This window comes from Magnolia sinica, chromosome 11 (assembly GCF_029962835.1).
Source record: "Magnolia sinica isolate HGM2019 chromosome 11, MsV1, whole genome shotgun sequence".
Taxonomy (NCBI): domain Eukaryota; kingdom Viridiplantae; phylum Streptophyta; class Magnoliopsida; order Magnoliales; family Magnoliaceae; genus Magnolia; species Magnolia sinica.
The window spans coordinates 77,171,097-77,243,185 of NC_080583.1; the positions used below are offsets into that span (position 1 = coordinate 77,171,097).

The 72,089-nt window shown below is 40.1% G+C and overlaps 1 protein-coding gene across 3 annotated transcripts; it reads right to left on the reverse strand.

Moving 5' to 3' along the window:
• Positions 1–2,482: 2,482 nt before the first annotated feature.
• Positions 2,483–28,341, reverse strand: LOC131219417 (squamosa promoter-binding-like protein 6). 3 transcript variants are annotated; one of them, XM_058214540.1, is made up of 6 exons: positions 28,241–28,341; positions 26,608–26,654; positions 25,768–26,516; positions 14,070–14,206; positions 3,281–4,161; positions 2,483–2,879 (listed from the first exon to the last, which is right to left on the reverse strand). In XM_058214540.1, the coding sequence occupies exons 3-5, from the start codon at positions 26,400–26,402 to the stop codon at positions 3,305–3,307; spliced, it is 1,629 nt and encodes a 542-aa protein (XP_058070523.1). In that variant the 5' UTR covers positions 26,403–26,516; positions 26,608–26,654; positions 28,241–28,341; the 3' UTR covers positions 2,483–2,879; positions 3,281–3,304. The 3 variants fall into 3 exon arrangements, with proteins under 3 accessions (XP_058070523.1, XP_058070525.1, XP_058070524.1); XM_058214542.1 differs by having other exon boundaries at positions 2,483–2,895; XM_058214541.1 differs by lacking the exon at positions 28,241–28,341 and adding an exon at positions 28,142–28,235.
• Between the last annotated feature and the right edge of the window lie 43,748 nt (positions 28,342–72,089).

The following is a 72,089-nucleotide window of genomic DNA, read 5'->3' on the forward strand; positions in this document are numbered from 1 at the left end:
CTATTTTTGTTTTAATGGTCATTCATCTCAATATCCTTAATTTTTTACTACCGAACTTTTTATTTACCAAACAATTAATAGTTATATAACTATTCTATGAAAAATTCCCTTTAATTTTAATATTTAAAATTATTTAAATAATTTACAATAAATAGTTTATTTTTAGTGAAATTTTCAGACAATATATAGAGAAAAATATCAAATATGAAAAGCTCGCAAGGAATTACAAATATGATGAAATGCTGAGAATGGAATTTGTTACTATGATTTTAAGGTGTGAGCTACTTTCTTAATACTTCTAAACTTCTTTATGTCAAGGGATTCGCCATCGAAACAGATCATAAAGAGGGATTGGATCAATCTTGATTTCTCAAGTCTTTATTATCTCCATCTTCATTCTTTTGGGTATTTTCCTTATACTTCATCTTAAACCAATTCACTCATAATGGATGTAGTTCATGGTAGCCTATGTGCATGACTAAATCATATGAATCTATCTAATTATCTATTTCCGCCACTTAATTCTCTCTCCCCTAATTTCATTCATTCCTACTTCTATCATCCATCACAACACCCTTATTTCAATTATGCTCCTCTGATGAACATGTTGAATTTCCCACTGAGTTTGATTAGAAAATTTAAAATTATTTAATAAAATTTGTGGGTGAAAGATAGTTGTCCATACATTGACAAGGGATGTATGATTTCTCGAGAAGAGAGGAGTCATGGTTGATATATAGAGAAAAACCTCAAAATCTTTTGAGTGAATTACAAAATCAAGAAAATGCTGATAATAGAAATTGTCACTGCTGCCTTCTAAAAACTACTGAAATTGTTGCTAAGTGGAAGAAAGTGCTACTTTAGTAATGCAAATTTGACATGGAGGGTTATGGGCCCACCATAATTAGGATTAGTCTTAATCTTGATTATGATGGATCATGACTTGGGATCAACTCAATATCGACTTCAAAAGTCTGATTTGAGAATCGATTCATATTTTGAAAGTCCAAGTCAGTACAAGCCGACTCAGCATCGAAGTGAGTTAAAAACAACTCAGTATAAATTTCAAGTCTCAATGGCCAGTTTTTGGATGTGCAAATGATTGTTGGGCATCAAATGGTGTGGCTCACTTAAATAGCATTGATTTGTATTTAGTCGATTGGATTGTCGCTTCAACAGAAAAATGATGGGACGCATGCCACGGCATGCAAAAAAAATCCTGACCAATGCTTTGGAATTCGACCGGTTGCTGCAGATTCTGCCAAAACAAGAGTTCTGCCTCACATCCAAACTGGGCCTGAGCAAGATAGAATCAGCTCAATCTCTATTTCAAAAGTGCATGCAGGCATGTATTAGGCAACCCATCCACATATGACAACATATGCTAACCTGGACCGCACGTTCGAGATTTATGCCGTTCATCTGGTCAGTCCAATAGGCCGATGCTGTGCAAAAAATCAGGCCATTCCACTCATCAGGTGAGACAGTATTGGAAACAAATGCATGGCTTTGAAAAAAAAAAAAAATCTAGGGCAAGCTCTACTTCTCTTAGACATCCATTTCTTTTAGACACTGGTGTCCAGTTGATTAGTAGAACCTGCAAGGTGGGACCCACCTAAATAGATGGATTAGGTCCTGCACATGTGGCACTTAGATGTGTGCTTAGCAAATATCCTGCATCATATCTGAGTTTGAAGGGCCTGGATAATGGTCTGAGTGAGATATCCAAGCACCCAACCGCGATTTTCAAGTACACAATCCTGCTTTTAAAAAAACCATGTTACCCATTTAACTCAGTACCAGAATGTTGATTGGATTGACTCAGTTATAAGAGTTTCTGACTAAAATTTCTAATTACTAGCTATATTCATGGAGCTTTGCCAAGTCCTCGTGCCCATGCGTGAACTCCAAGCCATGCATTGGGTGGGCAGGCTCGACAATGGCCCAAGATCAGGCAGGCCATACATGGATCAAAATAATGGATGATTTAAAGATAATCACCAGTCCACATTCAACCTAAAACTTGTGGGATCACCTGGACCCCACAGGATTTTGGGCCGTAAGAAAAATTCTTACCAGATCACAGCTCTAATCAAGAGCCTAAAGAAATAAGCACGGCTAGTGTTTTAAATAGCTTACACTACAAGTAATTTCACTAAAACAAAAATTAATTACTGTTTTCAATGATTTGTTACATTTTTCTATCTTCAATAAAAATTAGTTAATCTTTTCAATAATATTAGTAAAATAATAAAAGTAACAGTATTAAACCAGTTATGCTGCTCTTTCTTTATCTATATGGTTAATCTTTGCCCCCTTTTTTCCTTATTATTTAAGTTTGTGTTTGGTTGCACCAGATATGACGAAACTTCATTATTAGTCAGTCTAATGCAAAATATCATGATATTTGGTGCAACCAAATGCATCTGTAATGAAAAAAAAACAAAAATTCTAAAATTAGCATGTAGCTTATGCCTCACACTTCAGAAGAGTCGCTATTTGCTATTTAAAACATCGATCACAGCAAAATAAAACAACAAATGACCTTGATTGGCCCTAACTTGTTAAATTTAGCAACTTAGCAAAAGGAGAATTCGGAAACTTGAGAGACATCAATGGACTTTTGGCGGGAAGAAAAGAATAGTTCCAAGTACCAAAGCCAACATGGTGCTTTGTTATTCACCATTTAAAATGGCGTGGCCTGCTTAACTGTGTCCACGGAATCAGAGCAATTGAAATGGTAGCGACCAGTAGACGAGGATGGTAGGATGGTAGCTGAAATCTCTTGCCGCCTGTTTCTGAGTTCTTCATTCACTGTTAGTTTCAGAGATCAGATGAAGCGTTCTCTCCCTTGCTGGCACCATTTGGCAACCTGCAATCTCTACATTCATTTTTCTTACACCAAGCAGTATGACAAAGGATTTATCATAAACCACTCAGCCAAAGCGACCAGAAAATTCATCTGAGCCAACATTTTGTAAAGGTGGGCCATTTTACAGCAGGCAAGATAGTTCATCTAGTGGTCCCCATGATCGACATGCAATCGAATGATGAACCCCCTACATTGAAAAATCCCAGCCATCCGATAGAGGGACTATCCTGTTGCATTTGTACCATGGCTATAGTTTTTGATGGCTAGATTGTCCAATAGGGGATTTCATAGTAGAATTTCAAAATGGACCACCAGACGGACAGTTTGGATAACCGAAAGGTGGCTCCCATCTGTGCTGAGAATACTGAGCTACTGCAAATGGATGGTTTTTGGGATGGATATATGTACCATGTAGGAGATGCTGCAGTCTGCCTAAGTGATAGGAAGGTAGCAGAAGATCTCATTTTCCCGCTTCACCTGCACTGGATGCCTTTGATTCTCCACACCCTGAAGCTGCGATGACAGCTGAAGTAAATCGACTGTATGTCCATGCTCACGAGATATTGGATCCTTTGCACTCATGAAATCGGAGCCTTGAAAAAGCCCATCTGCCTGACCTTCAAAATCAACTGCATTACTGGCATCGGAAACAAGTACAGCCCCCATGTGTTCCTCCTCCATAGAGTTCTTCCCAGACGAAGAGAACCGATTTGAAGCCACGCTCGTCGAAGCCTGTGAGCTCACTGCCACCATAAGCTTGTCGGGGAATGGGCCCACATTGTAGTGAGCAGACCCACCTTGAACAATCAGCGGACGGGCCATCGGGATCCCTGGATTATTCGTTGATGAGTTCTGTGATTGAGATGACAGAAGAGAGAGAGCACAACTGGAGTGTGGGACCCCGGACAAACCATGGACAGTCAACGACGTATCGAAGGCGGAGAATTCCTCGCTCCCCGATGAGGCAGCATTGTGGAACGGTAACCGTGGAATGGAATGTGAACCAGTGAAATCCTGCATGTATCTGTTGCTACTATTTTCATAGTACATGCTCCCTGGTGCAGTATTGACGCCATGCAAGGGAGGGTGGAAGGACTTCGGAAACATATGGCTATTCATGACGGGTATGGGTTGCTGAGAGTTGTTATAAATTGCATCGTCTTCTAATTTTACGTGCCTGCACCAGTTACTATTTTCAGATTTTACTTCTCGTAAAATGCCATTTGGAAATATATCCTGGCAGATGAAAGATGCCCTGGCCGGGTAGGAGGGCCCCAGATATCTGCTACCTGCGGTACAGTAATCCAGTTAGGAAAAAAGTGAAAGTTCCAGTGGCAGTCAAAGTCAGATTAGACAGAACTGACAAGCAGATCAGTGCGAAGAGGATTGAGGGTTTTCTTCAATGTAAACATGCCTACGTGGCACAGGGGTTCAAAATCAGGGCCATTCATCAGGTAGGACACAGTGAAAATGCACCGACCTGTAAAATCAGGTCAGTGCACTCATCATGGGAGCAATACATATAGGCTGAATATGGACTTGCCTGGTCCATACATCAAGTGGGCCACACGAATATCAAATGGAATGCTGGAAACTTTTCTCAAACGTGTCGTCCACCCATATACTTTAATGGCTAGAGTGTCACTACTCGCAACTTTGAAAAATCTTGCAAGATGATGGAAGCACATTGTCGAGCAGTAGAAAAAAACAGAAATGAAGACACTTGGTTGGAACCAACCAAGACAGTGGAAAATCTCAAATGGGAGGCCACAAATGAGCCTGGGTCTCATTGCTCAATGATCTAGACTGTTGATCATGTGCCACATTGAATAGGGACGACTAAAGATCTCCCCCACTGGAAGAAAACTCTTTGATCTTTCGAATGTCAATCTGTTTTCTCCTTGACTATCAATCTGTAGGTGATGGTGATAAATTTTGATCTTCCATGCTGGGAATTTTCTGGAGCATCTGCAGTGGGGCCCATTGGATGAATGGGGGACTAGATCACCAAAGCCTTGGACACGCATGTATAGAATTGGGTGCCTAGGCAAACTTACATTTCTCAACAACTCATATAAGACTAGTAAAAACAGAACGCGGATCCTCTCAATGTATCTATGGGTTCCCAACCAAATACGGGCAAAGCCGAAGGTTTCAGTTTCTATCTCCAATAGGCAAAAGCCTTAAGAGTGTTTTAGGGCCTGTTTGGACGCAACTACTGAAAAAGCAAGTGCATATTGTCTTTGTCGGTCAATTTCCCAAAACTCAATCTGATTGGTTTTTGGTAAGTGGGCTTTTTAGTGCCAAATTCGAGAAAGGGGCGGGGGGGTTGCAGATTCCTAATAGTTGTCTCCTTTGTTTCTCGGCGGAAGAAACATTGAATCACCTTTTCATTCACTGTTCCTTCACCATGGATATCTGGTGGAGCATCCTCAGAATGGCTGGTTTATCTTGGGCGATGCCCAATGACATAGCAGATCTCGTCTCTGGCACGATGATCATGGAGGAGTGCTTGGGAGAAGGAAATGGAGAATCATTTTCCTTGCTGTTTTATGGGCGGTATGGGTGGAGAGAAACAATTGCTGCTTCAGAAACCTCTCCTCAAGGTTTGGAGTGCTTTCCAAAGTCATTTTCATTATTTCGGGATTGGGCCCCGTGATGGGTGGGTGGGTTGTGTCTGTCATGTGGGTTGTATAACTCCTTTCTTTCTAGTGTTGCAGGTTTATTATTTATTTATTTTTTTTTAATTTTAGTTTCAGGGTTGTGATTGTTTTTTCCCTTTCTTTTTTCTGTTTCTGTTTCTGTTTTGTAGCGTGTTGCCTTTTCTTTCTAATAAATTTCTTACCTTTCACCAAAAAAAAAAAAACAGGGTTTGCGGACGTTCTTTGGAAAGCACAACAGCAAAAGAGGTTGTGGCTCAAAATGGCATTTAGAAGTCAAATGCCCCTTTTGAGGGTACATGCAAACAGGTTGTTAGAAATTTAAGCTCACACTTGGAATTCAACATTAAGGGGAAAAAAGGATCTTGGTTTCTCAACCACAATAAGAGATTGTCTCTTTCAAGGATGATAAAAACTGATGTCTGATTATAGAATTAATTTAAGCAAGCATAGTATGAAATGCTCAAGTTTCCAAGATTACACATGCTAATGTGGCTATAAATTTCCAAGGCCTCCATTGATGCAGACATTTATGTCAAGGTAACATAGATTTCCAATAACATAGACGTGAGTGGTGATAGAACTCAGTACTTCCCAACAACCAGGACTCAGATACAGGCATCCATTTATAACATACTAATCTTAGGCTCTTAGCTCATCTTATGGTTTTTCAAAAAGAGGTTATACAGTGCTAAGAATGGTTGGGTAAGGCCACACAAGGAATGCCATCTGCATACACCCACACGTGCTAACAATATCCAAGCTGTCCATGAGGTGGGTCTGACCATGTAGATTTCTTGCTAAAAGATCAGGCTAGTCCACTCATCAGGTGGGTCACGATGTTCAGAACAAACGGGTGGCTTAGAAAACTTCGAACAAGTTGTTTCAGCCGCAGACATGTAAAATGTGGCCACTTGATGATGAGGACATCAAAGCACTAGTTAGAGTATACTAGAGGAGGAGAGCTCCCATTTCTTTATGACTAGGTGCTGTATACAGGGGGCACCGTGGGCCCAATTCAAGTACCTAGAACGTTGAAGACCTCACATGCATGATTATGCATATTTGAAGGTATTGCGATCCAAAGGTAAATTCGCTAAGGGGCTCTTCTAACGTAACAAAATCTATACCAAAAAGGAAGGAATAGAATGAGCTGATCCCTTTAATGAATCCCCTTTTGGGGGGGTGGTGGGTGGGGAAGGGCAAGCAAGCAAGCAACGGCCCAATTCACGTAAAGGGAACACGAAAGCAGTTGCGCACACCCGTTTTCTTGCTCCCTTCGCTGGATCTTTCGAGCCAACGAAGGAGGGCTATTTCTCTCTAGCTGTGAGAGCCGAGACTAGTAAAAGAGCAAGTACGCCTAGCTTTGTTAAGATGTGCGCTTGCGCACTTAGGTTAGCTCTTGCTATTGCTTTGGGGCAATCCCTCTCTCCTTCTTCCATTTGGTTGGTCCCACATCGAGGGGTCCAAATTCCCAACGTGCATTGCTAGTTCTCACTTTGCGCATTCGTGCTCCGTTTGTTCCCTATGCTTCTGGATGAGTGATCTTTCTATATAATGTGGATTGACTGATTCATTCGAGTCGATAGGCAAAATAGTATGTAAAGAAAGGGTTCCTTCCCTCCCTACGAATTTTGAGTGATAGGGGAGAGCCCCCTAAGAGAAGGAGCTTTGTTTGTGGTTGGTTACATTGAGAGGGAAGTTTCCATCCATATCAAAAGGGGAGTGGGTTCAACCTTTCCAATTGATCTGCCGACCCCCTTTCTGCGGAAGAGATTGATACGGGTCTTTTCCACATAAAAATGGAATCTTTTGTTATAATAGAACTAGAAGTGATGTGGATTATTCAAGAATCGAAGTTGATTTGCTTTATAAAAAGAAGATATCACGGGATTTAGCCACTTGTCTCGATTGCGGGATATCATTGAGAAAGAGGAATCCCCACACTAGGAAGATGCATGTGGGCTACTTAGTTGGACCATTCTGACCATTAGATAATCGTCATTGGACATCTTGATCGTGGGCTACAAAATAGTTTAGTTTATTAAGTTGTTTATATGTTTTGTTATTTTTTGGGTTTAGCTTATGTTTTTGCTAAGATTAGAGATTTAGGAACAAATTTTATTCTACTGAATGTCTTTATGTGAAAATTTTTATTTAAGAGCGTCTTTTTTGTAAAAAAAAAAAGTCTTTTATGAGACTATATAAGGCTTGTATGTCCACACCCTAACCCATTATGAAGCATATGAAATAAAATTCTTCTTTCTCTTTGTTTTGAAATGAAGCAAAACCTCCTATGAATGGAGTGGTGTGAAGTCATGGAGTGATTCTACTTATCTTCTCTTCAAGGTATTTCTTCTCATCCATCTCTACATCCCACTCTATTTTCTTTTTTTCTTCTTTCTTCTTTCTTCTCCTTAAACTTTCATTCTTCTTCCTCCTACCACCCCTTCATCTATCATAACCATCATCATCAAGCCTTAACCCAACCTAGCCCTGACCGCATACCTATACGGATGCACCTGCTCGTCCATACGATTGTACGGATAGAGCCATATGATTGTCCGTATGGCAACCCTCCCCCCCTCTTTGTTTCTTCTTTTTCCCCTCTCTCACCCAATTCCGTTCTTCCAACCCTCACCCTAAAAACTCCACATCTAAACCCTCAAACCCTAATCCTAATTTTCCCCAAATCCCCTAATTTCACAAAAATCCCAAAATTTCCAAAATCCCCAAATCCCAAAACCCTGGTTCTTAAACCCCTTAACAAAGCAAGAGATTCCCTTTAGAATTAGATCAATTCCTTTGCTAGATGGAAGTCCAAAGCTCCAGAGGTCCTATCTAATCATGTTTTATAAGATCTAATTAATGGATTGTGATTTAGTCTTGAATCTGAGCATAGTTAAATACTTGAATTAATTAAGCTTGTGGTTGATTATCATTATTTTGTGCTTTAAATTGTTCTGGTTAATCCGCTGATGATCTCATTGCATCATTCTAGGTTAGATCATCCGTGCTACATCAATTTTTCCTATCAAAGCCTAGGTCTAGCATAAGACTCTCGTGTTGCATCTAGGTTAGGTTTTCATCTTGCCGCGTCTAGGGTTAACAATCTTCCCATTCTCATCACATTACATCTAGAGTCTTTAGTTCCTAGGTTCTCCTTTAAGCTCCTAGTTTACGCCCACTCGTACTGGGCGTGGTTTTGGTCTACACTGCACAATGAATTTGGAACAGCTTGTCGAAGCTATCAATGCCATCAATAACTGTCTCATGCCCATCGAGGCCCAAAGTAGAACCATTAGTTACCAACTGGCAACCCTTAGGAGTGAAACTCATATTCACATGACCCAATTAGAGGCTTCCCTCCAGGCAAACCCCAACAATGAGGAAGATTGCCAATTTCAAGTGGGAAGTGAAGTTGAAAGAAACCAAGTTATATGACGTGGAAGAAGCCTTGGCCAAGGTGTTGGCCATGGTGGGGTGCGTACCCAACCATCTCGTGGAGAGTATCTTAACCACCATGATCCTGATGATCGGGTGATGAAGAGCATGGAGATTGAAGCCTCGAACTATGGTGGTTGTTTGGACCCCAAGGCCTCATCGATTGGCTTGCGGATATGGACCATTATTTTGAGTGGTATGATATGTTTGAACGTCATTAAGTGAGGTTTGCAAATGAAGTTGGTGGGCCAAGCAAAGTTATTTTGAATAAATGTCGAGCGTAAGATGGAGACGTCTGGAGATGACCCGGTCTCACTGTGGGCTGAGATGAAAGAGATCTTGAAGGAAAAGTACATTCTTCTCTCTTATCGCCAGAAGCTTTTGGATCAGTGGTAATCCTTTTGTCAAGGATCAATGCCCATGGCTAACTATATTATTAAGTTTGATGAATACGTGATGTGTTTCTCGTTTCAGGATGGGCCTCCAACTCCAGCTTCAGCATGAGCTTATTTCTCATGATGTCAGCACTCTAGAGCATACCTATCAAGTGGTTCAAGAACTTGAATAGTATTTAAAACCGCAATTCATGAGGCAATTCAACTCTCTTGCATTCAATGTTAAGGCCACTCCCCAAGGAGCTAAGCCTAATCTGGGGAGTCAATCCAAAGCCTCAAATGCTACTCAACCCAACAATAGGGATGTAAGGGAAAAATGCCTAGCTAGTATTGGTTTGAGAGGAGGTGATCATATGGGGTGTTACAATTGCCAAGGCTATGGTCATTTTGCATACCAGTGCCTTACGAAAGAGCGAGGTAAGGCCCTCATAATTGTGAGTTTGAGGAGGATGTGAAAGATCAGGACGATTGTGAAGAAGAAGAATATCAACCTAAAATCGGTGCTAGTGAAGAAAAAGTTGAAGGAATTAAGACCATGCTACTTGCAGTTGTTAGATGTGCCTTAGCCAAGGTTAAAGAGAGCGATGATTGGCGTAAGAATTTAATTTTTCATATTTACGTTAAGTGTGGCGACAAAAACTGCAAGGTGATAATTGATAGTGGCAGTTGTACCAAAGTGGTCTCCGCTAGCACTGTAAATCGTTTGGGTTTGAAACCCGTTCTTCACCTCAGCCCTATCAAGTTTCATAGGTTGATGCATCCTTGATACCGGTTTCTCAATGATGTCCTATTCCCATTAAACTTGTTTCCTGCAAAGACACTGTGGTGTGATGTTTTGCCTATGGATGTAGGCCACATCATTTTGGTCAGACCCTGGCTGTACAACCGTGATGTGATACCATTTGGCTGCTCGAATACTTGTTCATTTATGTATGAAGGTAAGATGATAAAGCTAAATCCTCTTCCTCCCAAAAGCACCCCAAAGAAGAAACAGGATGTCAAGAAGGGTGACCTTAGAGAAGTGAGGAAATCACAACCTAAATCTCTTAATATAATAAACGCCAAAGAGTTTGAGGGAAACTAAGGCTAATTCGATGGTGTATGCCCTTGTGGTAAGAGAGGTCACACCCGAGGTTAGCATAGGGTTATCACCTGAGGTGAATTCGGTATTGAAGGAGTTTAGTAATGTTTTTCCTGAGGACTTACCAGATGAGCTTCCACCCATACGGGCTATTTGGCATGCCATAAACCTTGTCCCTGGGTCTACTCTACCAAACCTCCCTCACTATCGAATGAACCCTATTGAGCATGCGAAGTTGAATAGACAAGTTGATAAGCTTCTTAGGAAATGGTTCATTCAAGAGAGTTTTTGTCCACGTGTCATGCCAACCCTCCTCATGCTTAAGAAAGATGGCACTTGGCGTATGTGCGTCAACAGTCGGGCCATTAATAAGATCAGGGTCAAGTATCGGTTTCCTATGTCGCATCTTGACGACATGTTGGACATGATGGCTAGTGCCACAATTTTTTCCAAGATCAACCTCAAAAGTGGGTATCATTAGGTACATATTTGTCTAGGGGATGAATATAAGATACTTTGGCATACGATAGGTACGTACAAGATTCCAGTTCTCATTGGAATAACATCCCCAAATTGACGATCAAACAGTAGTGGTCAATCGAAACTTAGGAAACCTATTGCAATGTCTTGTGGGTGACCTTACTAGGACCCGAGATTCAGTTTTACCCATCGCAGAGTTTGCATATAATAGTTCCGTCAATAGGTCGATAGGCATGGGTCTTTTTGAGGCAGTACATTGTTATAAGCTTAGGAAACCTACAGATCTTATCCTCATGTCAATCTCCCATAGACCTTCAGAGTCAACAGATGTATTGACCATACTAGGAACCGAGATTCAGTTTTACCCGTCGCAGAGTTTGCATATAATAGTTCCATTAATAGGTCGATAGGCATGGGTCCTTTTGAGGTAGTACATTGTTATAAGCCTAGGAAACCTACAGATCTTATCCTCATGTCAATCTCCCATAGACCTTCAGAGTCAACAGATGTATTCGCATGCCATATCCATGATTTGCATAATGAGATTAGAAAACGGATTAATAAATAACAAAAAGTATGACATTTGTTGACTCACATCGTGCTTTTAAAGAATTTCAAGTAGGTGACTATCTGAAGGTTCGTATAAGGCCAGAACGGTTTCCACAACAAGCCGTTAGGAAATTATAAGCCTGTAGTGCCGGTCCTTACAAGATATCAAGAAAATTGGGCTCTAACGCATATATTGTAGAACTTCCACCTGATATGGGTATTAGCTCTACATTCAATGTGGAAAATCTTGTGTCCTTCAAGGGCCCAACAACTTTTACCTCTAGCCCTTGTTCCAACCGTTACATTGACCCAGATAACTTTCTCGACCTATCCCACGAACCATGGCCTTTGCGAGACTCTTCTTCCCAATCTTTGCCTTCTCTACTATCCATACCCATTAAAAGAGAAGAGATTGAATATATCTTGGATGAGCGAGTGGTTTCCACCAGACACAGAGATTTCCAGAAGTATCTTATCAAGTGGAAGAACATGCTAGAGTCAGACTGTACGTGGATCACAGAGGCATAGTTTCAAATGCTAGACCATGATCTCCTTGAGCATTGCCACAACTTTATTTCACCAGAGGTGAACTCTTCTCAACCGAGGGGAGTTGATGAGGACATCCAAGCACTAGTCAGAGTATACCACAGGAGGAGAGCTCGTCTCTTTATAGTTAGGTGATGCATACATGGGTTCCCATGTGCTTAATTTGAGTGCCTAGCCCATTGAAGGTCCCACATGCATGATTATGCATCTTTGAAGGTCCCACACTGGGAAGATGAATGTGGGCTACTTAGTTGGACCATTTCCACCGTTGGATCATCGTCATTGGGCATTTTGATCATGGGCTACAAAATTGTTTAATTTATTTAGTTGTTTATACGTTTTGTTATTTTTTTGGTTTAGCTTATATTTTTGCCGAGATTAGGGAATTAGGAACAAATTTTATTTTATTGAGCGTTTTTACGGGAAACTTTTTATCTGAGAGCGTAATTTTGTAAAATAAAAAAAAATAATTCTCAGACTATATAAGGCTTAGACGTTCACACCCTATCCCATTATGAAACATATGAAATAAAATTCTTCTTTCTGTTTGCTTTGAGATGAAGCAAAGCCTCCTATGAATGGAGTGGTGTGAAGCAATGAAATGATTCCACTTATCTTCCTTCTTATCCTCTTCAAGGTATTTCTTCTTCCCCATTTCTACATCTCACTCTTTTCTCTTTTTCTTCCTTCTTAAACTTTTATTCTTCTTCTTTCTACAACCCCTTCATCCATCGTAACCATCATCAACAAGACTTAACCCAACCTAGCCTTGACCGCGTCCCTATATGGACGCACACGTCTGTCCGTGCGATTGTACGGACATATCCGTACAGCTGTTCGTACGAACAACCCTCCCTCCCTCATTGTTTCTTTTTCTTTTTCTTTTTTTCCCTCTCTCACCCAATTCTGTTTCTTCCAACCCTCACCCTAAAAACACCACATCTAAACCCTCTAAACCATAATCCTAATTTCCCCAAAATCCCCTAAGTTCGCAAAAACCCCAGAATTTCCAAAATCCCCAAATCCCAAAACCCTAGTTCTTAAACCTTTAACAAAGTAAGAGATTCCCTTTAGAATTAGATCAATTCCTATGCTAGATGTAAGTCCTACCTTCCATAGGTCCTATCTAATAATGTTTGATAAGATCTAGCTGATGGATTGTGATTTAGTCTTAAATATGAGCATACTTAAATACTTGAATTCATTAAGCTTGTGATTGATTAGCATTATTTTGTGAATTAAATTGTTTTAGTTAATCCGTTGATGATCTCATTGCATCATTCTAGGCTAGATCATATGTTCTTCATCACCTGATTAGTGGACTGACCTTATTCTTGGGCTAGGACATCGATATAGTCACACCACCAAGTCGTGGCATGCACAAAACTGTCTTCAACATGCACGTCAGTTTAGCAAAGCTATCTCCCTCTCTTTACTTTTACTACTTACAAAAGCTTCTGAAGCAACATTCTTTACAGGACATTTCTCCTCCAATTTGCTTTTTATGACAAAACGTATATGGTAACGAAGACAAGAATTTAGAAAGTAAACAATCTAATAAAAAAAGATATGCTTAAACCATATCCAACAAGTATCTGTTAACAGTTCAGTACCATATTGTGTAAATACTAGAATTTTAAGCATATGAAACGTGTTTGACATCTTAGCATGTGATGAAGGGTGCATTTGGTTGCACCAAATCATGACATTTCATAATATTTCAGTCTAATTTGGTGCAAATTTTCTTGACATTTCATGAAAACTGGTGCAACCAAACACGACCAAAACTACAATTACAGGATGAAATGTCAACGGAGTGGATGGGTTTCTAAGGATCATGTATTATTCAAAACATAGACAAAATTTTCTTCTGAAAAGCCAATAATCTATCACTTTAGCTGAGTGATATTTTTACTGATTTCACTCTGCAGGAATAAAATAAAATAAAATCTTATGATATGAAATGTCATTGCATATGGCATGTTTCAAAAATCCTTGGAAATTCAGATTTGAGCATGCGTGACAACAACATAAAAGAATACCATGGTATGATGGAAGCAGCTTTCCAGTTCTTCCAGAGTGATTATCAATCTGAGGTTTCCTCCTTCGTTCATTATGGCCAGCAAGGCGTTTACGACAACTACGCTTACCATCATCAAATTCTGCCAGCAAATGAAATCTGCACAAATCAAAGTTAATTACTCATTATATACTGGCAACAGTGCTAGTGATTTTGATGTATGCAGTTTGGATGCTACTGCAATCATGTGACTGCTGAAGGCTACCAAAGCTCTTGACCAAGAAACAACAATATATGCAAGAACAGAAAGAACTCAAAACTAATAAGAACAAAAAGGCATGAACGGATAAACCTCAGTGCTAAAGGGTGTAACCTTCATGCCCCATTTGCATGCAACTTCAGCAGAAGGCATTTTCCCTCAAACCAATCCAATTATGACTCATCAAAAACTAATCAGATTGGTTTTCAGCAAGTGCATTTTTTAGTGTGTGGTTTTGAAACCGATGATTTCAGGTGGTTTCCAAATGACCTGCAAAACCAGGGTTTCATCTCCAAACCCTAGTTTTGATGGTGCATGCAAACAGACCCTTGGAAAAGATAGGTGTTAACTTTCAAATAGGTGAGGATAAAAATTCCTTGCCTATTGCAAAAAGGTCTGACAAAAGGACATGGGAGTTGAGATAGCCGTGACATTCGTCCGCCACGTCCCAACCAAAAAGACAGGGGATTTCTCTCAAGTGTAGTAGACAGTGTATGGCTGACTAGGGGAAAGTTATATATATATATATATATATATATATATATAGAGAGAGAGAGAGAGAGAGAGAGAGAGAGAGAGAGAGAGAGAGAGAGAGAGAGAGAGAGATGCTCACCTGCGCACCGGTTCTCATGAGAACTCATCTCCTGTGATAGGAGTGCAAGATTTGAACCGTCAACGTGATGCAACACCCCATGAAACCCCTAGAGCCCAACTTTTATACTTTAGTGGGCCATGGAAAAAGAGAGAGGCAAATCAAGGGAGGAAACTGTTTCGTTTTTCCATGGCCCACTAGAGTTTTAGAATAGGGTAAAAGTTGGGCCAAGGGGGTTTCATGAGGTGCTGCATCACATGGACAGTTCAGATCTTGCACTCATATCACGAGAGATGAATTCTCAAAAAGTTCTCACGAGTTCTCGTGAGAACTGGTGCGCAGGTTAGCATTCCTCTCTCTCTCTCTCTCTATACACACACACACACACACACACACACACACACACACACACACACACAGACGCCCACACACACACACACATACGTATATTCACACAGACACCCACACCCACACACTCACACCCACACCACATGGGCACTTGATCCCATGATCTCAGTGTTGAAAGAGGGTCTGTCTACCACTGAGCCATGGAGCTGGATCCTGAGGAAAGTAATATACCCATGAGTCTTAGTATTTGGAAGATATGTTTGGTGAACTATAGCTGCAAGTTTGCAACTATAAACATGAAACGGATTGCTCCTATTATTTATTGAGGTGTAGTGTAAGGGTAAGGGTGGGGTAGACTGATGAATTGGTGATGATAATGATAGTCCAAATTTAGTAGTATCTAGTGACCCATAATAAGTATGCGTTGATAGGTGATATCTCACTAGACATTGATCGGGATTACCCATAGGGCCTGTTTGGGAGCTTGGATTTGGAATGCATTGGAATCCAAATCGCAATTACATTGGAATCAAAGCGATTCCAAATCCTCATTTGTGTTTGGTTGAAATGCAATGGAATCCAAATCTTCTATTTGGAAGCTTGTATTTGGAGGGCATTGGAATTCTTTGGTATATTTATAGGACTTCGATTGGAATAACTAGATCAGATTTCATATCTCAAATTAGTATACATATATGTGATATTTGATAGAATGATTGTAATAAGCCCATTAAAATATATACTTTAGCCAAAAAAGAGGAAATTCTTAGCCTTGGGTGGGCCACAAATGCAAGGATCACAAACAAGTGACTCACTGACATTTTCTAACCATCCATTTAGATGTCCAACGTTTGGATGGTTCACATCATTCTATTGATGTGATTTTCGTGTTGCAGCCAATAATTGGATTGTTTTGGGGCATCATTAGCGTGCCATGTGTCTAGTGGATTAGTAGCCTAGAGACACCTTTGTTATATGTCTCTCCTACCCTTAAAAAGGAGGCCAAAAAAGCATTTCCTTTGAATTACACTGGAATCTCAGCACTTGGCTGAGATTTCAAAACACACCAAAAGGGTAGATTTGAAATACCTCTAAATCCAAGGCTGCCTAACACAAAAAGCAGCTATTTGAATTTGAAATACACCCATTTACCACCAAATCCAAGGTGCCAAATGGGGTGATAGTGTCCAGATAATTTCTTCTTGCATGCAAGAACTTCGCTACAACTAATCAAGTACAAATCAGGCTTCATTGGTCAATGACAACAGTCAAGAACTGATAGCTTAGATGCTTAATCTGATAGTTTAGTGTTAGACCAAGGACTAAATCATTCCCGTGCAACAGTCATTGAGGTTTGAAGTGTCAAGAGGTCCTCAACAAGCTATATATCCAACAAAGTGTCAAAACAGCTCCCGAAGCACAAGTTAGCCGTATAATCTATCTTCCAAAGCGCCCAAGGTCCATCCAGAGATTCAATACTGCACCAAGAGTATCCAAACATCCAGTGTGCAAGTGGAAGAAGGAAAAAGAACCGTAACCCAAGCATTTTTGCACATGTCATCCTAAAGCCCGTGAGGCAATGCCTTGCAGGTTGTGTTGCCGGAGACAAATGTCACAACACAAGCCTCCACGACAGCTGTCCAGTGACACAGGCTCTGCGACATGATGTTATAGCAGTTTCATGGAAGGGGGAACGAGCAAACATGATCCTTATCCCTTTCAATGGTGTCCCAGGTTAAGATGTCAATGGCTCGAGTTTGGGTCCAGGTGTACAGGCACTGAGTCCTGTCAGGTCAAGTCTCATCAAGTCTGGGTACCTGTTGGATTATTGGCCACAGGTTGTGTTGATACCCATTAGGGCCCACATGCTAAGATGATCTGCTATTTTAAACCGTTCATATTCTCTGAACTAATACAAATAAACTATTATCTCATGACGACACTGCTATGATAATGCCAACCTTTGATTTTTAAAGTTGAATATGAGCCACTAAAAATCTTCTTTTCATTGTTCTAACTTCATATACAGATAGGTCACAGTCATCTGTCAATGTAAATTTCCTATGGTGGGCTATACAGCATAGAAGCACAACATGAATAGTTCAGATAATTGAAATAACTAAACATGTGACCTCAGTGGCTAGCAATACAAGCTGGATTGTGAATGTGGCAGAGGCAAAACGCTCTCTTTGAAGAGTGTAGATGAAACCCAGATCAACCAGTTGCATTTTCTTTGCAAAGCTGAGCCGCAAGAAAACTGACCAATAGGAGTGCAAATCCCCTATAAGGGTCTGCAACCCCTGTTTTGTGCAATGAGTAAAACGCCCAACCTCTTTCGGGCCCTCCATGTTGTATATGTGAAATCACTACGTCCATCCGGTGTTAACCCTTAAGTTCACCGTATACTAAAAAAAATCAGCCTGATAGAAAACTCAGATGGCACACACCAATGGGAATAACCTAAGAATGTGCCCATACCTCTAGGTTCACATGTTGTGGCCTACTAGGTGTTGGATCAGGCTGATTTACATATATTCCCTTCATCCTGGTGATTCACATCCCGTAAACGGGTTTGATGAAAAGATACCATGGTGGCCCCACAAACAAACCTACAACATAGCGGGCCCCAAAGAGCAGCTTCTTCTTCTTCTTCTTCTTCTTCTTCTTCTTTTTTGTAAATTTGACCTGTATATAATGGTGTATCAGACCATTCTTTGATAAGTCTAATAGGTTTATTAGACCGTTCTTTGATAAGAATGTTGTTTGTTAGACCTACTTTTTGAAAATCAACCAAATGGGCCCTAATTGAACACCGATCAAGCATGATTTGGTCATTGGGGCCCACTGCCTTGAAATCCAATAAAAGGAATTAAAAAATATATATTTTTTAAAAGCATGAAAAACTGAACAATCACTTTTTTCCCCAATTTTTCCCATAGTGGTCTATTTCACTTAGATTCGTGGACTCCCACTCAAATATTTTATTTTAGACCCCAAAATAGGGCTAGATCTAGTCTAAAATGACTTTCTAAGTTTCCTCAATGGTTAAAATGAAAAAGGAGGAGGAGAACGAGTGAAAATTGGAAATATATATATATATATATATATAGCCTTTATGGGCTTATCGACCTCTATCGGCCATATCGATGTCGATACGTGTTGTACCGGCCAATACGGCCCCTTATAGGCTAACAATACCCTCTTAGGTGGACCATTTGAGCCCCATATTGCATATTGTATCGGCTAATACAAATATGATACAGCCGTATCAGCCAATATGCTACCAATATTCAAAATCATGGCTGTTGTAGTGGATTCCAATCCCTTCTAATCCATCCTCGTTGTATGCAGCCTACACACAGCTGACACATCTGGTAAGGTGAAGGTGCACTAAGTAAGGTGTAGCAACTCATCCACCGCATGTGGCATACATGTAGTTATCTGGGTACCCAATAGGTACCAAAGACAACCCTACCAAACCCAATTTTAAAATGGGTATGTTATTGTAGATGGACTTGACGAGGACATCACATCACGTACACTTTTGCGTACATATCAGAGGAGGCGACAAGCCCCAGTTTCTCTGTGGCTAGGCAAATATCCGTGTTCAAGACCCCATAGTGCATGTGCGAGCATCTGGAAGACCCCACATTGGGAAGATGCATATGGGTTGCTTTAGGGAGTGATTTGGATAGTTGGATTTGAGGGACGTGATGATTAGGATGTTAAATTGCATGGATTAAATCATATGAGAAACATATGTTTTAGGATCTAGTTTATATTGGATTTGTGCTTTGGACACTTTATGAGTGGTTTCATATGTTTTTTCGCAATACTAGGGTTATTTTGGTTAAAAGTCATAAAACAGGGTTTATTTTGAAAATTTCAAATTTTCTTAAGACTATATAAAAAGAGTTTGGGGGGGGGGGGGTTGAAGCTCGTTAATGGTTTTTTGCTCATTAAAAAGAAGAAGAAGAAGAAGAAAATTCTTTCTTTCATATTCTTCATGAGATGTGATGAAATCTTCCATGTGATTTGGAAGAGAGATTGGTGTGAGGTCGATCTTCCATCAACGAGAGCACGACGTTCTCATCTATCCGCTTGGGTTCTTTACAAGATATTTTGTTGAAATCTCTTTAGTTCTTCATCCCAAACCATCCAAAACTTATCCCAACACCTTCTTTTCTTCTCCCTAATCATTTCCCTCAAAACCCCAAGGTTACAGACCAAACCCTATCCGACCGGGCCCCCACATGTGTAATCATACGACCACATGTGCGAGCCCACTGGCTGGTCCGTATGGCCACATCTCTATTCCCCCTTGCATCTTTGAGCATTCCCTCCAAAACCCCATCTTCTGTTGTCCAAAACCCTAACCCTAACCCTAAAATCCCAAATCTCCCAAATTACCCCCAATTCTCAAACCCTGGATCTACAAATCCTTCAATTAACCCAAAATCCATAATTTTCCTACATCCAAAACCCTAATTCCCACCTCCCAATACCTAAATCCTTTAATCCCTTTATTCAATTCCACACTTCAACCTTAATCTCACCTTGTCTCCAAACTTTCCTAACCCTAGTTTCACCCACACCCAAATCTAGTAAACCCTAGGTAGTATACTAGTAATAGACCTTCCCCTTTAAAATAGGCCTAACTCTGTGCTATTTGGATGTTTCTACATCCATTAAATCCTAGTTTCTCATACTTAATGGTCTTGTAGGATGATGCTTGGCAAATTAGGCATAAACTATGCATGTTTTCCTCTTAGAATCTTGATATTTGTGATGATGCTAGTAACATTTGTAGTTTTCATTAATTAATTTAAATTTGCTGATTGATCTCTCACATTATTTGATTTCATGCATTGGTCCTGCACCACGACTCATCCCAATTTTTAAAGTGTCTAAAAATGGTCTTAAGCCAAGAGGAAGAGTATAAAAGGATGGTGGAGATTGATGGAATCTTCTCATCGGTCGAGGTTCGGATTTGTATGCAAGACCAGCAACACCTTTGAAGCAGAAGGTAAGGGACAAAACAAGCTCGTCGATGCCCTTGGTGGCCCTCAAGAAGCTGGAAATTTTGAAGACAACGAAAATCCTAGTGTGCCGAAGACCATAGGTAAAAATGAGAACACCCCCTATGCATTTAGAGTCGTTCCTCCTCATGGACTACATTAAGGCAATAGAATGAATAAAAGAGAGCCTTACTCTCACATAGTTCCCACTCTATAATGCGAATCACCTAACCAAGGAGCGATTCCTCAAGAGGTAGATGGGCTAGAGTAACTATTGGGATCTCATCGAGTGTCCTAGCAACATGTGGATCAATGACTCTTCTAAAGATGACAAAGAGAAAGCCACCTTTAGTGTTAACATGGCCTCTATATCCGACCAACCCACCGAAGAAGGCAAAGGATAACCTAATGGAACTAAGGTTTCTGCTACAAGTTCCGAGTAGGAGATCAATCAAATTAAGACCCATTGTCCATTGACTCCTCGAGAAGTCGACAAGATTATAAAAAATAAAAAAATAAATTAAAAAAAAGGGATGAATTATCTTAAGAATTACAACACAAACATCTTTTCAAGCTGTAAAATGTGCAAAAGTTCTGCCAAGAGAGAAGGGGAAAAAAAAAAGGGAAAAGAAAAAGAAGAAAACTTAGCAAGCCTCACTGCGTCTGTTAATTACCATTTGTTAGATCACTTAGCAAATGTCCTTACTCTAATGCAGGGGCATTTTCACATTGAGCTCGAGTGGGGTTGCCTATGGGATGCAGGGGTACACTCGGGGTGGGCGGGGCTCACGAGGGAGGTCTCGTGTTCGAGACTCCTCACCGGGGGTGATTAATGCAAGGGCATTTCACACCGGGGCTCGAGTGGGGTAGCCTGTGGGATGCAGGGACACACTCGGGGTGGGTGGCTCGTGTGAGGCGGTACCCATGTGATTTGGGGCCCACGAAGGGGGTTCGGCCGAGGTCCTAGCCCATGAGATGTGGGGCTTGGGCTATGAGATAAAGGGATTAATTCGCCATACTCTAACAATTCGAGCTTTTAGAGCAAGTGGTTAATTGTTCTGCATCATACCCGGTTATCTATGTGTGACTAGTTATGTCTATCCCTTGAAATCCAAAAAATCCATTGATGAAATATTGCCAAACGCCAAAAATATATTCCCCATGAGCACCAAGTCAAAGTCAATAAAAGATCTGCAAGGAATGCCTCACGATGCAAGCACTCAAAGCAGCCAACATCACCTTCACTGTTGAGGACATGCTGTTGGGAACTTTAAAGCACAATAGGCCCCTATATCTTACAAGTTAGACTTATATTGAATTGATGCTAAACTCTACAATGATGGCCTTGATGAGGATCACTCTGTTATCCTGTAGCAGGTAGTTGCTCCTAAGGCTGCACCACAAAAAAATACACGACTGCTACAAATAGCCAGCCCACTCTATGAAGCCAAGGTAGAAAGGGAAGCCTCGTATGGCATCTGAAGCCCCTCTAACCATTGACAAGGAAATATACCATCAATGTGGTCACCACGGAGCTTCCATCAAAAGACGAGGATGGGGATGAGCTATTGTGGTAAGACTAGCACTCCTCAAGTCGCTGCTCTTGCCAGCTGCACACCTCAACCCCCAAGCTAAAGACCTGCAATGTGCAACTTTCATTGTCCCAATCAAGAGGAGAAAAGACCCAGACACTTTCCATCTGGTCACTCAAAGCTAGTGACAGGTCCTTGAATTGAGCAGGAATGATGAGAGGCCAAATGTTGAAAAACTATGGCCCTATCTCCAAAAAAATAATGTTAGATGTGGGCTGTCATATTGAAGATCTGATTGACCAAAATCCCATATGATAAATCTAATGTAAGGTTTGGTTTGTTTAGCTTGAAACACATAAAAAGTTCAAGTTTCAAAACTAGAGAACAAGGCCGCTATAACACAAGAATTCACATCAACATGTTCAACATGCATGATTCCTTACGCGAGGTATGAGAACAAGGAGGCAATGTCCACAAGTTATGATGTAAAAAGCATGCAATATAAGTTGTAAATTGTAGTTCCAAAGAAAGTATCATAAAGCATGCCAGAGAGTGAGGAAATGACAGCTCTTAAAAAAATTAGCCTAAAAAAAGAATAAAAAAACACGATACATGTTTATATTTAATAAAATATCGGAATAAATTTATTTGATAATTTTGTTAACCGAAACATAGATGAAATCATTATAGACAATCTAGAGATAGTTGATGGTAGGAGCAAGAGGAGATTTCGAAGTTCGACCAAGATTCCTGAGGGAAGGAAACACCTTGAATGTAATATTCCTACTGTTAATGCTCGAAATAAAAAAGAAACATCTTTTTCACCAATGTGAGATCATTGATTAAGGTAACAAACATGAAGCACCACAATATTCATACATTAGACATGAGACAATTAATAGTGCACAGATTTGCGAAATTACCTCGGTGACTTTGGATATTCAAGACTCGTAAGTGGTGATGTTAGTAGTGTTTATCAAGAATGGTGATCAGAGAAATTTAGAAATATGACAAGCCAGAACAAAAATTATCCTTCCATAAGAAGTTAGCTGAAGGTATTGCAAATAAAACACTTCTGACTATTACTTAAAGAACTAATGAATCAACTCATCAAAAAAGCAAATAACCATGACATTATGCTCTTTACGGTTTCATGGGACAACAAAAAGAAAAGAAAAGTCAAGAGAGTGCCAAATTCTCAACCCTTCTCTATTTTCGCTTATGAACTCATGAAGGGCTATCTGTTCAACTACTTTCCTTTTTCTTTTAATATTAATGAGCAAATGGCCTTTGCCTTGGTCATCACTTATGTTGAGTAGTTGTTGGTTAGTATAGCATAAAATAATCTTAGTTATTTGTGTGACGACCATGGCTCTTTGTTGAATTATGAAAATTGTCTTGTGAATTTTTTTCTAACATGAAAAATCATTCTTACGTACTGTTTACTTTTTTATTGATCACTTCTTTTTATTACAATAAGATTTCAAAAAATGCTGATATCTTTCTAACAATTTCTGTTTATGGTAAGTCTAGATCTGAATCTGTTAGTCTAGCATGATTGGTCTTTTTTTTCAGTTCTCCATACTGCTGTTCTTGATAAACACTTCCAACTCTCATGGATGCATGCTGCTGTCATGGATAATGAATGAAGAGGTTTGCTAAGCACACATGGATGCATGCTAAGTGCATGTGTGTTAATCTAGCATGATTGGTCTTTTTCAGTTCCTCACATCGTCGTTCTTCATAAACACTTCCAACTCCCATGAATGCATGCTGATCTCGTGGATAATGACTGAAGAGGTTTGCTAAGTGCACATGCGGGCAATAAGGCTCATGTACACGCCACACATGTGCCACCATGGCTCTCGCACCTCATAGGCGCAAGATCCAATCCATCCATCAGGTTGGTCCGGACCTTTACATTTTTTCCAAAAATAAATCTGGTCCACTCAGCATGTAGGCCCCTGTGTTGGAAACAGGTGGATGGATTAGAAAACTTCAGCCAGGTTTTTAATACCTGTAAATTTGTTTTGCTAACTGTGGCCCACATGACCAGTGGATCAAACTGATTCTTGAACTAGCGCATCAATATAGTGGTACTGTTCTGTTGGATGGATTGGATCTCAGACCTATTGTGCCATGCTGGCACATGTGTCGTGTGTACATGAGCTTTATTGCACATGCATGTGGGCTTAGCAAAGTCATGAATGACTTTAGTAGAACTACTAATCTATTAGTGTTATTCTTCTTATCCTTTTTTGATCATGAAATGTTAGTAGAGCGTGCACCCCATTTTAATGTCTTGACTTATTTTCACAATGAACAACACTAACATGTATTCTATCTTCTCATAAACTTAGGAGATTTATGGATATATCCCAGCACTTTTTTTTTCCCTTTTGAAGGATGATGTACCAGAATGCTCATGGTGTTGTTAATGCATTCATGCATCTGCATTTTGGAGAAGCAGTTCCTTCTGGCGAAGTATCTCAGTGCTCCAGTATTGAATGAAAGGAATGAGAAATTAGGGTTAGGAGGCGAGGAAGAAAGAGTATAGTAGGGGATTAGAACGCACGGGATTCGTTTAAGGCGTAATCCGAATCCGGATGTAAATCTATGAATTTAGTGTATCATTTCCCGCCCGCAATTCCTCATTCGATGAGGAATTGAGTAAGGGCGGACTAAACTAAATCATATCCAATGGAAGCTAAGAGCTCAGATCGGAGCTAAGAGCTCAGATCGGAGCTCTGATCATATCATATCCGAGGTAAAGGAGCTAATATCCGATAAAGTAGCTTAAATGAGCTTTGATTTAGGAAAGGGAAGGCCAACTCCTAGAAATGGGGACGACATAACAGCTTTGATCCATGCAGTTCATGTGGGGGATAAGCCGTACACTAATGTGTTGTGGACATTTCAAAAAGGCCATTATATATGGTAGCTTACAATTTATTTCGTTCTCATTTCATCTAATTCACTGGCTTGTATAAAGATCATAGCTTTTGAATGTGGATAGGCTACAATTAAGTATCAAAATCCTCAATTCCACCGCTACACAAGTCTTCAACTTCAGAGTAATTACATGTAATAAAAAAAATTCAAGCAATACAATGTCTACAAAACATCAGTAGTGTATATGTCTGAATCTCTATTTACTAGTTGCAGAGTTGAATTTCAACAGAAAAGGCTATTTTAATCTACAAATGGCCCTTCAAACATTTTACATGCATTGTCTCCATGTATTAGAAGCAGCAACATTCATATAAAACATCTCCATTTAAACAATTGTGTTTTGCTAAAGAGCAATTATATGATACTTGACATGAGGATCGGGTCTTCAGGGCTCAACCCCCACAAGTGGGACAATGGTCTACTGATAAAAAAAAATGTTGCTCTGATGAGCCCCGCCATGGATGGACGTGGCTGAAAAATCTCCCAGATCGAAAAATCTTAGCCATCCAACTTTAGGCCTTCTATCCATTGAATGTGGACAATTGTTCATATTTTTTCCTCACCATCCATTTATAGGCCTGCAAATAGAAGGCTTAGGATGGTGCCATTAGGGAAGGCATGGTTCGTTCATGGCGGCACCCACCAAATTAGCGGTCTTGATCACATGACCGTGGACCCCAATTGTATCGACAGAAAATCCGATGATTTTTTACATATCCTAACTATGAGGATTGTATTATTCCACTCAGCCAAATGTAGAGATCTCACTATATCAATATAAGAAACTAGATACAGTCAATACGCTGACTCCTAACCAAACCCAAATAATTGCGAAAATAACAACGAATACTCATTTCAAAACATTAAAAACAAAATTCAACAAAAAAAAAATCAAAATCAAAATCTACAAAAACCAGTTCTCGGATTAAGATAGCCATTGTAAGCTGCACAAGTAGATGCTAAGTTGCTGCAAAGTATATCAAAATTGCCATGAAAAGGATCAAACGAAAAAAACCAACCTACTACATTGTTGACAGAACCTCTGTTCGATGCCATTGACAATAACTTTTGCGGTCTTCGAGTGAATCTCACAGACTCTATGTCGCTTGTGGTAATCCTTCGAGGAGCTAAGATCCATATTGCATCCATGAACTTGGCAAAAAGGAGTGTGACCATTCAAACTCCCCGAGCGAGCTCTCTTCGTCACTGGCATTGGCGACACAATTGATGACAATGCCCTTACCTCTTTTGAGGATTTACCAGTCATGCCATCTCTAGAATCAGCTAACCTCCCTAGCTTCAAGTCAATGAGCGACGAATCCCGACTATTAGAATCAATTACGGAGACCTCTCCAAAAAACGCATTCGGGCTAACCAAATGAGAAGAAGAAGCCACTCTTCCATTACTGGTCTTACTACTTGAAAACCCACTAATTGGGTCATCAAGAAGTGATTTTCTTACGTTGCCTGGAAAACCTAGTTCCATGAATCCTTGGTTGTCCACCGGCACAGCATTTTGGTAATTGCTAGGACCTTTGAAGTCCCAACCAGTAAACACTTTTCTAGTTCTTGAAATAGAATCAGTAGTGGGAACCATTTCATCAGATAACATGAAACCTCCCTTGCCTTCGGAACCATAGCACCAAGAGTCCATCACGTAGAAGAAAAGAAAGCATTAAACTTGCAGAATTTCTCTGAAGATCCACCAGAATTGATACAAGAAAACCATCCTTTTTCTGCTCCTTACCCTCGCTAGAAATTTCGATACCTGTAAAAGCCAAATGATCAAAACTAGGAAAACACATGAAAGAATGAAAACCCAGATACAGGAAAGCAGGAAACTTAAGGAATGTGCACACCTTGACTCAAAGAAATAAGCTATGTAATCAGTTGAAATTTTCAATGCCTGCAAAACCAAATGATATAATAAAGAAAACCCATTAAAGAATCTTCACAGTCAAAGCTCCAAGACTCTGTTAAAGAACAAAAACCACAGAAACACGCAAGCATGAAGGTAACCCAAAAAAAGTAAAAATTATAAAAAATAAAATAAAATTAAAATTAAAATAAAAAAACCACGTCATTTTAAAGAACAAAACAATGTATTCTCTTCTATGCAATCCATAAACAATACGAATTTTCAAATCCTTGAGTACCCAAATGTGAAGAAAACAAGAACCAATTAAAGAAAGAGAAAAACTCTGGGGGGAAAAGAAGAAGAAATCAATCTTAGTAGCAGAAAACCTCCAAAAAAAATAAAAAATCTACAGCAATAAGAGGTTTAATTTCAATCTACATGAACCCAAGTAAAAAAGGGAAAAAAAATATTACAGCAATAAGATGTTTAATTTCAATCTACATGAAGCCAAGTAAAAAAGAAAAAAAAAAAACAAAAAAACAAAAAAAGCTACAGTAATAAGAGGTTCTTCTCATTTTCTTTTATCTCTGTCTAAAACTATGAAAAAATATAATCTAAATGAACCCAAGTAAAAAAGAAGAAAAAGATAAAACTCAACAGCAACAAGAGGTTTTCTCATTTTCTTTTCTCTGCCCAAAATCAGTGGAAAATTTTCAATGTTCATGAAACCAACAAATCAAAGCAAGAAAAACACTAAAAGAACAAGATTAAAAAAAAAAAAAAAAAAACCCGAAGTTGCAAAAATTCACCACAATTCGAGAAAGAAATCTCTGTTTCCTCATCTCTCTACCTAAAATTAACGAAAATTTTCAATGTGTCTAAACCCAAGTAAAAAAAAAAAAAAATGAAGGAAAAAGCCGGAAAGGAAAAGGACACGCAAATTAAGAAAAACAGCTTAAGTTCCAAGAAGAAACCTCTCTTTCTTCATATCTCTATCATATACAAGACAAACCAATAAAAAGGGAAAAACCAGAAAGAAAAGGAAACCGAAGTTGCAAAAAAAAAAAACTCAAAAAAAAAAGAAGAAAAAGAACCGCTTAAATTCAAACAAGAAAAACATGTCTCTCTCAAAATCTACGTATTTTTCAATTCAGAAATAAAGCAACATCAAAGCTGCCTAAAATCTCCGAAAATTCGCCTCAATTCAAACAAGAAGCAGCCCCCTCCCCCCCTCCTCTCTCACACAAAAAAACCACTCGATCTTTCTCTCTTTACTACCCAAAAACCACTCAATTTTTCAATGCAAATAAAACCCAAGTCAGAAAAAGCAAGAAAAACCCAGAAATGAAAAGGTCATTTAAGTTGCAGAAAATCTAAAAAAAGAAAAAGAAAAACCCACCTCAATTCAAGCAAAAAACATCTCTATTTCTCTCTATCTATCTATCTATCTATCTATCTATTTAAAGAAAAGAATCAGTAATTTCTTCAATGTAAATGAGCTAAATTTGAAAGTAAGAAATCAAAGAATAAAATACCCATTTCAGATAATGAGTGGGAGAAAGCAGAGAAAGGAGTTTCGTAGTGTGTGAGTAGAAGAAAAACCGCCAGTGATATGAATAGCGGTTTTGTATTACCAGAGTTGAAGGTGATGGTGGTTTTGGTGTGCGATGAAGGTGGAGCAGAGACAGTGAAGCGAAGTCGACATGTTTTCCATGAAACGGCATGTCGTTCCCTTTTTGTAGAGAGAGAGAGAGAGAGAGAGAGAGGCCCATTACCTGTCGTGGGTCCCACTCCTTTGACCGTTTTAGTAGTCCGCAGGACTACCTCATTCTCCACCCTTCATGGCCCACCTACTTTTGTTATCAGGATCATTCATCTATTGGCCCGGTTTCCACTCTTTTGAGTGAGCGGAGGGAAAGCAAATTACACGTAGTGGGTCCCACTCCTTTCATCTGTTTAGTGGTCTGCGGACTACCTGATTCTCCACAGTTTATGGGCCAACGTTCATCTACTGGCCTGTGTTCCACTCTCTCGGAGCGAGTGAGAGAGAAAATTACATGCGGTGGATCCCACTCCTTTGTTTGGTAGTAGGCGGACTACCTGATTCTCCGCCCTTCATGGCCCACCAACATTTGTTACGAGGATCGTTCATCTATTAGCCTGAGTCGCATTCTCGAGCGAGAGAAAATCAAACTACATGGAGTGGTACCACTCCTTGGCTTAGTGAACCGCGGACTACCTGATTCTCTAACGTTAATGGGCCACCCATTACGTTATAAGGATAGTTCATCCACTAGTACCATGTGTCCCACTACTTTAAGAGAGAGGGCAAATTACCGTTGGTAGATGTCTTATATAAGTAAAACATAAATTGGACCGGTGCCATCGAGTAGGCTTCTATGTTATTGAAGTCAGCCCAATGGCATTGAGATCTTCTAAATAAATCAAGTTGGTTGCTTGATATTTTGGTGCCCTTTATAATGTTATCAGTAATATTCGGATTTTCATATTTAATCATTGAAATATTTTAATATATTTTTGATAATGTCAAAGTGGTTTCGATATTATCAAAAATTAAATTTTAATATTATCAAAAATTAAATTTTAATGACATCAAAGTATATGCATCGAACAATTTTACACAAATTTTTATAAATATCGTCAACTTTTCTTATAAAGATGTTTCTACGTTAAATTCAGAGTGTTTGTACTGTGCTTACTTGGTGTGATTGGATTACTTCACTTATTCATCCCTACTTATTTCTTCGGTACCCAACAATTACATGCAGTGAGTCCCACTCTTTTGGCTGGTTTGTAGTATGCAGACCACTTGATTCTCTACCCTTCATGACCCCTCTCATTTGTTACGAGGTTCATTCATCTAGTGGCCTGGGTCCCACTCTTTTGAGGGTGAGAGAGAGAGAGAGTAAATTACATGTATGCAGTGTCACTTCTTTGATCGGTTTAGTGGTCCGCGGACTACATGATTCTCCACCTTTCATGGGCCACCTGCAAATGTTATCAGGATCGTTCATCTATGGGCATGGATCCCACATTCTAATCGGTGTAGTAACCTTTGGACTGCTTGATTCTCCACCGTTCATCGGCCCACATTGTGATCAGGATGGTTCATCTGTTTGCCATGGTCCCACTTCACTCTTTTGAGAGAGAGAGAGAGAGAGGAAGAGAGCAAAATTACATGTAGTGGGTCCCACTCCTTTGATTTTTTAGTAACATACAGACTGCCTGATCCTCCACCGTTCGTAGGCCAACATATCATTCGTCTGTTGGCTTGAATCCCACTCTCTTGATCGTACGGTAGTCCGCAGTGCCACCTGATTCTCCAGCACTCGCGGTGAGCCCGCTAAGCGACAATGACGGTTCAACTGCTGGCCAGACTGTAGGTAGCCATTGACTTATTGGCTGATTGAATGTGAACCGTTGGAATCTCTTAGTTTTGATAATCCATTTTGAAAACGATGGTAGGAGTGGCTTATTTTTCAATAGGTCCAACTAAGTGATCTGGACCGTTCATCCGGGTAGGCATGCCATGGACGGCTTACGCAGAAAATATCTCCCACTTTGGACATTCTCAACCGTCCAGATGTGAACGGCTGGAGGCATCTAGTTTGGTCTTACATTTTCAGACCATGGTAGGGCCCACTTATCCTTTGATTCTTGGGCCCCACCAAAACCATTCGTCCTGTTAGCCGCTGTACTGTAAATGTTCAATACTAACCGTTAGGATTTCAAGCTCTAGTACCACATTTGCAGTTCAAATGGCCAACGGTGGTGGGCCCCACATAGGTTTGCAGCTACGAGAGCTACGAATTCGAGTGCTCCCGCAGGATACTGTCCTTTTCTGCCAAATCTCCTGCCTTTGAGTCTCCATTGGTTTGGCGAGAATCACATGTACAGTGCAGACCGGAGAGAAAATTGGTACATTTCAACTATGACCAAGATACCCCTCACCCGTTTATAAGGGAATGTTGTGTTTTTTATTATTACTTGTTAATGTCCGAAATTTGGATTTTTATAAATTACTTACCTATCCTTGCGGGATTTACATTTCGGTTCATTTTAAAAAAGCTTTTCAATAAGCTACCCTGGAAGTTTAGATAATTATCACTTACATAGAGCTGTACACAGCCAAACTTGGCAAAGCTTAGCTCGGCTCAGCCAGTAGCTAACCCTAGCTCGAACTAATTCGGCTCAGTTCAGCCAACAGCTTGGGTCAATTTGAGCATGTATGACATTTTCTTTAACACGTAGAATGCATATTTAATTTCTCAAAAAATATAAAATAATAATAATATTTATACAGGTATATCATTAAACACCTGAGGAGCAACATAAAAATCAAACATCCGACAAGCATCATCAAAATCAAACACCTGGTGTATCCATTCCTTCCTCGCCAACGCTTCATTGAGTCATTTCATCAAACACTCGGTTAGCAGCATCCATATCAAACTAATTGAGTCACCAAGCTGATTCGATCCGAGCCAATTCGAGTTGAGGTTCGATCTAAGTTGAGTTGAGCTTGGGCAAGCTCAAATTCGGTCGAAATTTTTTCGAGCTCCAAAAACCAATTCGACTCGATCCAAATTCAATTTCGAGCTAAGGCAGGTCGAGCTTTTTCGATTGAATCGAGTGAGCTAATCGAGCTAATGCGACTAGTGTACAACTCCACATAACTCCATTAAAGAAATCTAATTAATTAAGTGATATTTTAGACTGATCTATCTTCGTGTGGGCCAATGACTTGGATGGTTTTGCCTTTTGCAGGGTGATGCATTTGTACGGTTGTAAAATCCCATAAAGACTTCTCTTTGGCAGGTCACTTTTGCTAACTTAGATAATGTGGGTGGAACTTTCATAAGATCCACTCCGTCCATTGAGTAATCTATCTTAGTCTTGTCTTGATACTTAAAAATTGCAATGATCTAAAACTCAAGTAGGCCACACCTTGAGAAATGGTTGGAATTGGCATGCCCACCATTAGTTTTGTGTAGGGTCCGTGGTATGTTTATATACCATCTAATCTATTTATCTGATGCGCCTCATCAGATGTAATAATTATTCAAAAGCCACATGATTCCAAAACTCAAGTGGGGCATACCTATAAATTTCATAGTTTTATGTATAATTTTATATTGATGGCCCACCTAAGTGTTAGATCAGCATGAGGTTGATATCAAGGCCAAAATAGGATGGTCTACCTGATGGACGGGTTGGATTTCTTGAACATTAAATGATTCCCCAACAACAGAAAAAGTGACTCTGTTGAGCACCTAAACAGGCAGGGCAAGTGTTTCTTTTGCTCAACGGTCTCGAGCATATAAATATTTAATACTCTGGAGGACCATGATGCATGATACACTTGCACTCAAGAATTTCACCCGATGAAGTCAAATAGACCCCTCTAGATTATGGGTCTCAGTTAACACATGCTATGAAAAAATTACGCTAATCTGGATAGTCAACTGTCATATTCATGGGCATATTTTGGACTGCTAAAATAAAAATCAATGATTTGATTTCGACAAATAAGTATCCATAAATCAAATGCTATGATTATCCGAACAAGCTGATTTTAGACTGTGGACTATCACGGTCCTTACTCTTACTCCGGTGGTAGACTCTTAGGAGTTTCAACACCTGATTGAGGGTTTCAGTACCCATAGGTAGTGAAATCCTACCATGGCGTGCATATGTGGTGTGGTATGTGTGCTTGTGTTAAAAAAAAAAAAGAGAGAAGAAGAAGAAGAAGAAGAAGAAGACGACGACAACGACGATGACGACCGTGGCCTATTGACAACATGTCCCACCATTTAGTAGGTCTAACTATGAATTAATGCATTGAAATTATAATTACTTAAATTATTGACTAGCTTAACAAAAACTTTTTAAGAGGTATTAGAATGTAAATTGTATGATTCTGAGGAATTATTTTACAAAAAACCTTTAAATTTTATTAAAAATCCCTTCCCGTACCCTGCACGCTCATGTAGAGCTGAGGAACTTCGACACGCAATCACACGTGCCAATTGGAACACGTTTGCTACATCTGAGTTTTCCATCTTATTGGAAATAATGCCTAGATCTTCTTCTCCCTCAAATATCACACGGTGAAACTAAAGTGGGCCACATTATACAAAGCGAATCCACGGTCAAAAACAGATTTTTGCCAACCATCCATATGATCCGTACATTGTGGCAGACATAAGGAAGCGTATTGCACGGTGACACTACCACCACAAAAGTCTTCATCACTCAACGCATGCTACTCAGAATTTAGTAGATCACGTGCTTAAACTAAAAACTTTCAAACATGCTTTGCTTGGGCCATATCTAGTAGTAGCCTTTTAGTTCAAGCAAATTCCGTCGTATCAGATCACCACTCAATCGGCATTTCAAACTTAAGATGTGCAATGTCCTGATTTTCAGGCCATAAGATAAATAAGGTGAAGCCACCTGATGAACAGCTTAAATTGAGCACACGTGTTCCATATTGGCGCATATGCATGCATGTAGATTACAGGACTCCTACACTCGTGGCATTGACCAACCTCCTACCTGGCCTCTGCTAGCTTAGGTTCGGCTCAAAAAGTTCCAATCCAGGCCTACAAGCCTCAATATATGGGATTTAGGGTTAGACCTGTAGCCAGGTTATTGTGAGCTGAAAAAAAAAGGGCTGGAATAATGTGGGCCCAAAAAATCAGGCTTGGCACAAATGCAGATCCAAAACATTGAGCTTGATCTGCAGCATATTCACATGATATCCATGAAGACGCCGAGAGCCAGGCCGTATTAGGTTAGCTCATGGGTCAGATGGTTAGATCTACTTATAACTGAATAGGTAGTTAGAAAATATGGCCCATTCAAGTAAATGGTTGGACTCGGGTTGAACCCTATCCAACTCAACACACCCAAATGGGACCCATCTCAAAACTTAAAATGAAGTAATATACCATAAGTATACATATGTGTATGTTCGTATGTAGAACTAATTAAATAGACTTGGGTATACATGTATCCCATGTTCCATTCTTAAACTCGTGCATGATAATGCGGCCGCATACAAAGTTACAATTGAATGGATTAGATCAGGCAGAGCTTAATGAATTTTAAGGAAGTTGGGTTGACCCATGGGTCAGATGGCTAAATCTGCTTATAGTTAAATAAGTAGTGGGTCAAGCTTGGGTTAGAAAATATGGCCCATTCAAGTAAATGAGTTGGACTCCGGTTAAACCCTACCCAATTCAACACACCCAAATGAGACCCATCTCAAAACCTAAAATGAATTAATAGACCATAAGTATACATATGTGTATGTTTGTATGTAGTACTAACTAAATAGACTTGGGTATATTTTTATCGCATATTCCATTCTTAAACTTGTGCATGATCATGCGACCTCATACAGAGTTACAATTCAATGGATTAGATCAGGTTGAGCTGTAGGTGGGTTCAAGTCCTTACCTCAGTGGTAAGCTCCAAGGAGTTTTAGCACTGAGGTCTTGGGTTCGATGCCCATAGGTGATGAAATACTACTATGGCATGCACAAGTGTGTGTGTGTTAAAAAAAAAAAAAAACCATGAAGTTGAGCCAGAGCTTGATGAATTTTAAGGAAGCTGAGTAGACTCATGGGTACATGGCTATATTTACTTGTAGTTAAATGAGTAATGGGTTGAGCTTGGGTTAGAAAATATGGCCCATTTAAGTAAATGACTTGGACTTGTGTTGAACCCTACCCAACTCAACACACTCAAATAAGACCCATCTCAAAACCTAAAATCAATTAATAGGCCATCAGTATACTAATTAAAAAGAGCTGGGTATACTTGTATCCCGTATCCCATTCTTAAACCTGTCCATGATCATGCAACGTGAAGTTGGTCGAGCCAAAAGATAATGAGCCGCTGGTCGGGTTTAAAATTCTTGGCCCATTTAGTAAATGGTTAGAAATTAGGTGGGCCCAGATCGGACCCCATACAATTCTACTGCCTCCACGGGTCTGGAAACCTGACAAGCTTGCCCACCTATCCCATCCCTCATTGCAGCTGGACATCAATGTTGGGATTCTTTTATGTCCTAACTACCAGCGCACTCTCTGCTGCACCATGTGGCTTGAGCATCGCGACAAATAAATCCGATATTTTCAAAATATCGCAATATGTTTCATTGTATTAACGTCACAATATTTTAAAATCTCGCTCATTTTATTTTATTTTTCAGGATTTTACCTTTTAAATTTTGGGATTTTAATTCAAAATTTAATTAAAATAAAAATTAATATAATTTATTTCTGGTGAGATTTTCCTGATATTATCCTGAGAAATACAAATTTGAAAATATCACGAGAAATTTCCGAGAACGAGATTTTCGAAACCGTGTTCATGTTATGAAAGGCGATGGACGTTAAGATCTCTGTACATTAGCTGATCTTCCGACGGTGGGGCCCACTTGAGTTGGTTGGCTGTGGTTCGTAGGACTTTATTGCACTTACCCAAGTTCTCCATCTGACCTAAGGTTAGTGTTAAACGTTAACTCATTCCACACGAGTGTGCACCCTCCTCGTCCACCACACGTGCCAATAGGGTTGCCTGTGCAGTATCTTAGCTTTCCATCCATTTGGAAACAACACTTGAATCTACAGCCTCAGAAACCCCACGTCTCATTTCTCAGTTGGGCAATCTTTTTTAGCCGTCCATCTGTTTCTTACAGTGCAGCCCACCAACGTGTGTAACGAATGGCCTGATTTTAAGATGAGAAGACCTAAACAGTGTAGATCAGCTCATGGGAACGTCAGATCTTGTACACGTGTTCCAAAATGGCACGTGTTACTGCGTGTGGATTGGCAGTCCTCACACGCGTGTGGAACTAGTATGTTTAACGATCTCTCTTGCCTGGTAACCGACATTACAGGGATTGGAAGGGCATTTTGGTCAATAAAAAAGATTCAAGTAGGTTTAGGTCAAAATGGTTTGACCAGAGCATTTACGGGTTAGCTATTTTGTCGTTTTGTAGCTTTTCAGAAGGTGTGTGTTTTGTCGTTTTCTGTGGTGGGTAATTAGACATAATCCTCTCACTAACCATGATTAAGATCCACTAATCCCACACGCGTGTGGGAGCTTGGCCCATCCACATCCAACCACACGTATCAATATGACAGATCGTAGCTTTCCATCAAGTGGGCCACACTATGTTGATCTTCTGGTCTCAAAATCCGGCTATGTTGGGCCCACATAGTAAAAAAAACAAATGGATAGCTGGGGGAAAAGGTTTTGACCGTTGGTTTATTTTATACATTGTGGCCCACTTTTAGGAGTTAATGAGATGATTTTTTAGGAAGAAGATATAATCATTGAGTCCCAGTTGATGGAAAGATAGGATCTTCCACACGTGTTTCATATTGAAATCCGTACTGATGGGCAGCTCCACACGCGTGTGAGACAGCAAGCCTTAGTCATGATTATGGGAAATTAAATTCAATAAATTACTATTAGTCCGTTATTGCCACGCACACGTGTGTATTTTAAATATTATCTTGTCTGAGTTATTGTTTTTTAATTTTTATTTTTTTATAGAGGAGTTATTTGATATTATGGTAGAGTAGGATGATCTGTACGCATGCATGTAGCTGCAGTACATCTAACACTCATTTCTCTAAATCCAAACCATCCAAATCGTGGGATCCATTTAGTATCATCATAAATTACACTAAATAGGATGATCCTGACCATTTGATTTATGGTCATCATCTAGATGGTGAATATGAGAAGCAGTCAAAAGATCCAAATTCAATAAAAAAAAATACCAGCCAAAGGTCCAACACATGCTTCATCCATGGCATGGCCCACCATTTGGATGGTGTGGATGAGGCACATATATGCCAAATGGAGCCTTAATACTTTCTTTTTTGACCATTTTGATTAAGGAGCCATGACTAGTCTATTATATAGAGCTTTTGTTAAGCCCATAAGCTAGTAGAGCCCTTTCCATCCACACACACGCACACGTGCCAATATGGGAAGCTTGCATGAGATCCAAGCTTTCCATCAGTTGGGTCCTAAGATAGAGATCTTTCACTGCGAAGGTGGGCCACAGTGCATGAAACCAAGGTGGGTCCCACTCAAAAATCCAAACAATATATACATGTAGTTGTAGTGAACGACCACGTGTTCCCATGCGCATGTTAGAGGGCACCCAGCCAAAGTGTCAAAAAGCTACAATGTGTTTCAGTGAAGTGAAAGGTGAAAAGTGCAACTTCCTTTGGTCTTTGAACAATACCACTAATATTGGAGTGTGACACAATAAGAGTGACACTTGTTGGCTTTGATCTCTCTACACGTGTCCTAAGGTGAAAGACAGGAAGAGGGAAATGGACAAGAGGAAGAGATATAGGGGTACACGTGTCTCAAGGTAAAAGAGAGAGAGAGAGAGGGAAATGGAGAACAGGGGAGAGATATGGGGCCACCTACTGCACTAACTTCTCTTTTATGATGGGTGCATGAAAGCTTCTTTATATCAAGTTCATGGGTACCAACTAAAAGCTTATCTATCCTTTGTAAAAGCTGCCCATTACCCAACTACTCCCTGTCATGGTCCATATACTCTAATGTAAAATTTCTTGAAAGTAATATATATATATATATATATATATATATATATATATATATATATATATATATATATATATATATATATATATAGAGGCATGCTCACCTACGCACCTACGCACGTGTGCACCTATTCACACGTGTCATGGGAATCTGAACGGTCCATAAGATGAAGAATCCCATGAAACCTTAGGGGGTGAATTTTCACCCTAATCTAAGATTCTAGTGGGCCATAGCAAAGAAAAATTCAAATCAAGGGAAGAAACTGTTTGCATTTTTCATGGCGCACCGAAGTTTTGGTTCAAAGTAAAAATCCGTATCAAGGGGTTTCATGAGGTTTTGCTTCATGTGGACCATTCAGATTTTCGAGACTCATTCGATATGATGAATTCTCAAAAACATCGTATGTAGTTAGTACGAACTAGTTCGCAGGTGAGCGTTCCGCTATATATATATATATATATATATATATATATTTATATATATATATATATATATATATATATATATATATATATATATATAGTTATGCTCGCCTGCACACCTACGCATGGGCGCACCTATTCACATATGTCATGGGTGTCTAATCTGAACGGTCCATGTGATGCGTAATCCTATAAAACCTTAAGGGACACATTTTCACCATAATCTAAAATTCTAGTGGGCCATAGCAAAGAGAAATGCAAATCAAGGGAGGAAATTGTTTTCATTTTTCATGGCCCATCAAAGTTTTGGATCAAAGTAAAACTTGGGCCCGAGAGGTTTCGTGAGGTTCTGCTTCAGGTGGACCATTCAGATTTCGGAGTCAGATCACATATGATGTATTCTCAAAATAGTTCTCACGAGTTGAGTGCGAACTGGTGCGCAACACGCACTATAAGGTCGACCTCATCACAAGCTCCCATGAGGTCGATCTCTGTGGGCCCTACTATGATGTGCATCGAACATTAACACTGTATATTTGATGGGTATCCTATGGGTTATGGGATATCCCAAAAATCAGCCATATACGAAATTCGGGTGAGTCATGCCATTTAAAATCATGTGAAGACATGCCTAATATATATATATATATATATATATATAAGCAATTAGTGGGGCCCATTGCATTTTAGATGTGGCCGAAACTTGGTCTAACCCCTCATTCAAGTGGGACACACGTAATGGATGGGATGGATTTGTGAACCACAGCTCAATGAGTCCAATAAATAATTATAAATAATTATGAATGTTTTAATAGGAGGGTAACCTCTCTCCGCTATTGTATGTGTTGTGGCCTACCCAAGTAATATATTGACTTGATTTTTAAGCTCGTTGCCTAACATTTAATGTTGGATCTAGATGATGGGGTAGATGTTTGACACACATCATGGTGGGGCTCACACAGCTCAACCTCATGGGAAGATGCCAACCCAGCACCCCCAACACACACATATGCATATATAGAGAGAGAGAGAGAAGAATGCTCATTGCTACATCGTGAGAATTGTGTGGGAAACTCAATTTAGGTTATATTAGTTCAGAATATGAATTGTTCACCTGACGTAACAACCCATGAAACTTTTAAGGCCTAACTTTTACCCCAAACTTTGGTGGACTATGATAAAAGAGAGGCAAATTAATGGATGAAACTATTTCTATTTGTCATGGCCCACCAAGGTTTTTGATCAGGGTAAAACTTGGGCCTTGAGGGTTTCAAGGGGTGATGCATCACATGAACAATTCAGATTTTGGGCTCATATCCCCATAAATGAAATCTCAAAAAGTTACCACAGGAACTTATGAGAACTGGTATGCGGTTGAGCATTCCTCTTTATTTATAAATAAATAAATAAATAAATTATATATATATATATATATATATATATATATATATATATACACACACACACACATACAAGTGTGTATGCATTGGCAAGCAGCGCCACATGAGATCATTTGTGCAAGGTGGTCCCCTGTGAGTAGTACCACTTGAGATTGTACTTTCAAGTCAAATAAGGTGGGCTCGGTGACGTAATTTTGAAATCCACTCTGACCATTAGATGTGTCACGTCCCATTAGGGACAAACAAAACCACTAGACCAATCTCTAATTCATTTGGGCCACATGAAGGAAAATAATTGGGAACAAACGCTTACTTTAGATTTTACTAAGGTATAGTTGAATTGCAAAATGGTTTGATTTGCGAGATCTGGGCGTAACAATATGTCCTACACTTGATTTAGGATATGGATTTCATATGCATGGCATGGTGGGGCTTATATAGCATGGGCCATGTTCGGATTTTCGAAATACAGTGGCAAATAAAAAATTTCAAAAATCAAATTTAGATTTTATAGTCCTATGAATCCCTCCCAAATATTATCAGATTTCTAGAAAATGAAAACTAAAATCATACGATTAAAATAAATCTGAACAGTGCCATAGACGATTGATTGATTTGTTGATATCTATGTACACACGTGTGTGTGATATAACAACAACAACAACCCTTGTTATTGCTTGAATCTGGTTGAACATGTGGCTCCACTTGTTGACTACTGAACACTTGCACTAATAGAAAAACTATGGATGATGGGGGCGCCGGTTGTGGGCGGGGACCTTCCGATGCCTAAGTTAGATAGATGAACTTAGAGTATATGTGTTTTGAGATGAGATTCTTTTATGTACCTTTTCTCTCAGGTGGTTTGGGGTATTTATATGTTTTCTAGGCAATCTGCGTATCTGAGTGGATTCGCTAAATATGCTGGAGGAACCCATATTGGAGTAGGAATTTTCTCTTGAGAGCATCTTCGATTTTACCTTGATTGGTATGATTTTTTGTTAGGATCTCATCGGATTCATCTTGCTCCTATATGATGCAAGATTCTCTCCGGATATTTCTGTTCTAAGGTCGATGTCGGTATTTGAAGTCAATGTTGGTTAGACAGCTTGGTCGACATGATCAGGTCAGTTAATAAATCTTATTACTAAGCTAGGAGATTAACCGGTTTAACTCGGCAAATGGGTCCTTTATTGGAGTTCAGCTCGGCTTCTCCGGTGGTAGTCACATTGGTGGCTCAGGGAGTTTGTTCTGTTGGTTCTTTGCCACATGTCTCATATGGTTAATCAGTTCGATTTTTCTCATAATAGTTGCCCCATACTTTCGAGTTTCATGTCCATGAGCTTGGAAGTAAAGATTTAAACTGATGTATGACCATGAGAATTTAAAATTTTAATTGAGTGGTTAGCTCAGTTCGTCCGTCTTCTTCAATTTTGCCGCTTAGTGATGATGGCGAGAATCGAAAAGGACGGCGCTGGTCGTGGGGATCAAAAAAGATATTATGACAATTTCACTGTGTGAGGAGTCGTGCACAGAGAGGCAAGCACCGTTTCATCTTTCAGGCGACTCACAAGCAGATACCTATCTTTGCTTCACTAGGGTGAACCTCGTGTCGCCATATGGTGGAGATCGTACGTCGAGGCGTCTCTTCATGCCCTCATGAATGATGCTAGCATTAAAGTCATTACCTCATGGGAGCCGTGGATTCAACCAGATTTGAGTGATAACAACTGTTTTAAGTGGTTGTAAGCTCAATGGGACCCATTGTGATGTTTATGTGAAATCCACCCCGATCATTTGTGCACCATCCCATGTTAGTTTTAAGCCTCAAATATCAACCTTGTCAATGATTCAAGTGGCCCACACCAACGGAAACAGTTTGAAGGATAAGTGTTGCATGTACACTTTTTAATCATGTGACCCATATCATGAATAGAGTTGATTTTTCATTACTAAACATAACATTGAGTTACTAACATATTGGTTCGGATGGATTTAAAAATATATGATGGTGGGCTCCACCCCAACTATATCATCCTTTACTCATATTGACGTAAAAGCTTTTACATGGATGTGGATTGTACATTGAGGCCATCACCTTCCCGTACCATGGTGTTAAGATTATGGGGTCCACCATGATGTATGTGTTTTATACATGCCATCCATATGCTTCTCTAGCTCATTTTAGGGCATGACCCCAAATTTGAAACATTTTCAAAGCTCAAGTGGACCATACCACAAAAAATGGTGGTGACAATGATGTCCACCATTGAAACCATCTTAGGGCTCACAATGATGTTTATTTGTCATCCAAACTATTCTTAAGGTCACACAAAACTGAATGAATGGAAAACACATATATCAACTTGATCCAAAACATTTTTGCCCCCGAGAAGGTTTCAACAGTAGGCGATCAATTTCCACTATTTCCTCGGGTGAGGTCCACTTGAGCTTTGAATATGCTTCAATTTTGGTCTCATGCCCTGAAACACGTACATCACGGTAAACACCACAAAGTCTTCACACCATGGTAAAGGGTGGTAACCACCTCATGCAATCCGGCCATGTAAAAGTAGGATGATATTCTAGTAATGGGTGATGTAGTTAAGGTGGGCCCACCATCATGTATTTTAAAAATCTACTCTAATTAGTAGGTCAATGACCCAATTTTAGGGATAAAGATGAAAAACTAGCCCCACTCATGATTTAGGTGGACTAAATAATTAGAAATAACGTACAAACAACATTCACCCTCTAAACTATTTCCCTTAGTGTGGCCTACTTGAATCATAAATAGGGCTATATATATACATACATACATACATATATATATATACACACACACAAGTGCATAGTACCTTTTCCCATATATATATATATATATATATATATATATATATGGAAATGGTACTCTGAGATCAACCTCACATGAGCTTCCTATAAGGTTGAGCTATGTGGGCCTCACCAACATCTATATTGGGCGTCTGCATTGTGCATTTGGTGGGTCCCCTATAGGTTATGGGACATCTTAAAAATTAGATGTATCTAGAAGAGTGGACCGTACCTTTTGAAATTATGCCTAAAATATCTAAATACACTTGGTGGGGCCCACCTAAGTTTTTAAGATGATTGAAACATAGTATGATCCCTCATCAAAGTGGAACACACAAAATGGATGGGCTGGATGTCTGATCAACATCTCAATGGGCCCTATAAGTGATCATGAAGGTTTTAATGGGGAGGTATCTACTCTCAACTGTTGTTAATGGTGTGACCCACATAAGTCATTGATTGGCCAAATTTTTAGGCCCATGGCTCACCATGGAAGGGTGTATCTGATTGATAGGGTGGATGTTTGACATAAATCACAATATATAGGGCTCATAGAGTTGGACCTCATAATACATTTTTGATGATGAATGTATTTGTAAATGTAAATAAAAATAAGAACTTATTTTATGTGTGTGTGTGTGTGTGTGTGTGTGTGTGTGTGTGTGTGTGTGTGTGTGTGTATAATATCAATGATATCATTACCTCATTTATATATGAGAAAAACATTGTTGATGGTACCTTAATTCGTATTTAAGAAAAACATTGTATAAGTTTCACAATCCTAGTTATGAAATCATGACCGTGGATTTGATCAAGTAAAAAAAAAAAAAAAAAATCAACAATGGACACTCAGATTGGGCATTTATTTGTGATCTTACAATAAGTGGAGCCAGTAACATGTCCTAGGTTAGATCGAGCATTTATTTGTGCTTGAGATCTTTCCATCAATTGGGCCCAAAAGTACATCCATTGACTGCATCTTGAATATGGATAGTCGAATTGAGGATTGATGCTTGTGCTACGTGCTAACCAAGTTGGGATTGACGAAAATCAATGGATAAAAAAAAGGGGGTGAGTGCTAACTGAGTCGAGATTGACAAAAATCAATGGTCTTCTTCGCTTGGCGAGATTGATCGGGCAAGCAGGCAGCGTGCTGGTCGTGCGCCGGTGGTGGTGGTCTGGTGGATTGCTGCTGGTTGGGCGTCGAGCGGGCGTGCGGCGGGTAGAGAAAGAGAAGAAAGGGAAAGGGGTGCGTGCGGGCAGCGTGCTGCGTGCTGGTCTTGTTGGAGAGTGGAGAAGACTGGTGGTGGGTGGTGGTGGTTCGGGCAGGCGTGCGGCTGGCAGCGGGTAGAGAAAGAGAAGAAAGGGAAAGGGAAAGGGAAAGGGGGTGCGTTGCGTGCGGTCGGGTAGAGTAGCTAGGGTTTCTTCACTTTTTTTTTTAAAAAAAAAGTTAAAAGTTAAAACTTATATAATATATATATATATATATATATATAATATTTAATATTATTACTAATCTAGCCGAGTCGAGCGAGTTATTCGAGCTAGCTTGACTCGTGAACAACCCTACCTCTCATATGAGCTATAAACCAAGGTAATTATGGTATATGTATCCTCCCACTGACTGAAACATCCTATCTTTTATCTCATTTAATACACAAGGTGTATTAAGTTCCCTTCACCTAAGGGCAATGAACTTTATCATAAGGATATAGTATGATTATATTATGATACGACTAAGTTAACATCTTTTGAGTAATCCCTCAAATCTAATCTATAACGGGAAGAAAGATAAATACACTAGCAATATAACCATCAATCACTGATCAACATCTCCATCTCTTGTCTTCATAGCCAGAGCGAGATGAACATGACATTTAATCATATCATATCATCAAGAATTATTGTGTCATGTGATAATAGATCTCTTTAGTGATTCATGGACTATCATAATATGATACAACTAAAGGTTGATGCCATGCCATGCTTTAGCTCTACATCACCACCATCTAACACATGAGTTGTAACACCCTGGTTTTCTAATACTCGGGTAGTAAGTATCCTGGGGTGTCACCATATTCTCTTTAATTTTAGCTATATAAAGGGAAATAGACTGTACTGACCTTGATGTATGGTCAAATTCCCTAAAGAGATTCAACCTTTCAAATATTCCGTAAGTGGCCTTCTGACATGCCTTCGTTGCAATAGTTGTACGGTTTTTTAGGGAATAAGAAGTTACGTCGTATTTAATGCCAAGAAAGTGTGTGTATGGAACCCTTTTTTGTGCATGGACAAGGACCAAACTCGTGAGGCCCACATTGATGTATGTGTATAATCCATGTTGCCCATCCTTTTTGCCGTGTCATTTTAGGGCTAGGGCCCAAATTTCAGCCTGATCCAGAGCTCCTGTGGGTCACATAATAGAAAATAATGGTGATAATGGAACCCACTATTGAAACTTTTCAGACTCACTGTGATGTTTATTAGAAGTGAACATTACCCAAGTCAGGACTTTTTGGGCCCAGGCGAGCTGGCTGACAAGGTGGACAGAACGGATCTCCCCATTGTGGGCCTTCGGCTATTGTACCAATGGCTATCCTTTCATTTGGTAGTAAATGAAGTGAACATGTAACAACCGCGACCCATATAACAGGAGAACCATGACCCATATAACATGGCAACCACGACCCATACCCGAGTCGTGGTTGTAATGCGGTAAGGGTCATGCACAAGAAAATCTTTCTTATGCACGAGTTGTTATTTGTGGTGGAAAATCTCGAGGCCTAGGATATTTTCATGAATACCTATATGATTGGTAAGTCCCTATAATCAGTGAATCAATCTACACCATTCACATACTGTTGATCACAAGATTAACCATCTAATCGTGAATCATCATTTGAGGAAGTGTCATCTTCCTCATGTTGCTAGAAAAACTCATTTTCTTTGGGTGGGCCCCATTCTTAGATCTGAGACGTTTATATGGTGGCCCACATCCTATGATGACCATCCGTTATGTTTGATTCCAACCACGCAGCCTATGTTGATATTAACAACCCAATCCCATCTCAAACTTACTGTTAAAACACATATAGATGTAACTAATTAGCCGATTAGTTATACTCGAATTCTTTAGAAGCAGATTGGGGAAGCCTATAAAAGATTAGCTTTTAAGGCAACATTTATCGAAAATAGATGGTGAGTGAGAGAATGCTGCTTTTGTCTTTTGCATCAAGTCTTGTGTCATGTCGGGTCGCAACCAAGTCACAAACTCGTGTCTGATAGGGTTGGAGTTTGTATCAGATCTTGTCGGGTGTCTGTAGGGGAGGTAGAAGGTGAAGCTAGCAGAGTTGAAGAAGGTGTAGTGCCGGTTTTCTCCTGACAAGGCTATCATAGCAAGACGATCAACCCAGTGAATTGCTAAGATCAACCGAGTTGGTTCAGTCCAATCCCATTGAGTTCAAGCACCTTAGATACCCCAGATTACCTGTAGGAGCTTCTGGATAGAGTTAGGTTTTGTCCATCCATCTGGAGTCGTTTATTGAGACAAAGCTCGGGCCGAATTAGGAGCAGTTGGTACAGTTGTTTACCTGGTCGACTCATTTAATTGGTTAGTATGATTCAGAGTTTTGAGTTAGAATCAGTTTGGGTGGAAGCGCATTAATGTCTGAATCGATTTCACATCTAAGCTTTTGCAATCATATTGAGTTAACTCATTTTCAACCTTTGTAGGAATTTACTTGATAAATCATTGAATTCCTGCTCGTTTCAGAAGTTGAACTCAGCTTGTGGATCATCAGCAACCATCATTCTAGTATAATGATTTGAGCTCCATTCCACCCAGTAACAGTCTCAATCGAGTTGAATCCACTCAATCCTATATTGACTCAGTATTTGTTGTGTTAGTAAGGGTTTGAATCTGACCAGTTAGTTCCATTTGGGTCAGTTTGTCTAGAGTATACAACAGACATGAGCTAAAAAATGAGGCATATCCAAAGTTCAAGTGGACCACATCATAGGAAGCAGTGGGAATAATGATGCACCATTGAACCCATTGTTTCTTATTATGTGGTCCACTTGAGCTTTGGATCTACCCAATTCTTGGGCTTATGCCTTAATTGATCTGGAAAAAAAAAAAAAAGAATGAATGAAATGCAAACATCGTGGTGGTGCCCACAGAGTTTTGGTAATGAAATTGTTGGGGAAAAATAGTACAAGCCCAGAGACTTGGCTATGGAATGGACCAACTCTACTGACACTACCCGAGCTCTCGAGGCAACAAGCCTGATCGAGGCACACATACCCAAAGCCTAAAGGAGAGACTTAGCTCGGATTACAAGGAACCAATCTAGACCGAGGCTTACAAAGTCTCGGGCTGTAAGGCAAAGAATCTTTGAGATGCACAAAGTTGGCTCGACAAACGAGGCAGCAACATCCAAATAGGACGATTAAGGCCCAATGCTCAGAAGCCACATGACCGGCCATAAAACTAACCTATCCTTGGGTTGGTTACAGAGTTGGCTATCGGATTAGGAAGACGCACTGATTATGGATTGGTCTCATCTCATCCGATAGAGGACAAGTAGCTCAACCTTCTATAGCTAGCCGAGACTCGCTTATCAATAGAGTCGGCCAGGCCCAATTCAATCGGCAAAACTTACTGAGAAAGGAAGAAACGGTGTGAAGTGAAATACCTTCTCGAAAGTCCAGGAAGAAGATCCCCCCCGAGGACCTCGGGATCGGCTAGAGTCCAAAATTGGATTGTCATTGAATCTTCAAGATATCAGGAAAAGAATCCTAGCACGATGAGATCCTTCCCTTTCTATAAATATGAGAGACTTCAAGGGTGAAAGGTATGCAAAAACTCTCTCTCAAACCCTTCAATACGATCCTAGTCCTGACTTTGGCATCGGAGGGTCCCCGGCTCTAGCCAAGGTCTCCATTGTCTTCTTCCTATACAGGTAAAGGATCCAAGGAGGGTGCACCAGATTTTTGCATCAACAGAAATAAGTTGAATTTTATCCAATTTTTAGGAGTAATTCAACTATTTCCAAACAACCCGCATAAGTAATTATTATGCTTTTGCCAAAGATTTACTTGTATGTACATCGAAATGAACATGCCCTTAGCGACATTTAGTCAGTCACCCCAATCACTTTATATGAGCAATAAATGCTTGCTATTTATGCCTTATAATGACCTACCATTAACATCATACCTTTTATGTGGTGGTATGTTACACGTAATGAAGAGACTGTCATGTCTCATATCATTTACTAGGTCATATGACTATTCATCTAAAGTGTAAGGGGAGTTGTTGTCCCTGGACCATTATTCCAATAATCATTAATATACTTTTATTGATGTAAGGCTGGGTTATCTCTTATCATGATCTATCATCATGATAGAAAATGACCATAAGACTATCCACACACAGTAAATCATTTGCACATTTAGGGTATATATGAAATGGAAAATATGTCAAAAAAAAAAAAAAAAAAACAATACAAACATTGTGTGGATCAGATCTTGATGTGCGACAATGATAGACTTTTTCATTCAAATCTCATAGATCAGGCTAAAATTGTGGATATCATACCAATACCACAAGGTGTGGTATGTACAAGGTCATAGACTATTAAATGTGCAAATTTTCCATATGAATGAACACAAGTCTATGAAGTTAGATACCTATATCTGTTGAGACAGTGATTCAACATTTGGCATACTATTTACCTATTCATGCATCTTCAGGATAAAGAATAAGCAGTGAATCATCACACGTTATGCAACACAACAACATATAATGGTTTGGTGAATTGACTACTCCATTCCTGAATGGCGAACTTCACTATCTCAGTTGATTTTCGAGGTTCACAACCAATCTTTACAATCCAAAGTCCTATATGAGGCTCGGATCTCCTAACGAATAAAAAAATGCCAAAACTGGGCCACAAACAGCCAACGTCAGATTTTACATTTTTATTTTTTATAAGCATATGTGATGACACATAATTTGTAATTCCTAGATCTCAATACTCAGATCTCCATCACGAGATGTGCGACTACTTATTTTGAGGCTGTAAACAAGTATTACAAGATGTGTGGTCCACATCTTGAAAGGAGACTAAAATCACTTCAGCAACTAAGCCATAAATTCAAATGGTTATTACCGAACATGACGCCTAGATGTGTAGTAATATATCAAATTCTGCATCAGAGATACCAGTGCTTCGATAATCTCTCTAAATGAGTAACCACTCGTTCCAAAGGGCTTGATGGAGCTTCAATATTAACAGTTTACATATGTGATTAACCACGTAAGCTTACCAAATATGTTGTCATGTTTTGAAAAGTAAGAGTATTGTTGTCATTTTAAATTATCAATAGGAGAAGAAATTTCATTTTTTCAATAAAAATTGAAATTAAGCACTTAATCACATGAATTTATCAAATTCCATTAATAAAAAGAAATCTCTGAAAATATTAAAATTCAGTTATAAGTGGTGAAAATAAATTTCATCAAACATGCCATTATTGTTTTAAAACTTTTAATACCCGAAATACCCTAATCTTATGAAAAGTTCCACGCACCAACGGTTCCACCGTATCATCATCGTACATGAGATAGGAATGTAAAGGTACACTAATCCTCTACAATAGATGCCATGCGTGCGGTAGTGGCCTACCATAAGATCTAAAGATGATCATTCCCACCGTTCCACTAGCATAGGTGAGGTAAGTGGCATTTGGATTTCTGCTAGTGAATGATGGTCCACATCTTAAAAAAACTCCTATCAAGATCTAACGGTTGTGAAGATATTTAGTACCGTAATACAAAGGTAACTGATCACTGATCAGATGATCCTGACAGTCCATCACCTGGTCGCTAAATTGATGACTCTAAAAATGGTCAGCGGTGCAAATCTAATGGTAGAGATCAAACGGTTTGTAGTCCAATTTTATCATGTATTACATCTGGTCCGTTCATCAGGTTGGTATTCGGAAAATCTGGACCAGAATCTCCACCACCTCTGTTTTATGCAGTGGGTAAAACACCCAAGCTAGCCAAGGCCCACCATTTTGTATATATAAAGTCCACTCTATCTATCATGGCCCTAGAGCCAAAAATCAGCCACATCTGTAGATAAGGTGGGCCACCCCACAAGAAATAGTAGGGATGTGACATCAACCACAGGTTTATGTGTGGGTCATCATGATGTGTATTTATCATTAAACCCATTCATCAGATGTATCTTACTGAGATGAAGGTAATGTTAAAAGAAAAAGATAATGAATAATTTTTCATCCTGACTTTGAATTTTGAATTTGAAATATCAGCCATAAATATTGGTATTCATGCATAATCAACGGTTCAAAAATGTTTCTTATGACCATGAACTGTTCAGATCATCATTTAAGATGTAACAATCCAGGGTTGGAAACGTGTCTGATTACAGTATTGTGGGGCCATTTGGAAAAATGGACAGACCGTAATTATCTACCACATTTCTCTTCTCTCTGTCTTTCTTAATGATATAGGAAAGGACAATTGTCTATGCACGGTTATGATCACTGAGATTTTTATCATATGGACCGTACACAAATTGGACCTTCAGATGGACGGTCAGGATCATCATATTGTAGGGAAGAAAGGAGAACAAAGTCAGAAATGCCATACAATTCTCGGCCACAAGATCGTGTGGTAGCGTCCCCGGTATTCGTTTGTACTAGTTATTCAAGTCACCCACATGGATGGCCCACGTACAACAAAACAGATTGGTAAAATTTTAAAACTTTACAAAAAGCTTACTATTTAATATAGAGTTTACATTCCAATGCCCTTTTCATGAATGTTTTCAATAAGCTACCTCGTTAACTTAAGTGCCTGTTTGGTTTTTCAAATACCATGGTATTTGGCTATAAAGAAGTAATGATTGTTGTTTTACTTGTATTTGTAATGATTGTTGATATTTCGATTAACAACAGTCACATGTTTGTTTTCTACAATCTTTTGAGTGGATTCTATACCAAATCACTAGCCTTGTGTTTGGTATGAAGGTGTGTTACAAGCATCACACCGGCTGGGTTGTTATAGTGTCCATGTTATCAGAAGTCTTCAAGTTCGCTGCTCGACCGGTCCAGGGTCTGCTCGATCGGTCGAAGTCTGCTCGACTCAAAGTTCAGCGAGCACATGTTTTGGGTGTCCGGGACACTCGACTAGTCGAGGGGATGGCTTGATCGGTCGAGCGGATTGCTCGACTAGTCGATGCCCTCCTTCGACTAGTCGAGGGTTACGCAGATCCTGCACGGACTGCGTAAATTTGAGGCGGTTTCTGGACTTTTCTAAAGGAGGTGCGTAAGTGGAGTTTCATAAACTATAAATAGGGGTCCCTAGGGCTATTCTAAGGTATTTTAAAACTTCCTAATGGTATTCTAAAGGGTTCTAGGGTTATCAAAGGGTGTAGAAAGGGTGAGATTCGAGATTGTTCGAATCGGGTAAGTCTTCTCTCTTTGTAATTTATGCTTTCATAGTGAATTTCTGTCGCTTTGTGCCATGTTTTTTTTATCCTGGAAGGGTTTTCCACATTAAATCTTTGTGTTCTCTTGTGTGTGCTTGGTGTCATTGGATTGCTATCCTAAATCTAGATCCGTGTGATTCCGCAGCACAAATCCCCAACAAGTGATATCTGAGAAATCGTTGGGGCACAAATCTGAATTCGAAGGATTAGTAATAATGACAAACACAAGGTATGATATTGAGAAGTACTTAGGGAAAAATAATTTTGAGTTATGGAAGATCAAGATGATTAGTTCCTTAATCAAGCAAGGTGAAGATAGTGCTCTTGAGGAGCAAAAGTCTACTATGATTGATGATGAATGAAATACTCTTGATAAGAAGGCTTTATCATCGATCTGTTTATGTCTCACGGATGAGGTTCTCTACAATGCCATGAGGGAGAAAGCTGCGGCTAAGTTATGAGTGAAGTTAGAGGATGTTTATGCGAAAAAATCCTCTGAAAATCGCCTACACTTAAAGCGATAATAGTATAACTTCAAGATGACAGAAAGTGGAGATCCGGAGGCTCACATCAGCAACTTTAATAAATTAGTTTGCAAATTGTTGGATATGGAGGAAGTGATGAAAGATGAGGAACAAGCATGTATGCTTCTGAATTCTCTTCCAGCGTCCTATGAGTCATTCAAGGATATAATGTGCTCCACAAATAAAACCTTGAGTGTCGACGCCGTTATCTCATCCCTTCAAGGAAAGGCTATGAGAAAGCTTAACGTCGTCATGGGGATATCTTCTGAGGCACTGCTTATAAGAGGTACGAATTCTGAACAAGGTATAGGTTCTTCAGGTTCTATATCCAAATCCAAGGGCAAGGGCAAAGGAAAGGTAAAGTGCTGGAATTGTGGGAAGCCAATGCTGCCACGTCAGATGGATCGAGTGGATATGATGGTAATGTTTTGTCTGTGTCTACGATTAGACACTTTTGCGATGATTGTAAAGACGAGTGGATGCTAGACACAGGAGCATCTTTTCACATGACTCCTCATCGAAATTGGTTCACTAGTTACAGGGAGTGCGATGGTGGACATGTGTTTATGGAGAATGGCATTGCCTGTAATGTTGTGACTATTGGTACGGTGTATTTCAAGATGTTTGATGGGGTGAAGCGTACCCTGACTGATGTGAGGCACGTTCCTGACATGAAGAAGAATCTGATTTCTCTTGGCGTATTAAGGCAATGGGCTGTAAGTACACATGTATTGATGATGCTCTTAAAGTATCTAAGGGGGCATGGGTAATCATGAAAGCGCAACGACTCGGCAACATGTACAGGTTGATCGAGAGCACTTCAAAAGGTGGAGCTATAGTTGTTGTAGCAAATTTCACTTTTGCACGTGTGTGACATGTTGGGCATGGCTACATGAGCGGGCAGGGCAGGAAGGATGTGACGCATGGACTAAGATACGGAGCAGGTGGAGCAGCCACCTGTGAGAAGAATCACACGACATAATCGCAGGATATCAGCGACGTACATGGACGACTCCAATATCGCAGGGGATTAATCTTCTATCCAGTTGGCTCTAGATGAGCCTGGTGCTGAGAAGTGGAAGGTGACTATGGGCGATGTAATGGACTCATTGTACCAGACCGACATAAGGGAGCTGGTGGAGCTTCCAGTGGGCCGGAAAGGGGTTGGATGCAGGTGGATCTTCAGGATGATACAATATAGATACAAAGCGATGTTGGTAGTGAAGGGTTATGCTCAGAAAGAAGGGATCAACTTCTCAGAGATATTCGCACCGACGGTATAACAGGTGTTTATTAGATTTGAAAGGATGGATTTGGAGTCTGCACTTTTGTAAGGAAAATCGGAAGAATAAATCTACATGGAGCAACCGGAGCGGTTTGAAGTTAAAGGGGCTGAGAAAAAAGTTTGCAGGAGGTCATTGCATGACCTGCCGCTTAGGCAATAGTATAATTTAATTCCTTCATGGTGATTCAGGTATTACATGTTGATGACATGTAGATCACCAATTATGACATTCTGATATAAATATACTGAAGACTTAGTTAAGTGGGATATTCATGATGAAGGATTGAGGGCTGCAAAGATGGTTCTCGGCATTGAAACTATAAGAGGAGTAGACTTTGGTTATCTCAGGCAGAATACCTTAGGTAGGTATTGATTAAGTATGTGATGGACCCGGCAAAGCCGGAGAGCATTCCTTACGCGTCTCTTCTCAAGTTTTCCTCAGAACATGTCCCGAAACAGATGAGGAAAAGCAGGATATCTCATGAGCCTTATTCGAATGCGATTGGCAGTGCATGCCTTGGTCTGGATTAGACCGGTTATTTTACATGCTATCAGTGTTATGAGCAAATACCCCAGCAAACAATATTGGGTATCGGTGAGATGGTAAGAAGATTACGTCTTTCCTTTTGAGAAGAGAGGAACAAAGGTGGTTGGGCACGTGGATTTTGATCCGACAGACATGCTCTCAAAGGTCGTTCCTGCAAAGAAGTTCAAGTTATATGCAACTTCTCTGGCTTGACGATGGCGTAAAGGAAGGATGAAGTGTGCACGAGAAGCTATGATGCGATGCAAAGATAAGAGAAGAGGTCTAAAAGCTACACGGTTGAAGATTGAAGACTTGGTGGAGATTGTTGTCAGAAGTCTTCAAGTCTGTTTCTCGACCGGTCGAGGCCTGTTCGACTCAAAGTCCAGCGAGCACATGTTTTGGGTGTCCGGGACGCTCGACCAGTCGAGGGGATGGCTCGATCGGTCAAGCGGGTTGCTCGACCAGTCGAGGGTTATGCAGATTCTGCGCGGACTGCGTAAATTTGAGGCGGTTTTCGGACTTTTCCAAAGGAGGTGCGTAAGTGAAGTTTCCTAAACTATAAATAGGGGTCCCTAGGGATATTCTAAGGCTTCTTAAAGGTATTCTAAAGGGTTCTAGGGTTATCAAAGGATGTAGCAAGGGTGAGATTCGAGATTGTTCGAATCGAATAAGTCCTTTCTTTGTAATTTACACTTTCATAGTGGATTTCTATCGCTTTGTGCTATGTTTTTTTTCCCGAAAGGGTTTTTCACATTAAATCTTTGTGTTCTCTTGTGTGTGCTTGGTGCCATTGGATTGTTATCCTAGATCTAGATCTGTGTGATTCCACAGCACAAATCCCCAACAGTTTACCACCTCATATCTATTATCACACCCTTGGCTGTTTGATTTCTTTTGTTTCCATTGCATACTTATATAGAGAAGTGGACTGTCGGTCTCTCCCTCATAGTGGACCAGCGGTCATGGTCATTGTGTTGTGGGCTCCGCCTTCTGTGCATGTTTCCTCCATGTCTTGGTATATGGGCCCCACTTTCTGCACATGTTTCATCCACGTCGTGCATCAGTGCGCCACACCTTCGCTTTTTTATTCATCCATGCCGTTCTTCTGTGGGCCCCACTTTCTAAAGGTGTTATATCCACGCCATTCCTCTGTGAGCCCAATTATTTGTAGTTGTAGTATTCACGCAGTTCATCTGTGGTCCCCACTTTCTATAGTTGTTTTATCTACGCCGTTCAACTATGGGCCCCACTTGCCATACGTGTTAGGTTCCATGCCGTTCAACCTTCTTTATATAGGCCGTAAAGATATTTGGATATGCTTCACAAAAATATACTTCACAAAGTCGGATCCACCACTGTATGTGGATGCAAAAAATATCACCACTGATTCTAAAATAGCATATAGGTACCTGATTAGTCCAATATTATCTATTGGAACAAAACAGTCATAGGGGTCGAAAAGATACACTGCAATCCTTATCTACAGAAACCAAAAATTCATTGTCAACCATGAATATCAAAATACTTAACACAGTCCATCAACAAAGGTAAACACAAAGTTGTCCAAAACAACTCTAATAAAGTCCATACAAACACAACTACATATCACTACTTCAGTTTTGATATGAGCTGAATGACAATAACCAATACCAAGATTCCAAAGATGAATCTAACCAGTGCCCCACAGTCTCCCACGACTGCGACACCTTCTCCCTGTCTGTTTGTGCCAAAGTCATACGGGGCACAAGAGGTTGTTGCCGAGGTCTGTCTAATAAGATGACTCATGCAGATGGCACTGCAGCGCTCTCTATGCTGCGACCTAACACTCTCATGGTCATCTACGATTTTGTCCCGTGGGATAGCTGGAAGCCCCATTTTCTCGGACCATTCAAGAAATGCCTCGACTGCCGAGTTATATCCACAGAAACGTGCTCGTGAAAATCCCTCCACTTGCACTCGACACTCCTCCCAGTCATAATATAATCTAGGGCAGCTACCGTTGAATACAGTGTATACCTTTTTTGCCATATGCACATTATCAAATAAAGTAACAATATCTGAGTGGAATATACCCAAAATGAGATGAACAATTTCAAATATCATTACTTGTTCAGAAACCGGAACAAATAGCGTAACTCTTTGAATTGTAATCATTATATTACAAGGTATTGAAGTATTTCTTCTCACATACCTGAACCAGTCTTAAGGTAATACCTGCAAACTCTGACAGAATAGTTTACATAAAAAAATTACAATTATAAAGATTATTGATAGAGTAAACTAAAAATAAAAACATGTTATGCAGTGTATAAGACAGTTACTATCATCCTAGTAGCAAAGGACCTTCCAAAGCCTGTTGTATACAGGCACAACCACGAACTGTTATATACAGGCACATCCATCCACATATAGTCACCCTACAGTTATCCAAAATAAAAAAAAGTAATTGTCTAAAATGAAAATGTCTAAAAAAACATTCATCCAAAAGATCAAAGTCCATATACATCCAACTGCGCTCAATCGGAGGAGTGGTCTGGTGCAAGCAACATCAACACAAAGTCCAACCTCATGTGCTCGGGGAGTGAAAGGAAGGAGGCAAATTGTTGCTCATCTTTCGATAGAATCGTTTTAGCGCGAAGTATCTCATGTCCTGTCAGCCCTTCAATCTGCTCTAAGGCGGGAACAATCTGCGACATGCGTACCATGTCTTTTCCTTGGTGAATGGTTACAGCTAGTGACTTCACTGCTTCGGCAACTTCGCTCATTCCTTATCCAATTACGTCACAAGGGTGACTCATTCTTGCTCTCTTCCCTGATGTCGAAGTGTTGCCTGTGCTCACGAAGTTGTTTCCGTTTTCATTTGGACTTCGATGGGCCCTGTGGGTGCCGTCACGACTATGATACGACCATTAGATGTCAGCCGCACTATCCCCTACATCGTCACTCGATAGTACGAGCGTATTGTCATTCAGATCAAAAGATGTTCTCGGCGAAATATCAGTATCCCTAGACCGTTTAGAAGTCATATAATCTGGAATGTTGCCTGTACTTGAATGACGTCCACTAGCACGGTCATTACCAAACAGGAAGGTTAAGTCATCATACCTCCGCACCGTTTTGCCCCGTACATGTTGTGTATTAGGATGTGACTATTGACAAGAAGGATGAATGTGTCAATACAAGGTTACTTTTGGATATATCACATTTACTAAATATAAACAAAATAAAAAAACTCTAAACGTATTAAAACTTGGATCGATGTCATTCTCACTCGTATGTAATCTTCCTATACGTCATCTGGAGCAATGACTACCTTCAAGTCGTCATCCCATTCAAAACTAGAAGCACTTAATGTCTTGCGTACTTTAAAATACAGCCTCTTCAGCGTATGGAGGCAATTCCCAACATGTTTCTCCTGTAGCGATATCCCTATGACACCCTTCACAGTATCGACAACCATCTTGTATATCTCCTTCTTAAATCCATTGGCACCATTACAGCCATTTGCGACAACTTCCATAAGAGTATCAATATAATAGTCGTTCATCTCATCGGTCCATTGCATTACACCACTAGAAGAACCATTTTCATTAGTTTATTTCTGTTTAATTTTCCTTCGGGGCCCTCCGTGGTGTAACACTTAGCCCCTGACGGATGCTTTCGTAGGTGTTGATTGATTATTACTCTTGTTACGTGACATATTTCCGTTAGAATCTTTAGATATGTACATAGATTCAAATGAACAGTTTAAAATAAGCAGTAAAATCTCAGGTTGTCATGCACAATTGAATGATATTTTGCAACATACTAGCTCACACATTCATATTTCTAAATATTAGTTGACATGGAGTACAAAAAAAGGATTGTTAAACCAGCAGGGAGATGTATACTATAAACAAGTGAGTGATGGAAAATGAGTATAAACATTTCATTCTCCCTTCTACAAAAAAATAAAAAATCGAGACATTTTCATAAACTACGATGCACAGGATAGTAATCATTCTACATCCTAGTAGCAATATTGTCTTGAAACTTTTTCCATTCGTCTCTCTCAATTTGTGTGATATTCGTAACCATCTGTCCATCTTCTTGAGAACTTATCTCAATTGGAGATGGATTTATACCATCCACTACATCCATTGATGAGTCCTTATTCGTAACAATACCATTTCCCCCAAATCCTCGGATAAAGTTGTGTAAAACATAACATGCGATAACTATCTTTAGTTGTGTTAAAAAGTTATATGATATTGGAGCTGATTTAAGGATTGAAAACTGAGCTTTCAGTACTCTAAAAATTCACTTTACAACATTTCGTAGTTGAGCATGTCTGTAATCGAATAATTCTTTCTTGTTGCAAGGCTTGCGACCCGCGTGGTATTCATTGAGGTGGTACGGTACGCCTCGGTACAGAGCTATGAATCCTGTCGAATGCGCATAACCAGCATCAACTAAGTATTACTTACCTACAATTAATTACGAGTAATTATTAATATGTAATTTAATATTCATTCAATTAAAAAATAACTTTTATTACATAATAAATACCCTTTGGGATTGTAAAATGATCGTGTGAATGTGTCAACGCACTCTATAAGACGCGTGCGTCGAAGGCCGAACATTTCTATCCAGCTAGCACATATACGAACTTCATATCAAATGTACAAGCGGCCATTATATTTTGAGAAAGACTCTTTTTTCGGTTACGATAGGTGACACTGTCCATGGTAGCATGGGTTTCATCAATTGCACTAATACAATCTTAATTTGAAAATGGTTTATCATGAAAAGAAATAATAAGAGATATAATTTTATAACAATGATGTTCTTGAATACTAGTGATTAGCATGATCCATACCTAAAAATACGTGCTCCAATTGGGATTGGATGAAATCTCTATAGGTATTTCTACACCGGGGAGTTTTACAAACTCAGGATATAGTTCCATAATTGCGTCCAATGCTTTAGAAAAATATCGGCTTACGGTTTCTCCAGATCGTATAAAGTGATGTTCAATGACATGGTTTCGTACATTATGCCCTACTGTATGGAGGAACATGACAAGTTGTTCCTCCATATTTACATGTTTTCCATCCAGTAACAGAATTCTATCCCCGAGAAACGAGCATATGTGAAAGAAAATATCTCTATTCATTCGGAATTGTGTCAGACACTCATTATCTCCGGCTCTAATTATCCCATTAATTATCTTGCTTCTTTCATAGTCAACAACTCTCCAGGGTGTCCTAAGAAAGAGATTATTGCAAAATTCCTCAATCGCAGTGATTGTAATTATTGATGCAATTGAAGCTGCAAAGGCAGCCATCTCCTCTTCCGTCCATCCATGTCCTTCCATATTATGATATGAACTTGTACAACAAACGTATGAAATTAAGTCAGCATCCACTAGTGCAAAATCAAGCACCAGTTCCATTTGTAACTCTGTTTGTTCAGATATAACAATGAATTGATATTCAAAAAACACGTCCCATAACGTTCGTAAAAAACAACACAACCTACAGAGCATATAGTCAAAATCCCTCTCATACTAGTAGTTTTGCCATATTCTTTATAGGAACAAACTCAAGTTATTAAAACAACTGATATAGAAGAGGTGGAGTTTGCACTGGTCAAAACTGATGATACAATCACAACAGAGAAACAAGAACACACTCCACAACAAAATAAAGATTAAAATATTTTCTTTGAACTGCGACAACATCATGATGTAATACCACACCGTCAGTTCACACTTCACTGTTAGCCACCCCCACTAGGGATCATTAGCAGTGCATATACCTTCAGCTACCTGTTTACAAGGTCATATGGATTCAACTTTGTTTGAGTTTTGTTTAAAAAAAAAAAAAAAAAAAATTAATCAAACCAGTATGTGGATGGTGTTGACTAGTCCAATGGGTTCGGCTTAAGTGGTTTTACAACCTTGTTAGTTTTTTTGAAAACTGAACAAGTTACATGGCTGATTATAGTCCAATGCAATTGAACTTCAGGACCTATCCTTGAAAGAAACATATAATACATTGTTTCGCCCCAAATTTACATATTTTGTCAATTTTCAGTCTTCTGCATGATTGGGATACTCAAACCAAAAATTGAAATTTAGCAACGAGCATTACACATGCACCATTGTAATCATGTGTACTGTTCATCTTGGCTTGCAGTTACTGCTTCTAGACTACTCATCCAATGGGACTGACCACTGGTGGACCATTCAAAACTGATCATACAATCACAACAGATAAACAAAAAAATATCCAAAGGAAAAAAATTCTTTTCGTTATCTGTAAAGTAATATGCATATGATACTCCAAATATGAATGGATGATGTAGATATAACAAATATTGAGTAAGTAGATTCAAATGAATTGAATCAGCACGAGTCATTATATGTATATCCAACTTTTAATTTATAAAGCTGTTAGAGTGGTAAAACATTGGGCTATTCTTTAAACCACTTTGGTAGTGAAAATCAACACCAACATTTACAAGACCTATTGTATGTATATAATATTGTGATTGTAAAAACATCTCAGCCCTTGTGATGATTAGATTTTCAATTCCACTGATTGGAAGCAAATATCAAAAATAAAATAAATTTGAGAGAAAAGGTAAACAGTCAGTAATAAACAATAACATCACACATACTTCAATCACGAACATGTTTGCCAGGTCTATTTGGAAGAGAGTCTCTGCTTATATAAAATGACCAAAGAATTTTTAAATGGAAGCTGGCAACAGAACAATCTCTATAATAACAGATCATGCTACATTTTGATAGCACCACAGAGCTTATAACAAAAGAAGTAGCTAGAAAACTATATACAAGCTCTAAAAGGCCAAAGCCATACATGAATTATTCTCACAAATAACAATGAAAGGCAAACTAATCAAATGAGCACAAGACTTATAGTGTGCATGTAACATGCGTAGAGCTAAAGATCCTCCTAGAACGAACAGTTTAAAAAGCAGATGATTACCAAAATAGAAAAAAAATGTGATGCACCCATTATATGTTTTATAGTTTTCATTTGGTGGGCCCCACTGTTTATATGACCTGGTTAAAAAATTAGACCAATCAGATGATGTGGTTTCACAAGTGTGCAATGAATGTGCATGGTTGGAATTTTTCCTTATCTGCATATAAATCAGTTAATCTCCCAATGAGTTAAGTAACTTGATTTTTATGTGTAATGTCTCGAAAAAATCTGTACAAAGACCCAAGTACCACCTCAGGCAGAAATCACTAAGGACCAAATTCTTTAGGAATTAAACGAAAATTAATTAAGTACTAAACTAAATTAATAAGCAAATTAGCTTGAACTGCAAGACCTAAAACTAGTAGAATCGCTAACGCTACATTACCTAAAAATCTAGGATCAATCTCTAAACTCAGTTACTCTCGGGAGCATCTTGAAACGCCGTATCGGACCTGGACTGCGCGTCGAAAGTCTGATTCCCTTGAAACTATATGATTATGATCGCCTTACTGGGCTTGACAACAATCTCGAAAATCAAGTCCTAATAGTATCCAGAAATGCACAACTTGAGCCCGGAGCGAAGTGTGTGAGAAACGCGAATATCTTTAAAAAATGAACTCAAACTTAAGTGAATTGGGCTGTTCACTTGCAGGCTAAATCTAAGGTTTTAGACCGTTAGATTCTGACCCAACCACACCCTCGGATCAGGAAAAATTTTCAACACATGTCAGTGCACTTGTGGCCTTAATCGAGTACCGGTGACCGTTGAACTGAAACTGGTCCTCTGCGGTTGATCCGTAAATTCGATCGGACCAAAAACTTAACCTGACGTAGATCTAATGTCAGGAAATTTTCTCTAGACCGTATACAGAAAATGGGCCTCCATATGAACTCCGTTGGACCGAAACAATCATTCTTTGGCTATAACCTAAGTATACCATAGCCTTGGGGCTATTGAGACCAGTTCTGCGACTATATAAGGACCTAAACCCACCCCTCTCTCATTCCATACGAATTTCAAACCCTAAGAGAGCGAAGGGAGGGAATAGAAAAGGAGAAAGTGAGGAGAAGTGAGAGACAAAGAGAGTTAGTTGCTGGGATTCTTCCCTGCCGCTCCACTTGCTGAATCGCCGCTTTCGTGTAGCTACACCGGCGATTCCGATTCCATTTTTGGGTAAAAAATCCTAACCCTAATTTGTTTTAGGGATTCAAATAGAGTAAGTGATGAAATAGCTAACCTATTTCATGCAATAGGTGGCCGATGTGCCATAGACAAAGGCGTTATGATCAAACTGAGTTCGATGCGAGTCTACCGACGAAAGGTGCAGACTATAAATGTTTAGGTTATGGTTTTCAAGGCTATCAATGTCAGTAATGATTTATGACTGACTTGATTGCTATCACATGTGCTTAGATGCGACGCTTTCCGTATATTACACATACACACACACACACACATATATAAATCATGTTGAATACAATGCATTCTATGTGTTTATTGAAATGTCTGAATGAATATGGAATTATGATTTGTGCTTGCCATGAGTATTCATCGTGCATATATGATTGTTGTATGTGTGACAACTCCTTATGAAAGGATTTGCCCTAATATATGTTATAACTAAATTATAACATATATGTTGAAATGTGTAGTCTAGGTGTTTGATAAAATGTTTAAATGAGTACTTGTTTGATGAAATGCCTTTAACGGAGGTGTTGGGAAGAGATTTTCAATCACCTTAGCCATATGTATGAATTCCTTCATGTAGCTTATATCCTATTATGTGTTTTGTGTATGGAATGCATGTGTGTAATGCTATGTAAATTTTGCATTTCATAAAATGCTTAAGTGGTTGTATTGTTCGAATTATTTGTTCAATACTGATATGCCTACCACATATGGTTTCCTTGTTGAGGGTCAAATATTGCATATCAGACCCCAGTTATTACCTAGATTTATGAACATGGTACTGTTTAACAGCCCAATTTAACTGTGTTTATGTTGCAAGGTGTGTTTAGGAGCTTGAACTGAAATGGAGTGCTAAAAGCATGAAATTGACCCGTAGAAGTCACCAAGGGAAGGGACGAACCCCAGGAGACCAAGATCGATGGATTTGCATGCTAGAGATCCAAGAAAATCGAGAAACTGAAGCTCAAGTGACTCGAAATTGGTACAGAAGGCAAGATCACAGGGTTTCCACCATCTGTTCGACTCAAAATCTCATACATGACCTGAGGACCATAAATGAACCGTACACGTCAAATTTCAATCGTTCGATCCCTGTGGAAGTGACCCAATGGACAGATCAACCCACAAAACAGCGATTTGGGACCCACCTGCTGCCCGGATACGCTTCAACTTAGGTCCCCACGGTTAAAATGAGATGGGGAACAAGATGGATGGTGTGGATTTCTCATATACATCAAGGAGGGACCCACTTTACATGATGCATGTGCATAGCACACATGCACTGGACGTGCACCGATCGGGCAGCCCGGTCAAAACCAGGCTGACCCGATCCGTCTCCTGCACCAAGATAGCGAACGGGCGCTGTCCGTCTGTTTATGTAGTGGGGCCCACCCAGCTCACATTTCGTCAATCCTAACCGTTCATTCGTCCTGGGAGGTGGCCACGAATCTCTCCAAGGTGGAATTTTGGCCCCATGAAAACATTCGCACGTTCCCAGCCGTTAAACACAGAATGAACGGCGGAGTAGAAGATCTCGTGGGCTACACCGATTTCACTCCAAAAACACTCATTCCCGGATGGTCTTTCGTCCTGAAACCAATGGATGGAGTGGATTTTCCATTTGGATTCAATAAGTGGGCCAACGCAAGTAATAAAGTAGACATGCGTCGACTCTGTTTCGCAACAGAGGTTGCGGTCCTTTCTTGTGGGCCACCATGGTCCATGATCCAACTAATCGGGACCGTCCATCATGCTTAAAAGGGTTCTATAAACATTTCCTAGGTGTCGGAATCACAGAATGAAGCGAAGGACGGCTTTTGATCTTCCAAACACAGAATAGATGGTGTAAAAAAATAATATGTCGGCCACCACGGTTTTGATCCAAAACCGATCAGATATGAATGGTTTTTCGTGCTCCATCCAATGGACGGAGTGGATTCCTCTGGAAATTCCGATCATAGGCCCACCAACTATCGCATAGTTGCGGTTTCCGCAGCAGGTGCGATCTGGAAGAAGTTGGCAACACCGCAGGCCGTTCAATGATCAAGATCCGAATCGTGGCCATGATCCGGACTGTTCAAAGCCACCCTAGGGGACCACCGTTCAAGTTTAAGGAGCCTGAATGGCTTGGATCTAGCATAGGAAACATTCACAGGCCAAACGCAATGCACTTAACGTTGCTGCGTAAAGGAAATAGCTGTGTAAAGCAGGCTTGCGCACCGACTCCAGCACTTTCTGTAAGTGCGTAGGTTCTTCAGCCGACCTTCATGCTCTATAAAAGGAAAAGTAAAAGATAGAGGAAGGGATTCAATTGGTAGCCGGGATCGGTCGTGGAGGCATTCAGTTGGCTGGGACGTCAGGGAGAGAGGAAGAGAAATAGAGAAGTATTTGTTTAGAAATTTTTTATGTTTTTATTTTTTTATTTTTGAGAGATCTAGCTCCATCATGTTGAGCTAAACCTCTTAGCTAGGGCTAAGAGGTGAAGCTTGTGGCATGATGGGAAGACTCTATGGCTTTGATTCATTATTAAACTGATGTTGATTTTGGTTTGATTTTAAGGAATACATTTAGTTTTTAATGGTTTGTTGTGACGGAAATTACAATGGATCTGCGATGGCTTTGAGTATTTTCTTTTCATTATTGTGATTATGCAGTTAGGAAACCCTATTGTTCACCATCGCCCCTTGGATATGGTTGGATGACGAAACTCTTCCTAACATTCATACCTCACTCAGATTGGCTGTGGATTGGTTTAATTCTGTTGTTTGCTTTGTCTCATGGGCATGGTTTTGTGATGGAATCCATTTTAATTTACATCCGTCTTATCTCTTGAAAACTAGATCAACAACAGTTTAGATTCGATTTTAGTGATATATCTTCCAACTGGATGAAGATGGGACTCGAAGTCCAGTTGAGTTCATGAATCAAGCGTAGACTTCCCTGATATCTACAAGTAGATCCTCTGAATCCCTAGTTTCCTACCTCTGAATTCTTTAAGTTTTAGATTAATATTTCACCATTATTCCCTCAAATTCATGCGATTTAGATTTCATCTTAGTCTAATTATAGTTTTATTTAGTTCAGATTACGTACAAGTTTCAGTCCCTTGGGATTCAACCTCGGTCTCACCGAGTTTATTACTACATCACAACCCTATACTTGGGGAGTGAACAGTTTTCACGGATTGTTGACATTTTATTGTCAGTTCATGAAGAATTTTAGCACCATCCAGGTTCCAATCAAGTGGCTGAGTTAGTTTTGCCACCACAGATACGTTCGAGGAATCTGAGTCGTATGGAGATTGCCGGTAGTGGTTAGGTCATGCGGAGTGCTTATGCGCTCTATGTCGATCAAATCCAACGTACACTCGTACCAATCAAGCTTGTTAAATAACCCGATTGACCTAAATGTGTTGTCACGCCCCAAACTCGGAAACCGGGCTCACAAAATTCTCGATGGCCGAATCCGGCGCCGACAGCCTCCGTAGAACCCCATTCTCGGTTCCTAGCGCCCATTCGCCAGGTTTCGATCCTGGGATGCTACGAGGAGGATTTTCAACATCAGTTTGATTCGTAATAAGCATAACCAAAGGCATAACCCACAATAACAACCAAAAACTCCATCACATTTCCACTATGATCAAAAACTTTACAAGTACAATGAGCATAAAGGGAAATACAATGAAGATAAACAAAAACTCCAAAATGATCTGCCACGCGCCCAAGCCTCAGTGCTGCTGCGATCCAACGTCACCTGCACGCAACGGTTGTGCATAAGCTTATAGAAAGCTTAGAGGGTGGTGAAAGTGTATGCTCAAGGTGGTAATGTAGTTATGCAGTATCAGAGTAATGCGGAACATGCTGATGAAAGCCAGGAATACCATAGTCGTACCAAGGCCATGCGGTGCAAAGCATGAATGATGTCGGCCCTACCAAGGCCATGCAATGCGAAATGCAACTCAAGCATACAAATCCTTATCTAAGTCTACATCAATACAGCTCAAAATCTGGGATATCACCGGGGTCTAGTACACTCCAAGCCAGATTGTCGCCCCATCGCACGCAATAAGGTGAGTGAAAAAGACCTCACTATCCGCCTGCCAATATCGGGCTCGACTCATTAATAGCGGACCCATTCCTCGAGCTGGTCAGACTCAGCCTAGCATTGCCCCCTACTCTCGGGCGGGTAAGGCCGCACCCCCTTCCAACCGACCACGACACAGTGGAAAACGTAACTGCTTGGTAATCGGCACTCAGCACTCATACACCCACTCGGTGTAGACGTTGGAGCAACCTCTTGGTACCATAAGGGTTTAGGGACTTTCACCCAGGGATATCTAAGCACCCCATGTAGAACAGTATTTTCGGTATCCAATCCTGCCAACCACGATACGTCTGTGGAGGCTACGGCCCTGATGTCGCTAGGGCGTGCAGTAACCATATCACACAATGCGAATGCATGAATCACACTATCCAGTCATACAGCAATCCTACGTGTATCGTGCGCTCATGTAGGGCAACACCCCCTGTACGGGAGCCCCTAAACAATCTGCTCGAAGGCATATGCTATGATTAGTCATTTCTCATATTAAGCATACGTATGATGCATATGATCATGAATCATGGAACTAAACATGTTATATGGGATGGACGATATTCATAACGAAGATGGGCCTAGACGGCCTACACATAACACGTACGAGCCTAACAATGGGCCCTAGGGAAAGTCATAATGCGGACATTTAACCAACACTATACTTACAATGTGGACGTCAAACCATCATTGCTCCCAAGGCATAGCCCAACGTAAACATCATTACATAACCCGTGTTGGGATCGTACATTGCAATGGACCTTAGGTACATCCCATTGAGCCTTAAATACGTCAAATGGGCCATATCATATGGGCCTTATATTCATCAAGTGGGCCACATCATTGGGCCGCACCAATGGGCCTTATGTGCATTACAATGGACCATGACCCGTGGGCCTTAGAATGCATCAAATGGGCCTAATCTTATGGGCCTTATGTGCATCAAATGGGCCTCGCCAATTGGGCCCCATACGTGCATCAAATGGGCCCCAACCCATAGGTCCCAATGCATCTTAATGGGCCTTAACCCATGGGCCCCTAATACGTCAAATGGGCCTCGACCCATGGGCCTTACATATAAATCAAAATGGGCCTCAACCATGGGCCACAAGTAAACTGAGATGGGCCTTGAATACATATCAAAGTGGGCCTCAACCATAGGCCACAACTAAGCTGAGATGGGCCTCCCATCACCAATAAATTATATGTAATATAATATATAATATATATATAGTACATAAGATATTATATATAATATAATATAATATTATATATATATATATATATATATATACATATACATATATATACACACACGAACACACCCACACACGCACGCACACGAACACACCCACATCACAGTGGGCTCCACCGTCCGCCTGGACGGTGGCAGCACAACACATGTATCACTGTGGGCTCCATGTGGGGCCCACCATAATGTTTGCTTTCCATCCAACCTGTTAAGAAGGTCACGCAGAGGTAGAGGTTCAATCCCACTGTTTAGTATGATGTGGGCCACCTGAGCCTTAGATCAGGATGATTTTTGGAGTGGGCCCACGTCAGGGGGTGGCCCACCCTATGAACGGGTTAGATGACAGATAAACATCAAGGTGGGGCCCACGGCTACAGCCGTGGGTGGCTGTACGTCCTCCCGTCCGGGCGCTGGTGCGCAGGCAGCGCCTGCTGCTCTCTGACACAGCAGCGGCAGTTGCTGTGATGTTTTTTTATTTTTATTTTTTTATTTCAATTTTTTTTTTATTTTTCACAGGTGGGGTCCACATCTAGACAATCCACTCCGTCCAATGGCCCTCCATAGCCCCAGACAAGCAAAACAAGCCCAATATTGGGCATACTTCAGCGTATAAACAATTAGGGAAGATTTTAATGGTGAAAACCACCATTTGGTATGGTATGGCCCGCCAAGACCTCGAGTTGATACCATCTTTTGGTTCAACGCTTAAAAGGAGGTTGGGAACAGAATGGACGGCGTGGATTGAAGACATACATCAAGGTGGGACCAAAATAAGTGGGCCTCCCCCATTGGCTTGGAACTAAGCCAATATTTGTTTTTTTCTTTCCAGCAAACGTCCAGCGTCCCTGGACGCTGGACTTAGCATATTTATTGGAGGTGGGCCACCAAGTGGGGTATGGTGTGGATACAATACACACAAAGTGGACCCCACTTGTAGATAGTTTGGATGGAATACATACCTTGTGGTGGGGTCCATTCAAGTGGGCCACACAACTTCATTATCATCACACATAAAAAAAAAGAAAAAGAGAGGGAGAGAGAGGGATAGAGAGTGGGACCCGCGTGATGGAGGGACCCCGGCACTATGGGCCCTCCCTTGCACTAAATCATACATCAAGTGGGTCCCATTACACATAAGCCCATTAAATCAAAATCCAACGGTGGAGATCCCTTCTCCACTAAATTAGACGGTCTAGATGACCCTAAATATGCAAGAAAATAAACATCATGATGGGGTCCATGGAGAATGGCCCCATCATGGAATGATCATGATGATCCAAGTGGGCCATCAGCCACATCTTAGAGTCCAAAGTGAGATCCAAACCATTGATCGGTTGGCCTCACTTGACCCATCTTAAAAACATCAAAAACTACCCTATCAAAGCACCCACCACTTGATCTTCTTGCTCCCTTGGCTTCCTTAGCTCCTTGTGCTTCTCTTTGATAGAGGAAGATGAGAAATGGATGGCTAGGATGGGAGATCTAGGGATGGAAAGGTGGGCCACACTTGAAGCTTGGAAGAGTTGGAGAGCTCATACGTATGGGATTTTTTTTTGCTTAGGAAGAGTTTGAAAATGAGAGAGAGACTTGTAAAGGGAGAGAGAGAGAGAGGGAGTGATGGGTGATGGAGTGATGGATGTGGTGGTGATAGGTGTAAGAGGCTTTTTTGACTTTTGTGGCTAATGGTGTAAGAGAAGCATGGGTTTGTAAGAAACTTTTTAACTTTTGGGGCTTGCTTGGGAATGGGTAAAAGGTGATGTGTACTTGACATAATGGGATTGATGGGTTGATTAATTGATATGACATCTCGTAGAGATTCTCTCGAAATTCGCACGCGCGGCGTTTTCCTCGCACTGAACGCTGGCCCACATCTCCTGACCAGGGTATCGCCTCGGCGCGCAAGTCGCGGCATCGAAACCGCGACAACGACGCGGTCGCTAAGGTACAAGTCCTGGGTTGAGTCGACTCGGATTGACGACATGAGAATTAAGGTCGCGCGTAAATGCCGATTAAGGGTCGAAAGTTGCCGGAATTCGACCGGAAAGACCGCGGAAGTCTATGGAACGGTATGGTCTAGGATACGGAGCTTACATGTGTGTTTACCATGTATGGATGCAACTGCTTGAATTTAAGGTACCACTTACTAATGAAAACCCGTTTAACCTTGGTACCACGATCTGCTAAGAATTATGAGCCGGGCATGGTGGTATGGGACACCGTGGTTGAGCTGTCGGCCTATGCTGGGGTGACGAGCCTCCCCGTAGTGTCTAGTGAGCAACCTAGACTCGTGAATTGAATACGGTGGTATGGAACACTGTATTCGTGCTGTCGGCTTACGATCAGGTGACGAGCCTCTCGTAGTGACCTTAAGCATACTCTAGGTCTGCATTGAGGTGACGAGCCTTTCCGTAGTAAACTAGAGTATAAACCAGGTTGCACTGAGGTGACGAGCCTCTCCGTGATGACTTGAAACTGGCTATCGTATGAGACTAACTAGGATTGATGACCTTAGATGGATCATTGTTTGGGTAAGTGACATATAGGGAGGTACCTTAGCTTTCTGAATATGTTGTTTGAATAAACCTAATTAAGAAATGGGTTAACACGATCATACATGCATTGCATGTGCTTTGGCGAGGAAGTGCACGTGTCCAGAGTGGTGCATGCGACGATCGTGAGATGATGTCGCTGAGGGAGTGTATGCAAGGACATACATTATTATCACATACCATTCATGCATTAACAAGAGTACTTAGGATATGATTGTTGTACTTCTTTATCATTACTACTTGATTGAATTGATAACATGTTAACCTTTGTCTTATAGCTCCACTGAGTTGATCACTCACTCTCACTTTGGGACGGTTTTTTAAAACACCAACCAGACCTTGTTGTAGTTGCAGATGTTGACGAGGCTTACGTGACGGAGCTTGACTTCGCTGATGACGAGGAGGAGTTCTCCTTTATGCAGTTATCAGGCGGGTCTATGTAGGCCATGTTTTGATCAACGAGGTTCTAGGGATGCTGACTAGATGCCATTACACTTTACCATTTTGTATTTTAGGGACACACATGTATATTCATTCTAGATATTTTAGGAATTGTACATGCATATATTTAACCTGGTAACATGTTCACACTCTGGAGACCTACAACAGTTTATATGTTTTATATATCTATTACAGTCTTTCGCTTGCTTAAATTTAATCGTTTCTAGAGTATGATATGCTGATTTAGCTTAATCCCCTTTATGTTTAATGCACTAACACGGGAAACATTAAATCATCATTTTCTATGCTGTATAAGTGATGTGTCGGAACTTGGGTGTTGAGCTTCTGCTCGACCCTCGATTTTCGGGGCATTACATTATACCAGCTCATAAAAACAAATAAAGGAACGACTGCAAATCTCTCACATATTTCTAACTTTCTATTATATAAGAAATGACCAAACTGCTATCCACACGCTTGATAAGTTTTGGGATTTCTGTCTATGGTAGAATGTCACAGACCTTCGACCCCTGGAAATATCTCCCATCATCAATGTCAACCATCCACACAATATACAGATCTCCAACCCGGCTCTGCTTTGCAAGCTGAAAGTAGTCTAGAAAAATTTATACTTTTACTTATTGCACGCTAACCATCAGCAAGCCTCAGTAACACTTGAAACACAGCTAGGATGAACTAATTTTCTTATATGTGTCTCAAACAAACTCTTTCAAACAACTGCCTTCAGGCGAACCCATCTACAGGCCAACCCAAGATCTACAAAAAACGTCTATAACTCTTTGAATTTATTAGACTAGTTAACGCATGCACACATGCCAGCCAATCTAGAGGCCAACCCATGTGGCAATGCCGGCCAGATTTATGAGTGGCAAGCCGTTCATCAGATGGGGCCCCGCTGTTTAGATGCGTCTACCCAAAAAGCCATTCAACCTCGTTTATATAGAAGATAAACTGAGGATTTAGATTACTGTGAAAAAGATAATGCAAGAAAGAAGGTAAACATAGGGTAAACAGAAGGCAAACAAAGGAGTTAACGTCCGTAAGGACATTACAGTGTACAACTGGGGAGGGCTAATGGACTGGGGCAGTGGATATGATATTGTATAGCCACATCTTCCCTGGGTCTGGGTGGATATAGCCATGTTACGGAGTGGGACCCGTTCATTTTCCAAATCCAAAAAAACAGTCCATGCACTGCAAAACCGGATGGGATGAAGGCAGCAGAACGGATCACCCCATTCTGCCACATCCACCAAATGGGGGATATCCAAACGGTCCTAAAAAGGTATTTTTCTTTTTAGATACTTCTTTCCATGGGCCCGCACTACAATCCCTGTCCGATTGCAAATGTTGCTTAACCCTCATATGTGGCTTCAGGCTGCTATCTTGCAACATACTCAAAGTAAATCTCAACAGTGAGAACACATATGCCAATAAATACAAGGTTTCTCTAAAAAAAACTAAAAAAAAAAAAAAACCCACTGGAAATCCATGGAAGATAACAGCAATCCGAGCGTTACCTTTGTATTCTATTTCAATTAAAATACGCAGCAGTGAAGACGGTATTTGATAGGGTTTCAGAAAGATCTAATCTTCCCAGCTTGAAAATGAGAGAGAGAAGGATGGTTAACATGGATGATGAAAGGGAAGAACACCACAACTGCGACGATGGCAATCTTCCAATGACGTCCGGGAAGGATCCATCCAAAGGGAACTCGAAAGGCCTCGATCATACCTTGCATGTGGGTCGTCTCTCAGTCCGCTCTCGCTGGGAATGGAGTGAAGGGAGACGTTCTCTATGTAAAAATATAATATCCGAGTGCTTATGTATTATGAACGGCTAAGGTGGAACGGTGTCCCGTGGACCACCATACCCGTTTTAGTCTGACAGACGAGCGTCAGAGGATTACATTCAAGTACCTGCATCGTAGTAGGATATGGCGTCTGCTTTACTGCCGTTTCCCACCAACTGCAACTTTGATTTAAATCCTTTTAAATACCATTAAAAATCAAATATATGTGAAAAGTCATAATTGCCCATTGCAGGCTGAATATTATTATCTAGGAAAACCAAATAGGCCCTAATTGTCATTAGAGAAATTTCGCATTGCATTGGCCATTGAGATTAGGTGCATCATATCATGGGTTTATATCATTGAATGATGGACCACACGTGCAAGTTTAACTAATTATCATAATCCCATTTATTTTAATATTATAGTTATTAGGGTGTTATTTATATTATTTTACACATGGGCACACATACTCACACGCTGGTGTTGTAATTAATGGGATTTCACCGCCTATGAGTACCTGAACCCTTGACCTCGTGTTGAAACTCTTGCAAATAAGCTTTTGAATGACGCGTGGGGTGCCCAATCATTCATTAGGATGGTTTATTCAATGGACATGAATTGGGTACTACCTCTACCTATTCTAGCCCAGCGTAGGCTGCAGCTTTAGGGCCCACAGTGACGTATGGGTTTATCCCCACTATCCATTCATGCATTTTTCTAAATCATTGTAGGGTACGAGCCCAAAAATCAATAGGAAAATCGAAAGTTCAAGTAGACCACACCGCATGAAGTAGTGGTGATGATAATGATACAATATTAAAACCTTTTTAGGACTTACCTAAATGTTTATTTGCCACTGAGCCTGTTCATAAGGTCACCTGAACTTGGATGAAGGAAAAAATAAAATAAATCAGCTTGATCCAAAACTTCTGCAATTCCCGAGAAGTTTTTAATGGTGAGCGTTCAATCTCGATTGTGTAGTCCACTTGATCTTTGGATTCTGTATTTTTG

Coding starts and splice junctions, on each gene's coding strand:
- LOC131219417 (XM_058214540.1), bottom strand. CDS start 26,402: ATGGACTCTTGGTGCTATGGTTCCGAAGGCAAGGGAGGTTTCATGTTA. Junction 14,207..25,767: donor TTCTGTCAACAATGTAGTAG/GTTGGTTTTTTT, acceptor TGATTTGTGCAG/ATTTCATTTGCTGGCAGAAT. Junction 4,162..14,069: donor GCTGCTTCCATCATACCATG/GTATTCTTTTAT, acceptor ACTGTACCGCAG/GTAGCAGATATCTGGGGCCC.